The following is a 72,089-nucleotide window of genomic DNA, read 5'->3' on the forward strand; positions in this document are numbered from 1 at the left end:
GTATATAGTATATATTATGTATATAGTATATAGTATATATTATGTATATAATATATAATATATAATATATATAATGTATGTTATATATTATATATTATATATAATATATATTATATATTATATATTATATATATTATATAATATATAATATATAAATTAACATTATAACCAAAACCCTGCTATATATAATATATATTATATATAGCAGGGTTTTGGAAGAGATGCCGACTCATATATATATAAATATATATATTATATTTATATATATATTATATATAATATATAAATATATATATATATTTATATATATATTATATATAATATATAAATATATATATTATATTTATATATATATATTATATATAATATATAAATATATATATATAAATATAATATATATATTTATATATTATATATAATATATAAATATATATAAATATATATATATATTTATATATTATATATAATATATATATATTTATATATATATTATATATAATATATAAATATAATATATATATTTATATATATATTATATATAATATATAAATATATATATTATATTTATATATATTTATATATAATATATAATATATATATTATATTTATATATATTTATATATTATATATAAATATATATATTATATTTATATATATTTATATATAATATATAAATATATATATTATATTTATATATATTTATATATAATATATAAATATATATATTATATTTACATATATTTATATATAATATATAAATATATATATTATATTTATATATATTTATATATAATATATAAATATATATTTATATTTATATATAATATATATATAAATATAATATATAAATATATAATATATAATATATATTATATATAATATATAAATATATATAATATATAAATAATACAAATATATAATATATATAATATATATTATATATGTTATATATAATATATATTATAATTTATATATTAAAAAATATATATAAATTAATATATGTAATATATTTATATATAAATATTATATAAATATATATTTACATAATGTTTATATAAATTAATATATAAATATATTAAATATATTTATATATTTATATGTATATATAAATTTATATAATATATTTATATTTATATATATTTATAATATATTTATATTTTATGTAAATATAAATTTATATAATATATTTATATATTTATATATAAATATATATAAATTTATATTTACATATTTATCTATTAATATATAAACATTTATATAAATTAATAAATAATAAATAATAAATATTTATAAAATTAATAAATGAATAAATATTATATAAATGTTTATGTCCAAAACCCTGCTATATATAATATATATAATACATATAATATATAATATATAAATACGTATAATATATAATATATATAATACATATATAAAATACATATAACATATATTTTATATATATATATATATGGGTAGGCGTCTCTTCCAAAACCCTGCTACCTCTCTTTCTCTTTCCTATGGGTAAGAGGCTCTATTTCCCTTCATGAAGTTTTAAAGCTCCCTAACTGGGCCAGTCAAAATCCACAGACTTCGTCTTTTCTCTCTCCCTCACAATTTGAAATGGCTTTTATCTCTTCCCTTATAATGTTAAGAGTTTTGCTACAGGCTGCGGCAAACTTACTAAGTAAAATGAGCATTTGGCTCAGTAGACAAAGGTTCCTAGAGGTGTCATCTATGCCTTCACCTGGATGGCCACAGGCACACATGGCTCAGGGCACCTCTCCTTATCCTTTCGCCTCTCAGCATGCCCATGGCAGGCAAAGGTTGAGCCAAGAGGGGGCTAGGAGAGCAGCGCCATGGCCACCAACTCTGCCTCCACTGCCTGGGACAAGGAGGCGGGAGAAAACAGGCAGTAGCCAGGACCCCACAGGACACTTCTTGCCCACTGCACCAATGGAACCTTTCCTGCCCTGGCCAAGGAATTCAGCACAGTGGGAACCAGGGGAAAGATATAAGGATTAGAGGGACCCATTTGCACTGAGCAAAGGCTTCTTCCCCCATTATCTCCCCCTTTTGCCCCTTAAACTGTTTTTCTCTTGATTCCTTTTCTAAGTGAGAGGCTCACACTCTCAACTCTGTTTCTGATAAGGAAGCTAATGGAGGAACGACCTCTGCTGGCTGATAACTGCAAATTCGGCAGGGCTTACAAACAGCCTCTAAAATACCTTTTCAGTCCCAAACTCAATCACAAGCCTCAGGCTGAGGCCCTATAAAGAAAAACCAGGTCTGAGGGATCCAAAGCCGGGCAATAGGCACAATGTAAATGGGCAGGACCAATTTCCTGCAAGTAAGCCCCCCACCCCATGAAAGGAGGCCATGCTTCATGGCATAAACAGGCCACGGGACCTCCAAGTTTGCGGACAGCAGGAAAAAGGGAGGCATAGGTGAGAGCTGTTAATTCCTGTTCTCCAGATTTTCCCTGTTTCATTGGTACGCACTGCATCCGTAGCTATGGGTGGTGCCTGCCAAGGTTGCCAGGACTTGGGGTAAAAGAGGTGGAAGGGAAAGGGAGGACATTCACTTTCTCTCTCCACCATACACTGAGTATTCACTAAAGGAAGGAATGGAAAGAGGGATGCCTCTATCCCCTGTCTTTCAGAATGGGCAACCAGCTCTCTTCACCACCCCCAGCTTATACTTCTCGAGAGTGTATCCTGAACCACTGGGACTGCTTTGATCCTTAGAATCTGGAGGAAAAATGCCTCACAGCCCTCTACACAAAGGTTTGCCCAATTATCATTCATAGCAAGGACTGGCTTGGCCTCAGGAAGGAACCATTCATTTCAATACAATCCAGTAGTTGGGCCTTTTCTGTAGATGTGATGACAGACGGTCTGAAGCCCCATATGTGCAGGCTTTCTATACCTTGCAAGGCAACCCAAACCTTTGCCAACAATGTGGGATTGATCCAGCCCTCCTGTTTGCCATCTCAGGGAAGGCTGCAAGGGGCAAGCCCAGGAAATTAAAGATACGAATCCCGGAGGCACTCCCAGCAGAGGAGCCAGCTCCCTCAAGCCCTTCTCCCTCCTAGAAATCCTTGCCCTCAGCAAGCCTCAGTCTCACTCTTGCCCTTCCAACAGATGCCCAATGAATCTGGGCCCAGTAAGGTCTAGGGCCCCTTCTCTGTACAGTACTTAAGGCAAATCAAGGGGGATCTTGGCAAGTTTTCACATAACCCTGATAGATAGATAGAGGCTGTTCAGTATTTCACCCAAATATTTGAACTCTCCTGGAGAGATGTTATGTTACCTTTGAATCAGACCCTGACAGACACTGAGAAACAGGCAACTCTTCAAGCAGCAGGGAGATCTAGGGATGAGCTTTGCATCACATATGGTGTCAGGAAAAGGAGCAAATATTATTCAACTGGGGGAGAAGCAGTACCAGTGAAGGACTTAAATGGGATCCCAGTGACCAGATGGAAGACTGGAAGAGGAGACACTTTCAGGTGAGCATAACAGAGGACTTATGTAAGACTAAGACCAAGCCTCTCAATTATACTAAGTTGTCCTTGATCGACCAGGGATTTGATGAAAATCCCATTGCCTTCCTGGAAAGGCTGAGGGAGCCCTTGGTAAAGCACACCTTTGTATCTCCTGATTCAGCTGAGGAACAGCTAATCCTAAAGGATACATTTATTACTCAGGCAGCCCCTGATATCAGGAGGAACTTGCAGAAACAGGCCCACCAAGGCAAGAACCCTGGGATACAGAAAGCCTTCTGTCCTTGTGATAAGGCAGAGGGCCTAATAGAGCTTAGTAACACAAGCTAACTACAGATGGCTAAACTAAAAGAACACCCTGTAACACACACCCACTGGGCTTCAGGAGTTGTAAACACACCACCCTAGATGCTGTTGCCATGGGGTTGAAGCCCCACAACCTTCCGGTCTGCATGGTCCCCCTGGAGGTTTGAGCAGTGGGGCACTGAAGAGGCGAGCCACTCCCCCTGTCACATGCCCTGCAAGGGGGATAAAGGAACTTTTACTGTTTCCCTACCAAACACCGCATGTTCTCACTCATAGGTGGGAATTGAACAATGAGAACTCATGGACACAGGAAGGGGAACATCACACTCCAGGGACTGTTGTGGGGTTGGGGGAGGGGGGAGGGGCAGCATTAGGAGATATACCTAATGCTAATTGACGAGTTAATGGGTGCAGGAAATCAACATGGCACATGGATACATATGTAACAAACCTGCACATTGTGCACCTGTACCCTAAAACCTAAAGTATAATAATAAAAAAAAAAAGATCTGAATCTTTAGAGTAAGATCTTAAATTTTAATCATTCCTTGATTTGTGTAAATTAAACCTCTCTGATCACATAGAGACTTTTCAAAATTCTGTGTTTGGAAGTCTTGTTTTGTTTGGTTTTGTTTTGTTTTTGAGTTGCTCTGTCACTCAGGCTGGAGTGCAATGGAGCGACCATGGCTCACTGCAGCCTCTACCTCCCAGGATCAAGAGATTCTCCCACTTCAGCCTCCAGAGTCACTGGGACTAGGTGCTCACCACCATGTCTGGCTAATTTGAAAATATTTTTTGGGGAGACAAGATCTCACTATGTTACCAAAGCTCTTCTTGCTCAAGCAATTTTTCTTCCTTGACCTCCCAAAGTGCTAGGATTATAGGCATAAACCACTGTGTCCAGCCTAATATACTGTTTTTGACTGCGAGAAGAGGTTCATGCTCATGATGGTATTTTGGAGTGATGCTACCTTTAAAAGTTTATACCTGACCTGGTGATTATCGTAGATACCTCATAAGCATATGTAAATACCAATACAAAGATGATTTTATCAAATAACTAAACTAATGCATTAAAAATCCTTAAAACTACCATAAGAAAATGCGGAATGGAGGATTATATGCTAAACATGATAAAATGCCTTATGAAGACAACTAGCAACTTCAAGAAAGGTCACCCGAGTCTTGGGTTCTAGGGTGTTTGTTGCAAGGTCAGTCACATAGGCCTGCAGTAACTATGTGTTTTTGTTAGTATTGCTTTTGAATTAACAAATTTCTCTTACAAAAACAGCAGATTTTTATAGTGGATTTGGAATATTGTTAAAGTATCACACAAGTGTTTAAAATGTGAGTCAAATACAAGGAGGAATTACATTTGATTCATTTACCAAATACTTTTTCAAGACATACTAATAGTATTGTGCACTGTTCTAGGCTGGGATTGTTGTGAAAAACAAAACAGATGCCTGCCATTCTCTTGAAATATATATTATGTCTTTCTTTTTGGTGAATAAAGGATCAATGTTAATGTGAATTGAAATAACTTTATGATTTTACATATCACCATGTCAATTATCCTGTTTGAAAACAAGCAGATTGGAACTCTACAGCAATCTGAACAAATCAAACATACATTTACTGAGCAGCTAGATATATACAAAGTACTATCTCCAGGGCTGTGAATTTATGTGCAGTTTACAGCCGAGTTAAATAAGAAATGAATACATGACAAAATAAAATAAAATGTGACACACTGTTTCAGATATCATAAGAAAGGATATGACAATAAATACATTAATAATATTTATTTTTTATTCTGTGCATGGTACACAATGCATAACATTGTAGATATTTGAACAACCCTACATGTTAGTTTTGATGATACTTATTTTATATATACATATAGAAAGAAGGGAATGCAAGTATCACCCTGAGACATAAAGATAATACATATAGCTTGGAATTATTATTCTTTATTATTATTCCCTTTACCCCAGTGCTTTTTGAAATATTTGTGATGAAGAAATGCAGATCCATTTGTGGATCAATACTTTTGTAAAGTGTAATAAAAATATATAGTATAAATACAGTATATTTAATATAAAAATAAATATAGTATAAAGTATAATAAAATAAATTACTAGAAAAATTTCAAAAATTAAATTATGTAAAACTCATCAGCTCTAAAGAGATCCAAAATTTAAGAATACTTACTCTAAAGCTTGTTTATCTGAATATTTTTCCCCTTAGAATGCTTGTCCTTTATTGAGAGCCTTTAGTTAATATAACTGCCACAAACACTCTAAGGCTGTATTCCATTTAAACCGAGTGTGTGTGTGTGTGTGTGTGTGTGTGTGTGTGTATACATACATATATAATCATGAAACTATATATATATGTATATATATATAGTTTCTATACTTCAGTTGGCAAGAGCCAGCAAGAAGGAAACGTCTATTTAATTTCTTCCTCATCATACTTAACAGTGAATGACACTAAATGAAAATTGCTTATACAATGGTAAAAGTGTAAAAGGAATAGTTGTCTGAAACTCTTACATTTTCTAGTTATATTACACTACGTTTATCAATTCATCAAATAAGATCCTGTTTCCCTTCTGCTAACCATCGAATAAGGTTTACTGAAAACCACAAGAGTTTTATGCATTCATTTAGAACATACAGTCATGCCTTGCTTAATGACGTGGATACGTTCTCAGAAATGTGTTAGGATATTTCATCATTATGTGAACATCACAGAGTGTACTTTCACAAATCTAGAGGGTATCACCTTCTTTTCTTTTCTTTTTTTCTTTTTTTTTTTTGAGACAGAGTCTCACTCTGTTGCTCAGGTTGGAGTGCAGTGGCACGATCTCGGCTCACTGTGACTTCCACCTCCTGGGGTCAAGCAATTCTCCTGCCTCAGCCTCCTGAGTAGCTGGGATTACAGATGCCCACCACCACACCTGGCTAATTTTTGTATTTTTAGTAAAGAAGAGGTTTCACCATGTTGGCCAGGCTGATCTCAAACTCCTGACCTCAGGTGATCTGCCTGCCTTGGCCTCTCGAAATGCTGGGATTAAAGGCGTGAGCCACTGTGCCCGGCTGAGAGTATCACTTTCTATACACCTAGGCTATATGGTATAGCCTATTCCTCCTTGGCTAGAAAGCTGTAGAGCATGTTATTTTACTTAATACTGTAGGCAATTCTAGCACAACGGTAAGTATCTAAACATATGAAAACATGGAAAAGGGACAGTAAAAATATGGTATTGAAATCCTAGAGGATCAGTGTTGAATATGTAGTCCATTGCTGACTGAAATTTTGTTATGAGTCCCATGACTATTTATCCAGGGCCCTTCTAAGCGCCAGTTATAATCTAGTCAGAAAACAAGCAAAAAGCAATATTTGTATGGAGCTTACATTAATTATATTCAGATAAACTATGAATAGCAAGAATAAATATTTGATATAGGATATTAGCTGACAATTCCTTTGGGTAAAATTGGGGGAGGAACAGTGGATAAGGCTTGCCAGGGGAGGGGAACAGGAGAACAGCCACGGTTTCAAGGAGGACTGTCTGAGCCGAACTCACTGAGAGGGTGATGGAAAGGGGAACTGGCAGGTGTGAATGCTCTATGGTGAGGGCCAGCGTGGAAGAGAATTCAGCGTGCCTAGCAGAAGGGAGTGATGGGGAGGTAGCAGAAGATAAAGTCAGAAAGGAAAGGAGGGTGAAAAGAGTGGGAATCATTATAAGGACTTTCAGTTGGACTTCTAAGCGAAAAGGGGAGATCCTACATGAGTTTTCATTCCCAAAGGTACATCCTGTGGGTTAGAAGGGTAGAAGTATTAAGACCAATATGGAGGCTATTATGCTAACGAAAATGAGAGATGCTAATGACTCAGCTCGGGGACAGCAGAGAAGAGGGGTCAGATTTTGCATATACTTTGAAGGAGAAACCAACAGATTTCCTGAAATATTAAGTGTGGGATATGAGAGAAAGCAATCCATCAAATATGACTCCAGAATTTTCCCTTAGCATCTTGAAGGAGGAAGTTCTCATCAAACTGAGGTAGATAAATCCGGTTTCAGAGGAAAAGTGAGAAGTTGAGTTTCGGAGTTCAGCAGAACAGTCTTATATAGAAACCTTGGTTTGAATGTCAACAGCAGGTAGAAGAAACGTAAAGCCATGAGACTGAATGATCTCACAAATAGTGTAAGGGGGATTTTACAAATAGGGAGAAGGCTAAGTTCATATGCACATCAAATTATTTTTTGCTACCTAAGAATCATTAAAATGGCTCTCCCTTTGTGCTTTTTGATTCACTGCTACTTATTAATGAACTGTCTTATCTTTTTTCATTCTGAGAACTATGTTAACTAAAAAGTGGACATGTATTATATATAACACAAGCTTTTCATCTCATTTGCTTGCGTAAGCTTTCAGATAGCCATTGTCAAAAGACTGTACACTATAAAGCAAAACAATGTATTTTTAAATGTTTTAAGACAAAACTAATGTTTCTTTAAACATTAAAACTGTTTGACCCTATTTCATGTCTTATGAATGTAGTAGTGGTTTGATCTAAAAATAAAATGCTAATCTTTCAGGGTTTAATTTTCTTGAAGTGCTAAGATTTTAAAAATAAATAAGATTGTTATACTTTAGTCACACAGCTGTGATCCTGTATATCTTTCTCTAACACAGTTGTTACATTATTAAATCTTGATTCTAGGATTCAGATCTTCAAAATGATAGAAACATCCCAAAATATGGAGAATAGCCACTTGAATGCCAGAGTCATGAGAATAGAAAATTCTTTTCACCACATATGTGCCCCAGGCACACACAAGATTTCCTGGTACATATTAGCCATTCAATAAATACTATTAGAAAGAAAGAATGAATAATTAAGATTACCATCTATCTCAGCTGCATCTCAGTCTGTGCTAAAACTACAATCCAAAAATCCATCATTCCATTCACCTAAATGGGTATAGAAACCAACACTTTTAATTGGTGACCTATAGTACTCTTTAGCATTGGTAAGAAATCTTTTTTTTTTAAGATGGAGTCTTGCTCTGTTGCCCAGGCTGGAGTGCAGTGGCATGATCTTGGCTCACTCGGCTCACTGCAAGCTCCACCTCCTGGGTTTATGCCATTCTCCTGCCTCAGACCCCTGAGTAGCTGGGACTGCAGGCGCTCACCACCACATCCGGCTAATTTTTCTATTTTTAGTAGAGACGGGGTTTCACCATGTTAGCCAGGATGGTCTCGATCTCCTGACCTTGTGATCCACCCGCCTTGGCCTCCCAAAGTGCTGGGATTACAGGCGTGAGCCACCGCGCCCAGCCTAGCATTGGCAAGAAATCTTAGCCAATCCCTAGTCAAAAAATCCTATGCGTTAGTCACAATGGTCATAGTGATGAGATTGACAAAAAAAAGAAGTGAACAATCATATTTAAAGATGTATATTCTTTTAATGATAAGGAGAACACATACAAAAAACTTCAGAAGTCAAATCTGGAAGCTTTCAGATGCAAGTATAAGATTTCTGATTTCCGCAATCCAGCACCAACTTTCATAAATAGCTTCTCTAGATAAAACTAATGTAAAAGTCCTAATAGTACCTAAACCTCATTTATAATATACAAGAAAAATGACATATCAGTAAAGGAATATGGTGATTATGAAAACCTAATACAACATGCCTAAGTGAAGAAAATAATAGCAATATCCATAATTCATCATCAAATAAAGAGGCACTTGAAAACGTTGCTCAGTTTGATCTACTGGTACATTTAGTTTGGGGGTGAATATACATATTTATTTATGATAAGCAATTGAAATCATCAAACTAATTTCTTTGAGCTAAGTTGTCATTTTTAAAATTTTGCACTCACAAAGAAAATATCTATTACAATTTTTCTTCCTATGTGTTTTCCTACAATTAGTAAAGGAGCTTACAGTTATCAATTATATCCAAATCCACTTGACATTTACATTTATCCTTGGCAATTAATAAATTGTCATATTTTGTCTTTGAAGAATTTGGAGACTACTTTGTTTCCTAGAGGCCAAAAAGCACAGGTTGCTTTGAAAAGACTGAGTTTCTGGAGAAGTCACTCTACCATGGAAATTTACCAGGAAGTTGCCATGGATGGTCCATTTCCAGATACATTCCTCGCCCTATCTTAAAATCTGAATTCCATCTAAACTGTGGGGAAAATTATAGGCTGAAACTACTGAGCTCTAGATATGGGAAACTAAGTCTTCCTCATTATCTAATTATTCCCAACATTGAGTTATCCAGGCTCTAGTGATTTAAACTACCTCCATCTGAAAAACTCAAAAAAGAGCTCACAGTAGAATCACCTGTGATCTCAAGTGAGCTGGATGACTTTGGTAATAATGGATGGAGTAAAGGAAGATGCGACAACATGTGATAAATTATAAAGCATGTGTGTTTTGGGTATGAGGAAGAATTTAATTTTATTCAATTGCAATGGAGACTGAATAAAGATTTTATAACAGGAGTGGGGACAATATGATGAATATTTCAGTTGTCTCTTGCTATATAACCATCCACAGTTTAGTAGTATACACATGAATGACATTATTATTATCTCTTGACTCTGTGGATTGGTTTTGTCTAAGGTCACTCTTGTAGCTCCATTTTAGTTGGAATGTGGTGGTTTAAACAGTAAGATCCAAAATTACTAATATATTTGGCAGTTGTGCTGGCTGCAAGTTGGAGAATCTCAGTTCTTTTCTACTGGGCCACTCAGTTTCCTGCAGCCTAGACATAAATAGAAAACAAGTCTCAGGTTGCACAGGTGGAAGCAAAGGCCATTATTCCTCTTCAGGCCTATACTCTGAAGTCATGCTAATTTACTGTTGTCACCTTTGGTTGTTGAAAGCAAGTTAGAAAGTAATCTCAGATTCAAGAAGAAGGGAATTAGACTCTACCTCTTGATGGAAAAGGGTGCAAAGTTGCATTCTAAAGAGAGATAAGGGATCTGAGAGATTTTTGTGCAATCACTGCAAGTAATCTGCAAAACTTCGTTCTGTGGCTAAAAGATTTTACATCTATTTCATGCGCAAAATACATCCAAACACTCACAAAATTTCATCAAATTACAGCACAAAGTTCCGGTTCTAAGTCCAGAATCTTATTACCTAAATCCTATTCTAATGGTGATGTCTCCCAAGATGTTTTTCCTTAGGTGCATCTTCCTAGGTAGAGCTTTTTATAAGTTAGATACCTGTGAACTAAAAAGACAGTTTAAAAACCTTTAATCCACCCAGTAGACAATATTAAGACAGGAAGGGGATTATCACAGAGAAAATCACTCCCATTCATTAAGGAAATGAAGAGGAAAATGGAATTATCAGTCACAGGTGATGAAATAAATCAATAAAAGCATTCATAGCCATTAAACATTTATTAAAAGATTAAGTATTAAAAGTAAGTGAGGAAAGTGTGAAAACGAAAAGTATAAAAGAAACAATTATAGGGAGAAAACACAAAAGAATATTAAAACAAATAATAACAAAACTATAAAGTAAAAGATGATTCTTTGAAACAATTTGAGATAAGAATTATAGAAAATTGTGATTAAATATATAAGATGATACAAAGGAAATATATAAGGAACTATTAAGAAGACATATCTATAAAGTAAAAAATAATAAGATAATGTTATGGCCAACATTTCAAACTAAATCTGTAAATTTAATAACATGGAAAATACCTAGGGAATTGTATACACCCAAATCAATCACAGAATGTATGGAAAATCAGCAACAACTGAATAGTATATAAATACTTGTTTTTAAAAATTGAGGCTATAATTAGTCCTCTGCTCTTATCTACCTCAAGCCCCAAATGTTTTTTACATGTGATTTTTGCCAAACTTTTAAGAAATACATAATCCCTAACTTGTACAAAGTTCTAAAGAAAAAAAATTAAGGCATTTTACCAACTTGTCTTATAAGGTTAATACAAATTTAATATGCAAATAGGATGAGTACAACACAGAATTATAAGCCAATTTCAGATCCAAACAAATTGAGAGAAAAGTTAAAGTTATAGCAAATTCTTCCACTATCTGTAGTAATAATAGAGCATAACCGTGTAGAGTTTATCCAAGAATAACCTAGAATCAGAAGAAAACCTATCAATATAATTTACTAAATTAGCACATTAAGGGAAAAAATAATACGAACTACTCAACGGATGAAGATAATAAAATCGATGTCTACTTTTACTCATGAAAAAGACACTTGCAAAATGAAGAACAGATGGAAACTTCTGTAATCTGGTTTTAGGTTTCTACCAAAAACCTAAGTTAAGATACTAAAGATTTATATTTTAGAAAATAAATGCCACTGGCCATTGAAATAAGAATTAAGAAAAAGAATGCAAGTTACTGACGCTCTGATTTTACACAAGGGCAGAGCCTCTAGGCAGAGATAGTAGGTAATAAATAAAAATCAGAAATATGAAAATAGGAAAGTAGGCCAGGCACAGTGGCTTATGTTGGTAATCTCAGCACTTTGGGAGGCCAAGGCAGGCTGATCATGAGGTCAGGAGTTTGAGACTAGCCTGGCAAACCTGGTGAAACCCCATCTCTACTAAAAATACAAAAAAATTAGCCAGGCATGGTGGCAGGCACCTGTAACCCAAGCTACTCAGGAGGCTTAGGCAGGAGAATCATTTGAACCTGGTAGACAGAGGTTGCAGTGAGCTGAGATCATGCAGCTGCACTCCAACCTAGGTGACAGAGTGAGACCCTGTCTCAAAAAAAAAACATATATATGTATGTGAGGATTTCATTCATATATATATATGAATGAAATAAATGAAAACACAATAGACTCCATATTGGGGAAAATAAATAAATAAATAGGAAAGGTACAGAAAAAAAATTGACATTTCTTGCCTAAATTTAAAAATCCAAGAGTAGTTTTAGAAAACCATTAGACAAGTAAAAGAATACATTAGGGTTACTAGATTTAGTCAAAAACCAATAGAGTTTCTTTTTAAGCATTAATGATCAAATAAAAAATCCAAGGCAACTCAATGAAAATAGAAATAGACCTAGAAGTTACTTAATATAAGTAACATATCAACAATACTTTCTTTAGAAAATTAGATAACATTATTTGATGACATAAATCAAACTGGAATAAATAAAGAACCACATCACCTTCACGGATGGATAATCTCATTATTTTAAAGATGGCAATTAATTCCAAATTAATATATAAATGCAGTGGACCAAAACAAGCTAATATTAAAATTATTTTTAGTTATATAACTTAATAAATAGACAAGATTTTGAAAATAGAATGAGAGAAATTTATTTACCCATCTACCAGATATACTAGGAAGTTTCACAATATTTACTTCCAAAAATTTTAATTCCACTAAATATAGAACAAAGACAAGAGAGTTGACGATGTTAACTTGGATGATTAACCAACTATAGATTTAGACACGATTTGAGGGTGACGTAAAATAACACCTAATTAAATTTATCTCCATGGATTTATTAAGGCAAATGTTTCCTTTGGTTATCAAGGAAGGCTATGCCAATAAAAACAGCATCTTCAAGCACTGTGTTTATTACATGAGGAACTGTGCACACATAGATAAAGATGCAGAAGTAACCCCTCTGAATTTATCAGAGACTATATGTAGTAGTTCGAATGTATGTGTCCCTCCAAAATTCACATGTTGGAACTTAATATCCTATGTAATGGTATTAAGAGGTTGGGGCTTTGGAGAAGTGAGTAGGTTCTGAACATTCCGCCCTTATGAACAGGATTAGTGCTCTTATAGAAGAGGTTGATGGGAGTGCCTAGTCCCTTGTGCCCTTCTGTCTTCCCCTATGTGAGGCTGTAGCAACAAGATGCCATATTGGTAGCAGAGAGTAAATCTTCACCAGACACTACATCTGCTGGCACCTTGACCTTTTACTTTGCAGCCTCCAGAACTGTGAGAAATAAATTGCTGTTGTTCGTAAATTACCTAGTCCATGGTATTTTGTTATAGCAGCAGGAATGGATTAAGACACTAGCCAAACCTCTTCTTGGGATGTAATGTCTTTTCCTTATTGTTGTGTAAAAGACCGCTACACTGCCATGAACCAGCTCTTTGATTTAACAAGCAGGAAAAAAAAAAAAAAAAAAAAAAAAACATTAGGATATGGCTTTCGATCCTTTTACCTTAATGAGATCTTAGTCTCCTTACATTTATTTGTTTGTCACCTATACAACCTAAAATTGTCAGATACCTAAATATTTTTTAAAAAATTACCACAGGTTTACTGCACTTTACACTTTAGTGAATGCCCTTAAGCCCAGAACGACAAATATAATACTCTGTTTAATCCTTTGAGTACACATTGGCCATGTAAATAGTCCGTGTAATTTACGAAGAAGTGACCTCAATTAAATTGTGCCTGTAACTGAATAAGCTAATTCAACCATTCTTAATATTTAAAATTTAACTGTTATTATACAGCACAGATACATTATCATTCTTTGAATGCATTGCTTTTTATTTTGTTTGATGTTTGTTTAAAGTGTGATATTTTGAATATTAGACATCCATTTATGTTTTTAGCTGCTAGATCATTTTTAGTAGATATTTGTTGGTGGTAGCAATCAGAGCTTAGCAGAAATGATTTTTTACAACCATTATTTAAAATATAATAATTGCCATGACCCATTTTGTTTTTCTTGAAGTAATGGTGCTGGAAACTTATTCTTTGTTCCTTACTAAAACTTTTTTTTCCTTTTTATTTTCTACCTGTTGTTAAAGATTGAATTTTCAAACTTCCCTGTCACAGGTTCATTATCTGGTAATTAATGAAAACTGTACTTCTCACATATTGGTTTTCAAATCTCCTTGGAGGCTGGGTGCAGTGGCTCACACCTGTAATCCTAGCACTTTGAGAGGCCTTGACAGGCAGATCGCCTGAGGTCAGGAGTTTGAGACCAGCCTGGCCAACATGGTGAAACCCTATCTCTACTAAAAATACAAAAATTAGCCAGGCATGGTGGCAGGTGCCTGTAATCCCAGCTACACGGGAGGTGGAGGCAGGAGAATTCCTTGAACCCAGGAAGTGGAGGTTTCAGTGAGCTGAGATCACACCACAGCACACAGCACTCTAGCCTGGGCAACAGACGGAGACTCCATCTCAAATAAATAAATAAATAAATAAATAAATAAATAAATAAAATCTGCTTGGAGACCTATGTCAATACTAAATTAAGATTTTCTCAGACATGTGGCAATGCTTTTTTGAAAATGCTTTCTTTTTTATTGTAAGTCACAAAGACTGTATCTGATAGGTAGATGTGTTTGTGTCCTCTAATGTTCCTAGTAGAGATTGACACATATACCTATAGCCTAAATGGCTTCTAGTGTGGAAGCACCTCTTTCTTGTCATTAATTTTCTCCTCATCTATGAACAGTTGTTTCACAATTGTTGAGCACTTTGTGGTATAAGCCATTTCATTATTATTGCTTTACAGTAGGCCAGTTAATTCAAATGTTAAAAATATTTCCCCTGTCTTTCAAAATCTTTTAAATATCTATGTTCATTTGATTTTGTCTTAGTTGTTGGCTTTTACATTTATTCTTCTTTTCTATTGTATCTGACTACATTATAAATGTAGAGCTTATTCACAGGATCTAGAGAAAATATTTTAAAATCTACACTTTTGAACTTTCTTACTCCTGTTCAAGCGTATGTAACATATTAATCTTTGAGGAAAATAATGAAATATTTTACTCTTTTTCCATGTTAGTTGGCATCGGAGGTCAACTCACATCCTCTTTAGACGGTAGCAATTAATTCAGGAATTGGCGTTTTCTTTCCAATTATTAGCAAAGATTTGTTACCTCACTGTCACAGCCTTCCCATAAGTTTTAGGTTATAGAAATTGTGAAAACATTTTTCAGCCTATCTTAGGTCTGAACACACCCTTCCACGTAAGCATAGCCATTAATGACTATACTCAATCTGTGTATCCAAATTTCTATCAGAAGCCAAACTGAGCCCTGGTCCTCACCAACTGTGTTTCAAGTTGCTATTTAAAAGGATAAGAAAGAAAAACATGAAGGATGTCTTTTCTGCACACAACTTATAAGTAATTCTAAAACTTATTTGGTGGCTATTTTCTGTGTATGGAAGGTAGTTTATTTTATACATGTAATTTATTGATGTCAGGAGTGACAGGCTATAAGATATCTAATTTCTGTTCATTTTTAAACACTTTATATGTTATGGACATTTTACTTTTCAATTATTTTTATATTTATTACATAATAGGTTACTTTCAATAACAATGTATAGTTGGTTAGTAAGAATAATATATTTAAGAAATAAAAAAGTTTAAAGGCATTTACTTTAATTCAACAGCTATTTTTTAATTATAAAATTAAATAATAGTAGATTTGGGAATAGAAATGGAATCAAAACAAGACCTCTAGACCTCTAGAGTATTATTATTTTTATTTTATAAATAATGCTTTTAACATTTTATTTCACCTCAAGCCACATCCTTATGTCCCTGAATTATATATGTGTGTTTGTGTGTAAAATGTTCAAAAAAAATATAATTAAAAACAGAGAAGGTAAAAATAAGTATTCACATAAAATATTTTTCTTTCAGAGTCATTTTAGAAAATGTTTATTTAATAAACTTTGCTGCTTTTTGGGGGAGGTTTTTCTTTTGGTTTTACTCATCTAGTTCTTAGTAACAAAGATTTTAACTTTGGCTTGGCTCAAGCACATATTTTCTCTTAGTTTTTAAAAACTAAATTTAATGTTAATACAAATTTATATATAATATACATCTAGTATAAAGAATAAGAATACACAAATCAAATATATTTGCTCTTGTATTTCAGTGTAGTTTTAAAAGCTAGTAAAATTGAAATATGCATAACTTCTAAATCTAGGAGAGGGCATAAAAGTAGAGTAATAAAAAAAATCCCACAAAGAAATAGTTAATCAAGTCAGGGAAAGAAAAAAAAAAGAGAAAACTTAAAGAGGAGGACAAACAGCATAAAATAAGATGGTTAAAATCAGTCCAAATATGTACACGATAAAAAACAAACATTAAATGAAACCACTAGTTAAAAGATCTACTAATTTAATAAATCTTTACTGACCACTTACAGTGGATTAAATTTTCTGAGTGTTGCAGCATTGAACACAACAGAAAAAAAATCATTGTCCTAGAACTTATATTTCATTAGAGAGGCAGACACTAGACGAATAATTAAATGATAGTAGTAAGTGTGATGGAAAAAAGGGGGGAATGAGAGCTACCAGTCCTCGAGCCCATCCTACAAGCCCAGGATAGAACTTTCACAATGTGGAGTGGCAGGTGCAGTGGGAGCTTCCACTCTGGTGGCCTTCCCCGCCCAACCAGAGAGATGCCCCGTATGACAGAACTGGGGAGATGGGAGCAACCCTTACCTAAAATACCACATATTTCCATTGTTTTTATTTAGATTCAGCAAATTTTTTGAAGAAATATTTATCAATGCATTGTATGCCATTTTAGTCAAATTTCCTCAAAAAAATTGTTATTTTTAACAATTTTGTCCCATTTTATTGTCTTTTGAAGGAAGGATTTGCCAGACTCCTCACCCAGCCATTCAGAAGCCTCATTCCCTGATTTAACTAGAAACTCTTCTTCCCCCTAGACTACTTAAATTTTACTTACCAGTATAACCAGTTATTTTATATGACCTAGGCCTAAAAGGAAGTTAGTGTAAATACTGAATTGCTTGCTTTTAAAACTAGTATCTAGCTACTATAAAATGTCTCTCAATTGCTATCTAATTTTACCCTAGTGTTCCATAGGTGATTCTCTGTACTGTCAATTGCTACAATATTTCAGCCAAATAAGTAATATCTGTATGACTTCATAGTATTTATTCACATAGTTATTATGTACTGCACAACTGAGAAATGCTGAGGCACTAAATCTCTCATTATGACTGGAGAAGAGCTTGTGTAAAAGTATGTATAACACAGGCTGCTGTCTGAAATCTGCTTTAATTTCAAAACCCCCTTTCCCAAATCATGTGGATTACGTTATTGATAATCAAAAACATTTTTTAAATAACTTTTTATAAGTCCACATTCTATGAAATAAAACAAGCAGCAAAATACACTGAAATACAGGAGGAAATAAAAGGGCTAACATAAAATAACTTAAAAGTATCTCTAAAGCTTTAGCAACCTATGGGTGGCTCTTTGGAAAATATTGTACATCTCTCAAAAGTGTTACTGCCTCTTCCACATCCGGTTCTACTTTCATTTTGTATGTATGTTACAATGGTTAATTTTAACCTGGTCGTGAGGTGCCCAAATATTTGGTTAAACATTTTTGTCAGTGTTGCTATGTGTGTGTCTTTGGATGAAATTAACATTTAAAGCAGATTGCCCTCACTAATATATGTGGGCCTCTCCCAATCAGTTGAGGCCCTGAATACAACAAAAATGTTCTTCCCCCCTTGAGTAGGAGAGAATACTTTCTGCCTGACGTTGAAATGGGACATCAGCTTTTTCCCTACCTTTTGACTTGAACTGAGATATCAGCTCTTTCTGGGTCTTGATACTACTGGCTTTGGACTAGAACTATACCATTCACTCCCTTGGTTTTCCGGCTTTTGAACTTGAACTGGAACTATGCCCTCAGCTCTCCTAGGTCTCCAGCTTCTTAACTCACATGCAATCTTAAGACTTGCCAATATCCATAATCATGTGAGCTAATTCCTATAATAAATCTCTCTGTATTTAGTTCTGTTTCTCTGTATTTCTTCTTCATCAGGATAGAATTTTACTTTAATTTAAATGATTGTTCTTTTAATTATCAATTATCCAAATTATAAGAATTCTACAAACTTGAAAGAAATGTAATCATAAATCACAAAACCTGTCACAAAAATTAAAGATGTAATTTGTGCATTGTTATACCAGGAACAATAAAAAGCCACAAATACGGCACTCTGAGCGACAAAATGTATAAATGTTCAACACATATCATTTGTGGCTTTTCAAAATCTCTCTAACACAAAGGATGTCCAACTGTACTGAAAAGATATTAATATATTCTATCATAGTTTGAATAAATGCATTTCAAACCTATAGCAAGACAGAGTATGTCTGCACTGTTCTGTGTAATCACATTATTATTTTTTCTCAAATTATTAATTAAACATACAGTCAAAAATCTACAATTTTATCTAGGAAGAATACATTTATTTATGGAAAATATTTTTCACTATCCTGTGTCTAGATTACATAAAACAGCCAGTATAAACAGCAAATAAAATTGTAAAAATTGGAAAACATAAATTTGTTTTTTTCTATTGATTCTTACGGCATAGTACACAATTTCTAATATTTAAGAATATCAATTTAATATCAATTCTAGAAATATGACTGATGCCAATAGTGTGGTGCTCACTGTTTTAAGCTGTTCATTGTAGATCACAAGTATTAGAAAATTAATATTTTCCCAGATCTTAAATTATTAAATATTTCATTTATTGTATGCAAATTTTAAAAAAATCAGCATCAGTAGTTACTAATTGGTAGTTTTAAGAGAAAAAAAAAGTAATATGACTTTAAAGTAACTTCTAACATTATGTGACCTTGAAAGAGTTATTTTGCCTGTCTGGATCTCAATTTTATTATCTAAAAATGATGGTCATATGTAATTGTTCAGGTAATTTTTTTTCTTTTCCACTCTTCTCTAATAATTTATTATACATGTTCAAGGGTAAAAAATGAAAAGTATATTCTGCATGATAATTATGTATAAGCATCAATTTTAACTACATTCTAAGTTTATATTTAAAGGATTTAAATGATTTTTCTAGGACACAAATATTTCTCATGTTTATTCTCCTGACTAGCTGAGTTCATGTATATCAAGGTTCTGTCTTCTCCTAGTGTACAAGCTATGCTTAATGTACATGCTGGTCTCCTCTTCATCAAAGATGTCCTTCTTTTCTCTCCCTTACCTCAATTTTATAATCATTTCAATGAAAAATAGTTATCACTTTATTTCCAGGCTTTCTCAAAGACAGGGTTACATCAAAGTTTTCCCACTCATGTAACTTATTTTCTTTAAAATATAGATTCATCCTCAGAAGAAATGCTGCTATTAAAAATTAAATAACGCCCCCTTTATATTTTTACATATGAAGTTTCAGAAGCTTCAGATAGGAAATGATAATTTTTCCCTGTCCATAAATATATTCAGCATATACTGTTTTATACATGGAGGCAACACATAAGGAACATTTATTCTCCATGTTTCAGTGCACCAAAGTCTCTACATGATGGTACATCTAAAATAATCTAAGGAGAACCATTGTCCAATTACCGCAGAAGTCTTTACAAAACTTCATGCTTGACTGCCAAATATGTAATTCTTTGAGGATTTATTTGCATTTTACAGGTAATATATTCAATAAAATGTTCATATCCTTAGTCCTGTTGAATTTTATTATGACCTACAGCAACCTGGGCAGTCATTGAAAAGGCATAGCAGGTGAAAAATGGAATTGTTTATATATAATCAGTTCCCTTCAGCTATGATCCTTAGCAAACCCAATCTGGATCACCTGGATTCACTCTACCTCAGAGGCAGTGATTAAGAAGAAAAGGAACATAAGAAGGTTTAAGTTGGATTCAGGCAATATGAAATTAGAGCCTAGCTTAAAAATTAGGTGTACAAGCCATATCTTCTATCTTGATCTTAGTTCTATTATCTGAATAAAAAATGAGTTTGGTATTTCAAGAATTTCCAGCTATTTGCTTCATGGTTTTCTATGGCAATTTATTAATTACTAGTAATATGATTACTTTGCCTTAAGAAGGGAGTAAGATTTACAGCAACATATGATTACATTTGGAATTCACAAATTTTAGAAAGTCAATAAATTACAGTTTCCTATGGGGGATGCTTTTCTCAAATTTTTATTTTAGTGTTCTTGAACTTTGTTCTCTTAAGGATAATATATTGAACCATTAAGATGATTTTTACTTCTAACCATTTCAGCATAGGAAAATTCAACACAATAAGATATCTTCCATTCATGTATACCAGTTTTTGGAGCCACAAAACCCTTAGATATGTCTCCTCTTTTAATGAAAGTATGATGAATGGAAGATTATGATTATGCAAATGTAGCATATATTAGAGCTGTATTGCATAACCCTCAATTTTCCCTAGTTCAATGAAGTTAAACCTAGTTTTAGGGATCAATGGGAAGACAAACTGTGGTTTAAGGAAAGCCAACACATTCCATTGATACTAATGAGTCATTGGTCTGGGAAAAGGTCTTGCCCTCAGACTGAGGACTGGAAAACAGAGGAATGAACATACTATTTCTATTTTTATTTATCTTATCTCAAATAAGAGCTTGAATGATCATGTAGGGGTACTTTATCAAGGATGCCTCCCCAGGTTACTTAGACTTGAGACTAAGTTGGCTTTTTCTATTTCTGAAACGTTGGGCTTCCCAGTGAGCCATGTTCCAGGGTATAACTAAAAGCAGAGTGATTTTAAGAATCAGAACACAAAGCAAGTGATGACAGTGGAAAACTATGCTGCCTGGGATAGCAAAGTCAATAAAAAGCAGCACTTAAAGGGGAATATTATATTGGAAAGGCAGAGTCCAGAAAGTTGGTTCAGTGGTTGTAAGAATCACTTGGAGAGCATGTCACAATAGATGCTAATATCCATGATCTCAAACTCTGACATCATGAATCAGAATCTCCAGATGATCTTGTGAGTCTGGTATTTCAACAACTAAACCAAGTAAGTCTTATGTGCAGGTGTCTTGAAAATTAATGTTCTTTTTCTTTTGTACAGTTATTATGGCTATACATTGAAAACACTTAGTGATGAGCATTTAAAATGATCTATACACACTCACCTCCAGCCCAGTTGAATGAAAATCTCTAGTGTGTGCAGCCTGGGGATTACTGCCTATAAGAAATTCCCCAGGTGATTTTAATATGCAGTCATGTTTGGGAATCACTGGCAAAATTGTAGTTATACATCAGTGTTTCTCAAACTTTAAAATGCACACAAATCACCCGGATACCTTGTCAATTTGAAGATTCTGATTTAGCTATGGCGGGACCTGAGCTTCTGCATTTTTAACGAGTTTGTAAATGACGTAAATGCTGCTGGTTCAAAGGCCATTAAGTAGCAGTGGCCTAAATCATGTGATTATTATAGAATGGTACAGTGATCAGTTCTGTTACCTGACCATAATGGCTAAACAAAACAACCAAATTATAAATTAAAAGTGGGTTGAATATATAGAACACTCATTTTTCAGCTACAATACTATCTCTACCTGCTATCCCATGTGTTGTGTTCTTTTTAGACTAATTTTGAGCGGAACTACGTTTCTTAAACTGACAGACAAGTCATAAATCAAGTGATTGCTATAAATGCTTTTTATTTAGAGAGTGTCTCAGATTTCCACCTTTCTTTCATAAACTCCTTGTTATAACTTTCTAATTCACCAATAGATGGTTGGTGTCCACTTTTCTTGAGTCTAAGACACTTCTTAAAATTTGCTTGACTTGGTCTTTTACGAACTTTTTTCAGAGGCTTTCTTACTACATGTACTAATTCTTGCCTCCTTTGTTCTTTGTCTTTCATTGCAAAGCAGTAGTTCTTCCTGGTTTATAGCATCCATGGTTTAGGATGCTGAAATACTTCCAGTAAGGATGCCGTAAGTGAATATTCTATAATCAGCTAAGCACGGACCAGTTTTCTCTCTTTCCTCTTCCCTGTGATGATAATTTTTTGGCTATTGTTGAAATCGTCCCCTTGTTGAGCTCAGCAGAGAAGGGCTTCGTCCATTTTCACATCAGCAGAAAGAATGTTCCCATGAAATTTTTATTTATCTGCCATTGTTTATCAAAAAGTGGTTTCAACAGCAATACTAGAGTTATGATATACAGTATATACTGTGTAGTCAGTACAAATAAGAGCATTAAATTAATGTTTATATTACAAATGAAGTATAATCTACATTTAAGAATCTTTATTTTATAGAAATAATTGACGGCAAAATCTTTTAGGATGATTTTGTCATCATTAGCTTTGGGTGACTGAGCTAAGTGAAAAGAGGCTAAAAGCTCATGATAATTTTTAGTTTCAAGGATTAAATTGTGCAGCGTTTAAGGTGTTATATTGTTTTTTGAGAAAACACCTTCTAGTATGTTTTTCACTTACTATAATTATTAATTTAGTAAGACAACATAATTGATATATGTTCATTAAAGCTTATACAGGTTTCAACAAAAATGCAAAAAAAATCCCAGATGTGCAGTTTTAAAAAAAACTTAACCAAATTCAACAAAGTCAAAGTCTTAACACACTTAACACAGCCTCTCATGTACTAAATGAATTACAACTAAATAGATCTAAGTTCTAGAAAATAAATAATGGAAAATAATACTATAGTGACAGAGAGATGAACAAGAATGAAATGACCAACTCATTTTCTCATTTTTATGTCTCTAATTCCTTTGGCTGGGAACAGCTAGGTAGTTTATGTGAAAAGAGCATCTGTAAATTCAGTTGAGATAAAAACAAAAAAGAATATAAGAAAATCTTTTGTATTTAAGTATAACTTGTGTATTTTCATCTATATAAGTGTATTCTGTCATCAAGTACACAGTGTAAGTCTTTCATGAATATATTTTGGATTTCAGCGCAAATAGTTAAGGTCCGAATATTAAAGATAATTTAATGAACTTAAACTTTCACTCTTTCATCTTACAAATCAACCCCATATCTTAAAAGTTGTATTCAATAAATGTCTTATAATTTTCAGAGAGAGACAGCAGAGGAAAATTATTAATCACATATTCATTTAAATTATTTATATATTTTAGGTGCATAAATGTCTCTGCAGAAATATAATTTGATCTTGTCTGAGGGTTCATAAAGCACCTCCAGACCACATATTTCAATGTTACTACTAAAAACATCAATTTTTATTGTACTTCAAATACGTGGTAGTGCTCAGCGTTCTGGATAATAAAATAGTGGAGACACAAGCTTTTTATTATAATCTGGAGTGGAGAATGATCCCACCGAGCATCTTAAATCTCTGCAATTTCTGGGAGAAAGACACATTCATCTCTACTTCAATGTTATGTTAGAACAATCGTAAGAGAAGGTCATGGGTAAGGTAAAGCACACAGAATCAATACTCACAATTTTGTAGATTCATTAATTTTATGTATAGCTTGAACACTTTCAGAGGTGTCTGCCAAAGGGATTTTTATAACAAAATATCGCCTCTGGGGAATAAAAGTTTCATTTTCTAGAACTTCTCTTTGGCTTTATTTCAAAATAAGGTGAAATCACCCACACACATACACACCACCACCGCCGCCACCCCTGCTACCACAAGTACGGAAATGTTTAAGCCACTGATGTAAGAATATGAATTTTATTATCAGAAAATGATCAGCCACAATTTGTTTGTTTGTTTCAGGGTATACATGTGCAGGTTTGTGACCAGGGTATATTGCATGATGCTGAGATTTTGGCTTCTATTTACCCCGTGACCCAAACAGTGAACATAATACCCAACAGGTAGTTTTTCAGCTCTTAGCTCTGGAGCAGGTGCCCATCCTGAAGCAGCTTCGGTATCTGGGGTAAATACTCAGGGTTCATTGTCTGGCGCCCAGAGGATTAACGACACGGACTCACACACATGAGCGGGTTAAGGAGTAGAAACTTTAACAGACAAAAAAGGAGAGAAAGAGAGAGAGCGAGAGAGAGAGAGCTTTCTCATACAGAGAAAGTGGATTGCCCACAAGGGTTTCTGGGTTTGGGGCAGGATATGATTGATTTTGTAGACAGGCTTGAGGAGGAGGTGACTGATTTACATAAAGCCCAGGATATTGGTTTCACCAGGTGTGCCATTTACATAGACCATGAAGAAACTGGCCCTCACACCCGCATCTTTTATTATGCAAATATGGTTTCTACATGACTAGCATCATGAAACCTGAACACGTGGCTTTACCTGGCCTGTGCAGTGATCCACCGCGCTTGGCTGTCCAAAGTCTTGGGATCACAAGCATGAGCCACCACGCCAGGCCGATCTATTACTTTCTGATTAATAAAGTGGGCCGGGAGCAGTGGCTCATGCCTGCACACCCAGCACCCCAGAAGCCTAGGCGGGCAGATCACCGGAGGTCGGGAGCTCCAGGCCAGCTGGACCAACATGGAGAAACCCTGTCTCAACCCCAGCAAAAAAAAAAAAAAATTAGCCAGCCATTATGGCTCACACCTGCAATCCCAGCCACTCGGTAGGCTTAGGCAGGAAAAACAATCAAACTAGGGAGGCAGAGGTCACGGCGGGCCGAGACTTGCCCACTCCATTGCACCCTGAGCAACAAGATCAAAATTCGGTCCTAAAAAAAAAAAGAGAGAGAGAGAGACCAGTTTCACCACGTTGCCCAGGCCAGTCTGGAACTCCTAGGCTCAAGGGATCGCCCGCACTCGGCCGTCCAAGGTCCTGAGACTACAAGCGTGAGCCACCACAACAGGCCAATGTATTGCATTCTGATTACCAAATTGGGCTGGGTGCTGTGGCTCACGCCTGCAATCCCAGCACCCCGGGAGGCCTAGGCAGGCAGATCACCCAAGGTCGGGAGCTCAAGGTTAGCCAAACCAACATGGAGAAATCCCCTCTCTACACACACACACTCACACACACACACACACACACACAAATTAGCAGGGCATTACGGCTCACACCTGCAATCCCAGCCACTCGGGAGGCTGAGGAAGGAGAACCACCCAAACCCGGGAGGTGGAGGCCACGGCAGGCCGAGACCGCACCACTGCATTCCAGCCTGGGCAACAATAGTGAAATTATGCCCTAAGAAAAAAAAAAGAGATAGAGAGACCGCTTTCACCATGTTGCCCAGGCCAGTCTGGAACTCCTAGGCTCCAGTGATCCACCGCACTCAGCCGTCAAAGGTCCTGGGACTACAAGTGTGAGCCACCACGCCAGGCCAATTTATTCCTTTCTGATTAATCAATTGGGCCTGGCACGGTGGCTCATGCCTACAATCTTAGGGGTGAGGGAGGCCTGGTCGGGCGGATCACCCAAGGTCGGGAGTTCCAGGCCTGCCGGACCAACATGGAGAAACCCCGTCTCTACACACACACACACACACACACACAAAAATTAGCCGGGCATTATGGCTCACGTCTGCAATCCCAGGCACTCGGGAGGCTGAGGCAGGAGAACCACCCAAACACGGGAGGCAAAGGCTACGGCGGGCCAAGACCGAGCCACTGCATTCCAGCCTGGGCAACAACAGTGAAATTCCACCCTAGGAAAAATAAAAGAGAGAGAGAGAGAGAGAGAGACACTGGTTTCACCATGTTGCCCAGGCCAGTCTGGAACTCCCAGGTTCCAGTGATACACCACGCTCGGCTGTCCAAAGTCTTGGGATCACAAGCGTGAGCCACCACACCAGGCCGATCTATTACTTTCTGATTAATAAAGTGGATCGGGTGCAGTGGCTCATGCCTGCAAACCCAGCACCCGGAGGCCTGGGCAGGCAGATCACCAGAGGTCAGGAGTTCCAGGCCAACCAGACCAACATTGAGAAACCCCGTCTCTACTCAAAAAAAAAAAAAAAATTAGCTGGGCATTATGGCTCACAACTGCAATCCCAGCCACTCGGGAGGCTGAGGCAGGAAAACCACCCAAACTAGGGAGGCAGAGGCCATGGCCAAGACTGGGCCACGGCATTCTAGCCTGGGCAACAATAGAGAAATTCTGCCTTAAAAAAAACAAAAGAGAGAGAGAGAGAGAGACCGGTTTCACCATGTTGCCCAGGCCAGTCTGGAACTCCTAGGCTCAAGGGATCCCCTGTGCTCGGCGTCCAAGGTCCTGAGACTACAAGCCTGAGCCACCACGCCGGGCCAATCTATTGCGTTCTGATTAATAAATTGGGCTGGGGCCGGGCGCAGTGGCTCACGCTTGTAATCCCAGCACTTTGGGAGGCCGAGGCGGGCAGATCACGAGGTCAAGAGATCGAGGCCACGGTGAAACCCCATCGCTACTAAAAATACCAAAAAAAATTAGCCAGGCGTGGTGGCGGGCGCCTGTTGTCCCAGCTACTCCGAGAGGCTGAGGCAGGAGAATGGCGTGAACCCGGGAGGCGGAGCTTGCAGTGAGCCGAGATTGCGCCACTGCACACCTGCCTGGGAGACAGAGCGAGACTCTGTTTCAAAAAAAAATAAAAATAAATAAATAAATAAATTGGGCCGGGCGCAGTGGGTCACACCTGCAATCCCAGCACCCCGGGAGGCCCTGGCGGGCGGATCACCAGATGTCGAGAGCTCCAGGCCAGCCGGACCAAAACAGAGAAACCCCGTCTCTACCCAAAAAAAAAAAAAAAAAAAAAAATTAGCCAGGCATTACAGCTCACACCTGCAATCCCAGCTACTGGGGAGGCTTAGGGAAGAGAACCATCCAAACTAGGGAGGCAGAGGCCATGGCGGGCCGAGACTGGGCTACTGCATTCCAGCCAGGGCAACAAGAGTGAAACTCCGTCATAAAATAAAAAACAGAGAGAGAGAGAGAGAGACCGGTTTCACCATGTTGCCCAGGCCAGTCTGGAACTCCTAGGCTCCAGTGATCCACCGCGCTCGGCCGTCAAAGATCCTGGGACTACAAGCATGAGCCACCGTGTCAGGCCGATCTATTCCTTTCTGATTAATCAATTGGGCCTGGCACAGTGGCTTACGCCTGCAATCCTAGGGGCCCGGGAGTCCTGGTCGGGCGGATCACCAGAGGTCAGGAGTTCCAGGCCATCTGGACCAACATGGAGAAACCCCGTCTCTACACACACGCACACACACACACACACACACACACACAAATTAGCGGGGCATTATGGCTCACGTCTGCAATCACAGGCACTTCAGAGGCTGAGGCAGGAGAACCACGCAAACCTGGGAGGCGGAGGCCACGGTGGGCCGAGACCCAGCCACTGCATTCTAGCCTTGGCAACAAGAGTGAAATTCCGCCCTAAGAAATAAAAAGAGAGAGAGAGAGAGACTGGTTTCACCATGTTGCCCAGGCCAGTCTGGAACTCCTAGGCTCAAGGGATCGCCCACACTCGGCCGTCCAAGGTCCTGAGACTACAAGCATGAGCCACCACGCCAGGCCAATGCATTCCATTCTGATTACCAAATTGGGCCGGGTGCTGTGGCTGATGCCTGCAATCCCAGCACCCTGGAAGGCCTAGGCAGGCAGATCACCCAAGGTCGGGAGCCCAAGGCTAGCCAAACTAACATGGAGAAATCCCCTCTCTACACACACACACACACACACACACACACACACACACACACACACAAATTAGCAGGGCATTACGGCTCACACCTGCAATCCCAGCCACTCGGGAGGCTGAGGAAGGAGAACCACCCAAACCCGGGAGGTGGAGGCCACGGCAGGCCGAGACCACACCACTGCATTCCAGCCTGGGCAACAATAGTGAAATTCCGCCCTAAGAAAAAAAAAAGAGAAAGAGAGACCTCTTTCACCATGTTGCCCAGGCCAGTCTGGAACTCCTAGGCTCCAGTGATCCACCGCACTCGGCCGTCAAAGGTCCTGGGACTACAAGTGTGAGCCACCATGCCAGGCCGATTTATTCCTTTCTGATTAATCAATTGGGCCTGGCACGGCAGCTCATGCCTGCAATCTTAGGGGTGAGGGAGGCCTGGTCGGGCGGATCACCCAAGGTCGGGAGTTCCAGGCCTGCCGGACCAACATGGAGAAACTCCGTCTCTACACACACACACACACACACACAAAAATTAGCCATGCATTATCGCTCACGTCTGCAATCCCAGGCACTCGGTAGGCTGAGGCAGGAGAATCGCTTGAACCCAGGAGGCGGAGGCTGCAGTGAGCTGAGATCGCGCCACTGTACTCCAGCCTGGTCAACAGAGCCAGACTCTGTCTCAAACCAAAAAAAAAAAGAAATTCTTCTAGTCCTTCCCGCACTTTCCATTAAACACATTTCAACTGTGTTATAGAAATACAAAGAGGAATCTAAGAGGTATTTCATAAAACATTCTAGGATATTTATGCTAGTTAACAATATGAAAGCTGGAGTTTTGAAGACTGCCTCAGTGAGCTCTTTTTTTGACTGCCTCATTGAGTTGGAGAAGCTCTGCCATCAAAACTGCTCGCAGCCTAACACTATAAGACGAGTTAATATGAGCACAACAGAAAGGTTCGAAATTCTCATAAGCTGGAACACTTACGCAAAATTTATAATGGATAAAGTTCATGTTTTAGGTTTTATTTTAAAAATGAAATACAAAAATACAGCAAAAGAGCTGATGTTATTATTATTACTACTATTATTTTAAGAGACACTGTCTCTCACTGTTGCCCAGGCTACAGTGCCTGGTGTGAGCAACAGCTCACTGTAGCCTCAACCTCTCAGGCTCAAGGGATCCTCCCACATCAGCTTAACAAATAGCTGTGACTACAGACATATACCACCATGCCTAGCTAATGTTTTTTAAATTGTAGATAGAGACAAGGTCTCACTAAGTACCAAGCCTGGTCTGGATGGAACACCTGGTCTCAAGTGATCCTCTTATCTCAGGCTCCCAAAGCACTGGCATTGCAGTTGTGGGCCACCATGATCGGCCTGATATTATTTTGAAAGCAGCCTATTTTTAAATCTTACAAGCAAATTGACCAGCTTATGGGATTATAATTGCCACATGGCTAAATAAGCTAACATATTGCTAGATTTACTTGTTAGAATAATCATAGGTCACATGAAATATAATCTTCCCATGATACTCTTTGCTAACAGACCACGTCTGCTGCAGTGTGCTCAAATTTGGAATAATATTTCAAAAATGACACTAATCAATAAATGGCACTGGCAGACAAATGAAGAGTGGAAGAAAGAAGTGGCATGGAGAAAACTTGGGGTGGATAAGAAGACAGGAGTATGACCATGAAATTGGTCAGGTGTGGATGTAGTTCCCTGACCTTGCTACCTTGTTCATCTTCACATTTCTTCTATAAAACAGGAATACTATAGATAATAACCTAACTCTCTGTAATGCTTTAGAGAGATTACAGGTAGCATTCCTACTAAAAGTCCTGGTAGAGTAGATGTTCAACTTATGAATATTTTATCTGTTTCAGGAAGCAGATTTTGGGCAAACCAGTTTTAAAACTTGTACCTCACTGGTGTGGCTTACACATGAAACAATTTTTGTGGTTAACGGACAAAGCGCTTCAAACTTACTACTGTATTACATTTTTAAAATCTCAAAAATACTCACCTCCACCAAAATCTTTTGAATAAGATGTGGCACAAGATTCAGTTATTCCATTCTCCAGGTGACCAGCTTCATAAGCACTACAAATAAGTGAAAACAACACCATTTACAGAGGAATGAAAAAAATAAACCTTTTACCTTATATGCCAAAGTCTGAATTGTCAGCTGCCATGGATATACACTTTTGACTTGTTTCAGCAATTAAAAAAATCAACATGACCACAGTAAAAGGTTGAACAGAAACTTCAGGGGGAAAAGGAATCAGATTTTAAAATGCTCCAACAGACCGGGCACAGTGGCTCACATCTGTAATCCTAGCACTTTGGGAGGCTGAGGCGGGTGGATCACCTGAGGTTGGGAGTTCAAGACCAGCCACACCAACATGGAGAAACCCCGTCACTACTAAAAATACAAAATTAACCAGGCATGGTGGCACATGCCTGTAATCCCAGCTACTCAGGAGACTGAGGCAGGAGAATTGCTTGAACCCAGGAGGAGAAGGTTGCAGTGAGCCAAGATCACACAATTGCACTCCAGCCTGGGCAACGAGAGAGACTCCATCTCAAAAAAACAAAAACAAAAACAAAACAACAACAACAACAACAACAAAAAAAACTCCAACAGACCTGTGAACACCACAATAAAGACTGGCCAGAGATTTCCAACACATAGACTATACAGACTAGATACACAATGCTTTCTGTGAATACACGATGCTTTCTGTGACTGAAGTGAAGAAAGAAAAGGGGTATGTACCCAGAGACCCACAGGCTCAATGTTATTGCACTCCACCCTGTACTTAAAATCCATCTTCCCGGCCAGGTGCAGTGGCTCATGCTTGTCATCTCAGCACTTGGGAGGCCAAGGGGGCCAGATCATCTGAGGTCAGGAGTTTGAATCCAGCTTGGCCAACCATGGCCAACATGGTGAAACCCCGTTTCTACTAAAAATACAAAAATTAGCTAGGTGCGGTGGTGCACGCCTGTAATCCCAGCTACTCAGGAGGCTTAGGCAGAATTGTCTGAACCTGGGAGGCAGAGGTTGCGCTGAGCCAAGATTGCACCACTGTGCTCCAGCCTGGGAGACAGAGCAAGTCTCAAAAAAAAAAAAAAAAAAAAAAAAAAAGAAACAGCATTCATCTTCCTACAATTGTATTCACAGCTATTAGATTTGACACAGACCTATTTACTTGGTGAACTGTACATCAAACAGTTCTGAAATACTGAATGGCATTCCAACTTAAAATGACTTCAGATTAATCCAAATTAAAGCAACATTAAAACTCAAAACAAATACTCAACATCAGGAGTCTAATCAAAGGCCAAACATTTTATTCACCCACTACTAATACTTGTACTTGTATGAATTAGTTCCATCCCAAGCAAATGTCTTTTCCTACAAGAATGATAATATTCTTCATCATAACTGTAAAACAACATTTAGTGGTCACAAAAAGTCAATACAATAAAGGCCATTCTGTCCAGGCATGGTGGCTCACGACTGTAATCCCAGCATTTTGGGAGGGCGAGGCGGGTGGATCACCTGAGGTCAGGAGTTCGAGACCAGCCTGACTACCATGGAGAAACTCCATCTCTACTAAAAATACAAAAAATTAGCCGGGCATGGTGGCACATCCCTGTAATCCCAGCTACTCAGGAGGCTGGGGTAGGAGAATCGCTTGAACCTGGGAGGTGGACACTGTGGTGAGCCAAGATGGTGCCATTGCACTCCAGCCTGGGCAACAAGAGCAAAACTCCGTTTCAAATAAATCAATAAATAAAAAATAAAGGCCATTCTTGCTGTAGAGTTCCTAATGTTTGGGACTAAAACAAGATAAAATACAGCTGTGAATTTCTGAATGCTCATTTTATCATATTAATAAATCATAAGACTACAATTCTGCTCATGTTCATTATATATCAGAAGTCTAACCACATGAAGTAAAATGAATGGGCAAATGTTAGGTATCCAATTCAACAAAACGAGACTCCTAGACAAATCCACAAAATACATTTCCATAATTTTTTTTTAATATCAATCATTTTATTTAGATAACAAATTAGTGGCCAGGCGCGGTGGCTCACGCCTGTAATCCCAGCACTTTGGGAGGCCGAGGCGGGCGGATCACGAGGTCAGGAGACCGAGACCATCCTGACTAACACAGTGAAACCCCGTCTCTACTAAAAAAATACAAAAAATTAGCCGGGCGTGGTGGCGGGCGCCTGTAGACCCAGCTACTCGGGAGGCTGAGGCAGGAAAATGGCGTGAACCTGGGAGGCGGAGCTTGCAGTGAGCCAAGATAGCGCCACTGCACTCCAGCCTGGGCAAAAGAGCGAGATTCTGTCTCAAAAAAAAAAAAAAAATTAGTTCATTGCTCAACCGTTACCCAAAAGCTGTGGAACAAAATAATTACAATGCTCCCCAAACTACAGTCAGAGAATAATGCAGGAAATATTCTCATTTCTGTTCTGATCAATTTTATAAATTAAAATAAAAATTAACAGCACAGACACACACCCACGCACACACACAAGAATCATACCATATGAACAAAAATCAAACTGTTTAGAATGAAAAAGACCAAAGAACTTCTTAGAGGATGTGACTAAGATGCCAGTAATTTACTGTGTATATATAGTCTAGTGTGGATATACATTCAGCTGGAGTACCCTTAAACCACTACCAGAACAGATCATCTCTCATTCTGTTACTGATTAATCCACCTGCAGACAGGGTGGTGGTGTGCCTGGTAAACTAAAATGGAACTGAATCATGGCTTTAGCCTTATGACAAAATATACCTCAGAGTAACCAGGACTTCAACAATGAAGTAGGCCAGGTCAGATGGCAGGACAGACTCCCAAACAGACAAGAGGGCACTTTTCTCCAGAGTTTGGTGCTAGCCATAACCAATAATTCTGATTTTCTCTTGCTCTGATCCCAAATTTAATGGCAATCCCCTCTCCCCAAAAGTAAAAATTCAACAGTGACAAAGAGTTACTAAGTATAATTAATACTTAAAAGAGATTAGGAATCTGAGAGACAGTGAGGATAAACATCAGAGAATTTTTTTTTTTTTTTGAGAGAGAGAGTCTCGCTCTGTCACCTAGGCTGGAGTGCGGTGGCATGACCTCAGCTCACTACAACCTCTGCCTCCCAGGTTCCAGCAATTCTCCTGTCTCAGCCTCCCAAGTAGCTGGGATTACAGGCAGGCACCACAGCGCCCAGCTATTTTTTTTTTTGTATTATTAGTAGAGATGGAGTTTCACCATGTTGGCCAGGCTGGTCTCCAACTCCTGACCTCAAGTGATCTGCCCGCCTCGGCCTCCCAAACTGCTGGGATTGCAGGTGTGAGCCACCGCGCCCAGCCAATATCAAGGATTTTTTGGTAAATGGTAAAAACAACTGGACATCAATATGGGGAAGAACAAAACTCCGTCTCAAAAATTCAAGATGGAACAAAGATCTACATGTGAAACCAGAACCAAAAAGCTCCTAAAAGAAAACAACAGGAAGAACATCTTTGTGTCCATGGGGTACACAAAGATTTCACTGATTGATTGATTGATTGAGACAGGGTCTTGCTCTGTCACCCAGGGTGGAGTGCAATAGCGCAATCATAGCTCACTGCAGCCTTGACCTCCAGGGCTCAAGACATCCTACCACTTCAGCCTTCTGAGTAGCTGGGACCAGACACGCCACACCACAGCCGTTTTCTGGAGCTTTTTGGCATTGTTTTTCGTTTTGTAGAGACAAGGTCTCCTTTACTGCCCAGGCTGGTCTCAAACTCCTGAGCTTAAGCAATCCTACTGCCTCAGGTTCCCTAAGTCCTAGGATTACAGGCTTGAGCCATCACACTAGATTTCTTGAATAAAACACAACAAGTATTAATCACATAAAAAAACTGATACCCCGTCTCTACCAAAAAAATACAAAAAATTATCTGGGGAGCCTGAGAGGCAGAGATTACAGTGAGCCAAAATTATGCCACTGCACTCCAGCCTGGGTGACAGAATCAGACCCTGTCTCAAAAAAACAAAACAAAAGGGCTACGATGACACGGCAATAGGATAGAGTAGACTAGTGATGTTTGAGATAGTTGTTTAGTAGAAAACAGGTAAGAGGATTTGAACCCAGAAAAGAAATTATAAGAAACACAAACTTAATCTTCAAAGCATTTAAACATTTTTTTCACTTGGAAAGGAAACCTGAAACCAGTTTATACACATACATGGTCACACAACTGCAAAACAGCCTTTCATGTAGGAAATCTCAGATCATGTAGGCCTGCTGACACACACACTAATTTTTATATGTATGTACATCAATGTTATAACTACTATTCAAAATGTCGTTTTTTAAATTCCTCATTTCCTGAGTTTCTTTTAGAACTTACAAAAATAACATACCTTTTTAGAAAGGCCAAGGTCCCCCTTCTTGGGCATAATAAATCCAGGGTCTACATCATTGGATTCAAGAAGTTTCTTAGTTGGTTTTCTTTGATGTTTACTTTCATAAACTCCTGAAATGCATGTATCTTTACATTAAATGATTTAGAAACTGGGCACAAATTAATTTTTAAAAAATCTGTATACCACACAAAATGAATCTCAATGTTTTTGATGTTTTCTCCATCATCTCATGGCAAGAGGCAGGATGGTAATTTGATTATAAAATATTAGTAAACAAAACAAGTAAATAGTTCTCAATGCAAGCACAAACTAATGTGAGGGATGTGTGCGTGTTGACTTTAAATCACAAAAAAACTGAGGGAGAAATCAAAAGGACAGAACTATCTTTATGACAACTGATTGTTGGTGAGGACAAAATAAGGAGAAGAGGAGTGAAATAGAGATTGGATAATGGTCATAAATGGACCAAAATTACACTTTCTGCTCTGCCCCTAAGTAAATAAAATTCAATAGATAAAAGATAATTCATAGGATCACTCAAGAATTATATAAAAGAGATGACTTAATAAATTGAGTTTGGCACATAATAGGTACTGAAATAGTAACTATCTTTAACTATTCTTTCAAAAATCTTTTTTATTATACCCAACTAGCTTAAGCACAATTGGAATCATTTCTTTAAGGAATAACATCAAAAGCTTCTGTTGATAATGTAAAAAAGTTACATTCAAAATTTAAAGGGGTACAGAAAAGAGGATTCTTCCCATTCTTTGACTGACTACAATACTCAATAGTTACAAGGTGAATTAGAGACAACATGTTTAGATCCAACTCTCCCCAGGTGATACATAAAGAATGATCAAGTGAGAAGTAACTGGTAATTAACTTCTAATGAACTGGTAATTACTATGTTGTCAGGTATATAACATTATACATTAATACATTATGATCTCCATTTTATAGATGAGGAAACAAGTTCAGAGATTAAACAACTTCCCAAGTAACACAGGACTGGTGGAGCCAGCACTTGAAGCACAGTGCTTATTCCACTAATGTGCAGTGCCTCTCTTGAAGCCCTGTTATCCTGGTTGTTAACTTACACAGTGGCTGATCAACAATCATGAAGAGCAACACTGGAGCAAGGAGCATAGTTATCAAAAATACATCTTCTTGATAGTGTGCCACAGTTCGTAGTTAGTAACCATAATTAGCCATCATGGTAAGTATTTCCCAGGACAAAGGGGGTAGTTTATTGTATACAGATACAATGTTGGCTTTACATCAAAACATACTAAAATCTCCTGCTTCCTCTAATCATATCTGCTCAAATACTGAGACCCCAACCCCACCTTACCTGTCATTTTAACTAGCAATTCCTCAGACTCAAGGGCAGGCTGTGGAGAGACTTCCAGAGCCACAGGTACAGACAAGGTCAGCTGCAGCAACTCAGCATGTCCACCTCCAAGTTCTGACTGAGCCATGGAACCTCCTTTCTTTTTTTTTTTTTTGAGACAGAGTCTCGCTCTGTCGCCCAGGCTGGAGTGCAGTCCCAGGATCTCGGCTCATTGCAAGCTCTGTCTCCCGGGTTCACGTCATTCTCCTGCCTCAGCCTCCCTAGTAGCTGGGACTACAGGCACCCGCCACCACACCCGGCTAATTTTTTATATTTTTAGTAGAGATGGGGTTTCACCGTGTTAGCCAGGATGGTCGCAATCTCCTGACCTCACGATCCGCCCGCCTTGGCCTCCCAAAGTGCTGGGATTACAGGCGTGAGCCACCGCGCCTGGTCTATGGAGCCTCCCTTTCAAGAACTGGAGGCTCTTCCTTGGTTGAAATCAAAGAATTCTCGTCCACCTGCTTGTTCTGAGCACTAGATCTACCTCAGGCTAGAAGGCTTTCCTCTTCACAGCAGGAATGTACCTAAGAACAAAAAATAAAAATAGAGTCCACAGGCCAAAACTGTTGTAATTTAAGTATGAGAAAGAATAATTCACCTTAAAAGGAATGAAATTCTGACAAAGGCTACAAAAAGTGAATGAACCTTGAAGACATTATGTATGCTAAGGAAAACTACTTAGACACAAAGAACAAATATCATATGATTTCAAGTATATGAGGTATCTAGAATAAGAAAATTCTTCAGACAGAAAATAGAAGGCAATTGCCAGGGGCTGAGCAGAAAAGGGAGTTATTGGTTAATGGGTATTGACTTTTAGTTCGGAAAAATGAAAAAAATTATTGAGATGGATGGTGGAGATGGCTGCAAAACAATGTAACTGTGCTTCATGCCACTGAAATGTACACTTAAAAATGGATAAAATAGGCCTGGCGCTGTGGCTCACGCCTATAATCCGAGCACTTTGGGAGGCCAAGGCGGGTGGATCACGAGGTCAGGAGATCGAGACCATCCTGGCTAACACGGTGAAACCCCATCTCTACTAAAAATGCAAAAGATTAGCCAGGCATGCTGGCTGGCACCTGTAGTCCCAACTACTCGGGAGGCTGACACAGAAGGATGGTGTGAACCCGGAAGACGGAGCTTGCAGTGAGCCGAGATCATGCCACTGCACTCCAGCCTGGGTGACAGAGCAAGACTCTCACTCCAAAAAAAAAAAAAAAAGATAAAATAATAAAATGTTTTATATATATATATAAAACCAACATTAAATAAAGAAAAAAATGAAGTTGACTGAGATACACTGAAGCTATAATATTGATAAGTCCACAACAATAATTCAAAGGCAGGGGAGAAAGACTGCTCTAACGTCTCCAATTAAAACAACTACTAATGAACTCCTTAATGTTACAGTTGGTAATTAATGGGAAAGAAAGAAACACTTATTCTGCCTTTCAAGTATTTCAGGACAATAAGAGTCCAGTTAATGAAAGAGACTATCAGTTAATAAAAATAGAGAAAATAATAAAATCTGAAAGTCTTCATTTTGTAACCTCTAATAAAACTATTCATATAGGTAAAGATCTTCAACTGGGGTTTTCAAAAAACCATCAGGGAAGCTGGGTGTGGTGGCTCACACCTGTAATCCCAACACTCTGGGAGGCTGAGGCAGAAAGATCACTGGAGCCCAGGAATTCGAGACCAGCCAGGGCAGCATAGTGGGACATAGCCTCTACAAAAAACTTGTTGTTAAAAGTTAGCCAGGTGTGGTAGTGTGCACCTGTGGTCCCAACTACTCAGGAGGCTGAGACAGAAGGATTGCTTAAACCCAGGAGGTCAAGGCCGCAGTGAACTGTGTTCATGCATCTCTGCACTCCAGCTTGGGCAAGACCCTGTCTCAATTTTAAAAAAGAAAAAAACAAACCGTCAGGGAATGGCTGATGGGAATAAAATATTCCTTTTTTTAACTCTCAATATGTAATATATTACACATTATCATCTCTGATATAGTCTAGCTAAAAACGTTCAACTTCAATCTATCAAACTGATAGGTTCTATCTTCCACTTCACAGAGAACAGGAGATAGAGAAAACAATCTAAGTGACACCTATGAGGAAGCAATTATACAAATATAGAGAAGTAGATAACTTTACATGTCACTCTCTTATAGACATGATCCTGATCCTGAAAAAAGGGATTGTTCTGAATGCAAAGTGATTTGAGAACCATAACAACCAGTTACAATGAGGAGTCCTAGATTGAGTCCTGGTATGAATAATCCAAGGGTAAAGGTTAGGGGACAACTGGTGAAATTTGAAAGACAGTTGATGTCAGATAAACAGGTCTTATATAAGATGTAAATCTGTTAAATTGATTATAAAGGAAACTTCCATTCTTTAACTACATATTAACCTATGCAGGGGTAGAATGTCAAAATGTCTCTACTTTAAAATACTTCATTTTAAAAAAACTAAATTAAAAAATAAGACAAATAAGATGTATTTATTTTTGAAATTAGGATCAGACTATACATATTTCACTTTATATCCTATATTTTTACTTAAGATTAAATCATAACAATATTCCTAAGTCATTAAATACTCTTTGAAGGCAAAGAGGGAAAAATATATACATAAAGAAATATAATATGTAGACTCATTTATATATTTCCTGAATAACCACTAAATCCTAAGTACTGTACTACAAGCTGAGAATAAAAAACAAGATCCCAGTTAAGGAAATTATTGTTTCATGAAGCTAAAGTATGACACTGAAGATAAAATTGCAGTTTCCTAAGGACCAGTGAAAGTTTGCCGAAATTTTGCAACACACCTTTGTGCACCTGCTCCTGTACCTTCTCTTGTTTTTTCTTAGGAGTAAATATCTGATCATATTCTTCTGTATATTCCAAAAGCCACTTGCTTGGCTTCCTAAGGCATTTCTTCTCTGACCGCACAGCTAAAAGATGATAAACAAGTTCAATATTAATCAAAAAGTTTCAAGAAAACCCACTGTTTTTATGAGACCATCTGGTACTCCCAAAAGTAACCAGATGGGAAACCACATAGTAAAATAGACTATGGCTTAAGATGCAAGAGGCACAAAATGGCTTGTGTTTTCTCATATGCAAAAGGAACTGGGGGAGACAAAAGGACTTGTGTTACCTTATATACACATACAACAGAATATATGTGGCCCATCCAATCTTAAGGAAAAGGTTAAATTTAAAACCAGGTCTTATAGTCACTGACACCTGTACATATAAAGCTAATATATACCTAAAAAAAATATAGCATCTAGATTAGGTAAACGGGTAAAATACATCTTGAGTTACAGGTTAAGTATGCCTTATCTGAAATGCTTGGGATCAGAAGTGATTCAGAATTTTTCATATTTTGGAATATTTGCATATACATAATAAGTTATCTTGGGGATGGGACCCAAGTTGAAAACACCAAACTCATTTATGTATTATATACACCTTTTATACACATAGCCTGAAGGTAATTTTACAAAATATTTATTTTCTACGTTACACAAAGTTTGTGTACAGTGAACCCTAAGAAAGCAAAAGTGTCATTATCTCAGCCACCCATTTGGAGTATCTGTGGTTGTTTGGCATTACCATCATTCCTGCCTCTGAATTTATATGCTACTGATAGGCAAACATTTTCTTACACTTATTCACACATAAGTACTTAACAGTAAAAATATGACATACCATTAATACAGTGAGAAAGTAATGTGTTCAGGGTAGCTAAGCAGCACAGTAGCATCACTAGAATACTTGTATCAGCTGACAAAAAAAACAGGAATAACAACGTCAGGCTTTGTGTCTCCATCTATGATGCTGTGTTTTGATTAAAAGGTTACTGTACACTGTTTTATTTTATAAGGTAAGAAGAGGCCGGGGGCGGTGGCTCACACCTGTAATCCCAGCACTTTGGGAGGCCAAGGCGGGCAGATCACGAGGTCAGGAGATCAAGACCATCCTGGCTAACACGGTGAAACCCCGTCTCTACTAAAAACACAAAAAATTAGCCAGGCATGGTGGTGGGCACCTGTAGTCCCAGCTACTTGGGAGGCTAAGGCAGGAGAATGGTGTCAACCCAGGAGGCAGAGCTTGCAGTGAGCCAACATGGTGCCACTGCACTCCAGCCTGGGCGACACAGCAAGACTGCGTCTCAAAAAAAAAAAAAAAAAAGACTTTCTAATCACATTGGAAATGTGTAACAAGGGCCAAGTACTGTGTATTAAACTTAATAAATCAAAACAACAGGACCTCTAAGGCCAACATGGTGAAACCCCATCTCTACTAAAAATACAAAAATTAGTCGGACAGGCATGGTGGCACACACTTGTAATCCCAGCTACTCAGAAGGCTGAGGTGGAGAGAATCACTTGAATTCCGGAGGCGGAAGTCGCAGTGAGCCAAGATTGTGCCACTGCACGCCAGCTTGGGCGACAGCAAGACTGCGTCTCAAAAAACAAAAAAAAGACTTTCTAATCATATTGGAAATGTGTAACAAGGGCCAAGTACTGTGTATTAAACTTAATAAATCAAAACAACAGGCCCTCTAAGACATAAATGGTGCTTCACTGTATGTTTATCTGCCTAACCCATCATAGGAACTCAATTCAGCATTAAACTGGTTTTAGATCAAGATACTAGAATTCATGTTTAGCAGTTATTAAATTAAAATTATTAAGAAAAAAACTTCATTAGGTAACGTCCTATACTCCAAAAAGTTTCTCAAAATACATAAACACTAATATAAAAACAATTATTAAAACAACTTTGCCTGAATCTCAGGATTTCAGAAATATGAAAGTACTCATCTCTCACCTCTCCCATCCACTTAAAATGACAAAAACAGCCCATTATAGCTAAATCAAAGGAAATGTTTAAAGAGAAACAAACCCAAAGAGTAACTACACCAATTCTTGACCCAATTCTCTATGCTCTGTCTTACGTAACATTACACTATGAATAACAATCCCATCATCCACAACAGCTTTTTTTTTTTTTTTTTTTTAAACAGTTTTGCAATCATTGCCCAGGCTGGAGTGCAATGGCGTGATCTTGACCCACTGCAACCTCCGCCTCCCGGGTTCAAGCAATTCTCCTGCCTCAGCCTCCCGAGTAGCTGGGATTACAGGCATACACCACCATGCCTGGCTAATTTGGTATTTTTAGTAGAGACGGGGTTTCAACATGTTGGTCAGGCTGGTCTCCAACTCCTGACCTCAGGGGATACACCCGCCTCGGCCTCCCAAACTGCCGGGATTACAGGCGTGAGCCACTGCGCCTGGCCACACAACACAGTTCTAAACACTGGACTCTCATATCTACCAACACTCAATACCTGTTTAAAAAGAAAAAGAAAAATTAGGAAGGGGCAATAACACTTCGGTGTAAGTATCTATGATCAACTACTGCTTAACAGCCTACAAGACTTTTGATGAACAGTCAAGGCAGATTACTTAATACTTAAAATGGTTAGCCTTAGGGAGTAGGAAAATACACAGACACACACAAAATATTTCAAACACTTCTTTTTGCTGCTGATAAGGAGTTCCAAAAGTAGTTTTCCCAAGCCATTTCCAAATAAAAGTAGACTGGGTGTAAAGAATTGTCTATCGAAACATTACTGTTATTATTTATTTAATAATGTCCTGACAAGCTTGCAATTACCTCATTAAATCAAAAAATTAGGATCTAAGGCCAACATTGTTTCCTCATATTCTTGATGTGAAAATCTGAGCACTCCTCTTAATAAGGAGTTACAAATACAAACCAAACAGCTCAACTGAACTAACTCTTGTCTCTCCAGAAACACAAACACAAGACCTCATACAATGAGTGACTTTCTAGCGGCCATAATTACTGCAACTTCTCCAATTTTCCCCTCCACAGTTAACTAAACAGCTCAAAAACTATCAGTAACAAACAACAGTCACCATGATATGGTTAGGAGTGTGGCAGATTTCTTAACCAGTAGTAATAGGAAAAAAATTTTGCCTATTAATAGATCTCAAGTTTCGTGCACTTGCAAGAAACTAATTAAAAGGCAGCCGTGCATGATCTACAAAAACAGCCATAAAAACTGTTACATTTTAAGTTACAGGAAATAAACCTGCTCCTCTAATTCAGCAAGATACAATTGACTTCCCCTTACATACCCTAAAAAAAGCCTTACACGAGAAATTTAAACATGGAAGCAGAAACACACCAAGAAAAAGACATGCCAAACCCCACCTGTGTATCTGTTTTCAACCATTTGGAGTCAAGCCGAGCCTGGGCAACCAAACAGAAAGATTCAGAGGGCATCTTTTCTCCAGCTTCCTCCCAGGTCTCAGGCCTGCAAGTAAACATACATGTTGAAGACCTAACGCTTTTTAATAGTTTACAAAGACACTCCCGAAAGGTTTAATGCAGAAAAGGAAAAAGAGAGAGAGAGAACAGAAAGGGGGGACAGAAGAGCTGGGGGAGGGGAGTGAAGGAGAGAGAAGGAAAGAGGGAAGAGATGGAGGGAGAGGGAGGTGGGGAAGGGAAAGCCTCCTTCCACGGCAGGCAGGGTGTGCCGAGTTTCTGCACCACGCTGAGGAGACCTTGAGAATGGACGGTCACAGGAAGCCAAGTCACAATGTCATCCCCCTGCCCTCAAATCCAAAAGGTACACACACACGACAGAGAGTCCATCGTTTTAACAACAAATGACAGCAGCAGCATGAATCTGCCGCTTTACCCCACAGCAGGGCGCGTCCGTGAAACAAATTACTCAAAAGGATCGCCTGCAGAAAAACCCACAGCCACCACCACTTAAGAGATGGAGAGAAGCCCGAGGCTGCGCCGCGGGCGGTCCGCGCAGGCCCCAGTGCGGCCGCCGCGCCCACGCCCGCCTCCCAGGCTCGGCCGCCCGTCAGCCCCGCGCCCACACCGCCCCCGCCACCGGCCGCCCCGGTGCCCTAGGCCAGGACCTGACGCGCAGGGCCCGACCGCCTCACCCCGCCGGTGTGCGAACGCAGCCTCCCAGGAGCTGCTGGCACAGCCTGCGCCCGCCATCCCGGCGCCTCTGGCGGCCCGAGGAGCGGGCCGACCCGGGACTGCCCCCCCCACCCCGCGTACGGCCAGTCGCAACGAGGCTGCTCCGTGGGCGCAGCCAACGGGGAAGAGGAGGCCTTCGCCACTCCTCCCGACTCTTCCGCTTCCAGCAATCCCGCTTTATCTTCCTACTTGGAGCGCCCCGGCTGCGGCCAAGGCCAACAGCGGGCGCCGGAAGGCGGGATTTCCGCCGCACTCACACACGCCCGCACTCCCACGGGGGACTTCTTGGCCCGGAGCGCTCTTAATCACGCGGCGGCGGGTGGTCGCGCTCACACTAACTGGAGCTATCCCCTGGGTATGAGAACGGATCTTTGTGCGGTCGGCTCGCTCGGCCTGAAGAGCTTCCTCCTGTGTGTTCAGCTGAATGCAGCAAAAATCTTGGGCAGATTACATGGAGCAGCTGTGGAAGCACTGTGCAGGGAATCAAAGAAGGAAACAGACCTCCAGCGACCACAAAACAAAATTGAAGAAATATAAAACAATATAGGCCGGGCATGGTGGCTCACACCTGTAATCCCAGCACTTTGGGAGGCCTGGGCAGGTGGATCATTTGAGGTCAGGAGTTCAAAACCAGCCTGGCCAACATGGTGAGACTCCTTCTCTACTAAAAATACAAAGATTAGCCGGGTGTGGTGGTGCGCACCTGTAATCCCAGCTACTCGGGAGGCTGAGGCAGGAGAATTGCTTGAACCCGGGAGGCGGAAGTTGCAGTGAGCCAAGACTGCACCACTGCACTCCAGCCTGGGGGACAGAGGCTGCACCACTGCAGCCCTGACTTACCGGGTTCAGGTGGTTCTCCACCTCAGCCTTGCCAGTAGCTGGGACTGCAGGCACATGCAACCACGCCTGGCTAATTTTTGTATTTTTGTAGACTGGGTTTTGCCATGTTGCCCAGGCTGGTCTTGAACTCCTGGGCTCAAGTGATCCACCCGCCCCAGTCTCCCAAAATGCTGGGATTACAGGTGTGAGTCACTGCACTCGGCTAATAGTAATGAACTTTGAACAGAAGGAAAGATGTTATTATTTTCTTGGTTATGTTTTATCTATATTTTCTAATTTTTCTAAACATGTAAAGATAAAATTCTAAAAACTCAATAAGACCTCAGAACAAAAAAATTAGAGTATTTGTTTTAGTTAACTTATACAAATTTGGTTTCTGGAAAAAGAATGGAATAGATTTTGTGAGAAAAAAAATCCACCACTTTGGCCGGGCACGGTGGCTTACGCCTGTAATCCCAGCACTTTGGGAGGCCGAGGCAGTGGATCACCTGAGGTCAGGAGTTCAAGACCAGCCTGACCAACATGAAGAAACCCCTGTCTCTACTAAAATACAAAAATTAGCCAGGACTGGTGGCACGCACCTGTAATCCCAGCTACTCAGGAGGCTGAGGCTGAAGAATCGCTTGAACCCAGGAGGCAGAGGTTGCAGTGAGCTGAGATCGCACCATAGCACTCCAGCCTGGGTGACAAAAGCACAACTCTGTCTCAAAAAAAAAAAAAAAAAGAAAGAAAGAAAATCAGACTGGCTGAAAGGATTAAAAAACAAAAGATGATCCACCAATGTGCTATCTACAAGATAAACATTTTAAATACAGAAACAGATTGAAAGCAAAAGGATACAAAGATACAATTAAAATAGTAACCAAAAAAGAGCTGAAGGGGCTGTACTAATATCAAATGTAATACACTTTAAATTAAAGCAGGGCTGGGCATGGTAGCTCACGCCTGTAATCCGAGCACTTTGGGAGGTGGAGGCAGAGAGATACTTGAGCCCAGAAGTTCGAGATCAGCCTGAGAAACATGGCATAATCTCACTCTACAAAAAATACAAAAATTAGGCAGGCATGGGGGTACCCAGCTGTGGTCCCAGCTATTTGGGAGGCTGAGGTGGGAGGGTCATGTGAGCCAGAGAAGTTGAGGCTGCAGTGAGCTAAGATCGGGCCCCTGCACTCCACCCTCGGCAACAGAGCGAGACCCTGTCTGAAAATAAAAAAAATAAAAAACGGGGTTAAGAGACAAAAAAGGACATCCGTTTTGTTTTGTTGTTGTTTGTTTTGTTTTGAGATGGAGTTTCGCTCTTGTTACCCAGGCTGGAGTGCAATCATGTGATCTTTGCTCGCTGCAACCTCAGCCTCCCGGGTTCAAGTGATTCTTGTGCCTCAGGCTCCCAAGTAGCTGGCATTACATGTGCCTGCCATCACGCCCAGCTAATTTTTGTATTTTGGTACAGATGGGGTTTCACCATGTTGGCCAGGCTGGTCTCGAACTCTTGACCTCAGGTGATCCACCTGCCTTGGCCTCCCAAAGTGCTGGGATTACAGACGTGAGCCACCACGCCAGCCGAAACCTTCATTTTAAAAAAGGCTGGGTCAGGCATCATGGCTCATGCCTGTAATCCCAGCACTTTGGGAGGCCAACGCAGGCGGATCACCTGACGTCAGGAGTTGGAGACCAGACTGACCAACAAGGTGAAACCCCGTCTCTACCAAAAATACAAAAATTAGCCAAGTGTGGTGGCACGCACCTGTAATCCCAGCTACTCAGGAGGCTGAGGCAGGAGAATTGCTTGAATCCGGGAGGCGGAGGTTGCAGCGAGCCGAGATTGTGCTACCACACTGCAGCCAGGGTGACAGAGTGAGACTCCATCTCAAAAAATAAATAAAGGCTGGGTGCCAGATGTGGTGCATAGGCCTAGTTTGTTGACTCCTGTACTTAAGATATAAAACTCTAAAGAACAGTGGAGGGAGCTTCCCTCTAGAGTCACAGGAGCGGGCAAGGTGGTCCCTGAGCAGTGACTTTATAATAACTTGTTACACTGTGTTTTTTGTTTTTGTTTTGTTTTTTGTTTGTTTGAGATGGAGTTTCGCTCTTGTTGCCCAGGCTGGAGTACAATGGCGTGATCTCAGCTCACAACAACCTCCACCTCCCAGATTCAAGTGATTCTCCTGCCTCAGCCTCCCAAGTAGCTGGGATTTCAGTCATGCAACTCCATGCCCAGCTAATTTTGTAGTTTTAGTAGGGACGGGGTTTCTCCATGTTGGTCAGGCTGGTCTCGAACTCCTGACCTCAGGTGATCTGCCCGCCTTGGCCCTCCCAAAGTGCAAGGATTACAGGCGTGAGCCACCACATCCGGCCTATTTTTTTTTTTTTTTTTTTTTTTTAGACAGAGTCTGACTCCATTGCCCAGGCTGGAGTGCAATAGTGCGATCTTGGTTCACTGTAACCTCTGCCTCCCAGGTTCAAGCAATTCTCCTGCCTCGGCCTCCCAAGTAGCTGGGATTATAGGCATGCACCACCATATCTGACTAATTTTTGTATTTTTTTTTTTTTTGGAGACGGAGTCTCGCTCTGTCGCCCAGGCTGGAGTGCAGTGGTGCAATCTCGGCTCACTGCAAGCTCCGCCTCCTGGGTTCACGCCATTCTCCTGCCTCAGCCTCTCCGAGTAGCTGGGACTACAGGCGCCCGCCACCACGCCCAGCTAATTTTTTGTATTTTTAGTAGAGACAGGGTTTCACCGTGGTCTCGATCTCCTGACCTCGTGATCCGCCTGCCTCGGCCTCCCAAAGTGCTGGGATTACAAGCATGAGCCACCGCGCCCGGCCTAATTTTTGTATTTTTAGTAGAGATGGGGTTTCACCATGTTGGCCAGGCTGGTCTCAAACTCCTGACCTCAAGTAATCCGCCCGCTTCGGCCTCCCAAAGTGCTGGGATTATAGGCCTGACCCACCAGGCCTGGCCCTGTGTGTTATTTTATGTATGTTTCTATATGTGTTATATTTCACAATAAACTAAATATTAAAACAAAGAATAACTGATAGCTATGCACAAAGGCATTTAAATTTCACCCTCACAAATAATTTTTTTTTTTTTAAAGAGGGTCTCACTCTGTTCCCCAGGCTGGAGTGCAGTGGCACCACCTTGGTTCACTGCAGCCTTGACCTCCCAGGCCCAAGCAATCCTTCTACCTCAGCCTCCTGAGTAGCTGGGACTACAGGTGCACTCCATCACACCTGCCTAATTTTTGTATTTTTGGTAAAGATGGGGTTTCACTGTGGTGGCCAGGCTGGTCTCGAACTTCTGGGATCAAGGAATCCACCAACCTTGGCTTTCCAAAGTGCTGGTATTACAGGCATGAGCCACTGTACCCGGCCAAGAATTGTTTCTTCTCCTTACCTAGGTAGAGACCTCTGCAGAAATGGTGGGAGATGTTCAGAGAGGGGAGATTTTTCAAATAAAAAATTTAATACTTGGCCGGGTGCAGTGGCTCACCCCTGTAATCCCAGCACTTTGGGAGGCCAAGGTGGACAGATCATGAATTCAGGAGATTGAGACCACAGTGAAACCCTGTCTCTACTAAAAAAAAAAAAAATACAAAAAAAAAAGACTTTATATATATGCAATTGCTTTATGGATCAAAAGAAAAGAAAAAAATTGAAAGATTAAAAATGGAATTTTGGGTACGTCCTTTAAAAAAATCTTGTTACAGGTCGGGCGCAGTGGCTCATGCCTGAAATCCCAGCACTTTGGGAGGCCGAGGTGGGCAGATCACCTGAGGCCAGGAGTTCAAGACCAGCCTGGCCAATATGGAAAAACCCCATCTCTACTAAAAATACAAAAATTGTGTAGTGGCGCATGCCTGTAGGCCCAGCTACTCAGGAGGGCGAGGCAGGAGAATTGCTTGAACCCCTCGAGATCACACCACTGAACTTTAGCCTCCGTCTCAAAAAACAGTAATAAAATCTTGTCATGTTTTATGATCAAAATATCAAAGTATACATTTTTCTTCAAAGTAATGATGAAAACAGCTAGGCAAAGTGGCTCACGCCTGTAATCCAAGTACTTTCGGAGGCACAGGCAGGAGGATTACTTCACAAGCCTGGGGAACATGGCGAGACCCCGTCCCTACAAAAAGTTAAAAAATTAGCCAGGTGTGGTGGCATGCGCCTGTAGTCCCAGCTATTTGGGAGGCTGAGGCGGGAGGATCACTTGAGCCCAGGAGTTCGAGGCCGCAATGAGCTAGGATTGTGCCACTGCACTCCAGCCTGGACAACAGAACAAAACCCTGTCTCAAGGTGGAGGCAGGGTGGTGACTTACACAAACCCATCAAATTAGTTAAGTTTTTTTGTTTGTTTTGTTTTGAGACGGAGTCTCGCTCTGTCGCTCAGGCTGGAGTGCAGTGGCGTGATCTCGGCTCACTGCAAGCTCCACCTCCAGGGTTCATGCCATTCTCCTGCCTCAGCCTCCCGAATAGCTGGGACTACAGGTGCCTGCCACTTCGCCTGGCTAATTTTTTTGTATTTTTAGTAGAGACGAGGTTTCACCGTGTTAGCCAGGATGGTCTCGATCTCCTGATCTCGTGATCTGCCCGTCTCGGCCTCCCAAAGTGCTGGGATTACAGGCGTGAGCCACCACGCCCGGAAAATGAGTTAATTATTGAGGGGGCAAGGTCATAATTCCATCCCAACGTCTGTCAAAACTCCCCATGAACACTTTTTGTTAAAACGGGTCCCTGTGCTATCACATCATGCCCCTTATCCCCCTCCATCACTACCCTCCTCATACAAATTGGATCTCAATCCTAGATAGTCTCCTTCCTTTGTCTTCTTCTTGGCAGGTTCCACAGGCTATGTCTTGTTGTGTTTCCTCTTTTTGTTTTCTTTTTTGAGATGGAGTCTCCCTCTGTCACCCAGGCTGAAGTGCAATGGCGTGATCTTGGCTCACTGCAACATCCACTTCCTGGGTTCAAGTGATTCTTGTGCCTCAGTCTCCCGAGTAGTTGGGACTATAGGCACATGCCACCATGCCTGGCTAATTTTTTCTATTTTTAGCAGAGATGGGGTTTCACCATGTTGGTCCAGCTGGTCTCGAACCCCTGACCTCAGGTGATCTGCTCGCCTCAGCCTCCAAAATTGCTGGGATTATAGGCTTGAGCCACCACGCCTGGCTGCGTTTCCTCTTATAATTGCTGTTTCCACTCTACCTTTGGGGTTTGCTTTTCTCATAGAGTAACTTCTCAGACTAGGCTTCAGTCCTCCAGCTCTCTATTTCCTTGCAGCTCACAAGGAAACCACTGGATACATCTACTAGGTGACAGAGACCTTATGGCTCATAAAACCTAAAATATTTACTATCTGGCACTTTAAGAAAAGTTTACCAACTCTTTCCCTAAATAAAAAATAGAGTAACATACTGAGGCTGAGGCACGAGAATCGCTTGAACCCAGGAGGTGGAGGTTGTAGTGAGCCAAGACAGCTCCACTGCACTCCAGCCTGGGCAACAGAGTGAGACTTCGTCTAAAAAAAAAAAAATAGAGTAACATATTGTAAGTGAAATAGTCTGGTGACAACTGAATAAATTTTAAAAAGATGCTTCCTGGGTGGGATGCAGTGGCTCATGCCTGTAATCTCAGCACTTTTGGGAGGCTGAAGCAGGCAGATCACCTGAAGTCAGGAGTTTGAGACCAGCCTGGCCAATATGGTGAAGCCCTGTCTCTACTAAAAATACAAAAATTAGCCAGGTGTGGTGGTGCATACCTGTAGTCACAGCTACTCAGGAGGCTGAGGCAGGAGAATTGCTTGAACCTGGGAGGCAGAGGTTGCAGTGAGCCTAGATTGTGCCACTGCACTCCAGCCTGGGTGACGGAGCAAGATTCCATCTCAAAAAAAAAAAAAAGATGCTTCCTGGCTGTAGCTAGGCTTCCCCTCCTTGCCTCAACCACCCCGCCAACTCCCTACCTATGTTCTTTCCCAGTTACAGCACTTCTCAGTTAGAAAGCATGGGGAATTCACCCACTCTTACTACAAAGGAGCAAAGTGAGGCAAAAAAGTAAGTGATTTGCCAAGCTAAGACAAAGAATATACCAGGAACAAAGGAGGAATATGACCTTTTAGATACTGGAAGAAAATACCAAAATCCATAAAACTGCACAAGTCGATGGAGAGAGGAGCAGTTATGCAAACCTTAATACAGGATATGTAGCAAATATCAAACAAAGCAAGAGCCAAATCACACTACCCCTAAGGTTCTCAGCAAATACGCCCTAATTCCTACCACACAACCGGTACATCATGCCTACTATACAACTACAAAGTGTCATTGTATTGTGAAGAAAGAGATAATACTGGATGAGTATAGCAATAGCCTTAGAGCTCAGAGTGTACACTATCAACTAAAATGATAAAACAGCCAAAAAGTTTAAATAGCCCAAATGTTAATCAACGAATGAATGAATAAATAAAATTCGGCATATACCTACAGTGGAATACTATTTAGCAAAAAAGGGGACAAATTACAGATGGTAAGATTTTTTTAATCACAAAAATATACGAAATGAGAAGAACAAGACACAAAAGATCACATATTGCATGATTCCATTAATATTAAATGTCCAGGGAAAAGGCAAATCTATAGAGACAGTCAAGTAATGGTTCTCTAGGGCTGGTGCTAGGAATAGGGATTAACTATATACAGATTAGAAGGATATCTACTAGGATGGTAGAAATGCTCCAAAACGGATTTACAGAGATGGTTGCATAACACATTAAATATGCAAAATATTCTTCGATTGTAAACATAAAATGTATGAATTTTATGGTATGTAAATTATACCTTGGATAAAGTTAATTTTAAAAAGTAAAATCGCTTTCATCAAGACAGAACTACATACAGTTTTCTCCTTTTCATTAAAATGGTGAATTTTTCTAAAGGACTAGACTACTAATAGCAACATCACTCCTCCAATACAGATTATTAGACCCTCTTTATACGTTGACTTTCCTAGTTCTGGAACCTGAAAGAAAAAAGTTTAAAGAAACAACAAAGAGAGGCAAAAACCCCCAAACCATTCCTAATAGTGGCAATCTAGATCATTCAGCCTACACCAGGGCTGGCGGCTCGCACCTGTAATCCCAGCACTTTGGGAGGTCGAGGCAGGTGGATCACTTGAGGTCAGGAGTTTGAGACCAGCCTAGCCAACATGGCAAAATCCCATCTCTACTAAAAATACAAAAATTCTCTGGGTGTGGTGGCGCATGCCTGTAGTTGCAGCTACTATCTCATAAGTCAAGATCATGTCACTGCACTCCATTCTGGGTGACAGAGTAAGACTCTAACTCAAAAAAAACAAACAAACAAACAAACAAAAAGACCAATGTTATCAATACACTATAATAAAAGTTATGTGAATGTGCTCTCTCTCCCTTTCTCCCCCAAAATAACTGTATTGTACTGTACTCACCTATTTTTGAACCTTGGTTGAATACAGGTAATTGACACTGTGAAAAATGAGTTTCTGGATAAAGGGAGACCACTGTACAGAGGTAAGAGAAATATTTAAAACCATATAACAGGGCTGCATACAGCACAATGCAGACTGAGAAAATCTACAGGATGAATCTTCCAAAAAAATAAATTACAAGGGAACTTTCTACTTTTTTTTTTTTTTTGAGACAGAGTTTCTCTCTTGTGGCCCAGGGTGGAGTGCAATGGCATGATCTTGGCTCAATGCAACCTCCGCCTCCTGGGTTCAAGCGATTCTCCTGCCTAATCCTCCGAAGTAGCTGGAATTACAGGTGCGAGCCACTGTGCCGGGCCAAACTTTCTGCTTTCTCTTCCATATTTTCGGTTATTTTAAAAATTTAAATATGAATATTTAGAGCTGGGTGTATGGCTCATAACTGTAATGCCAGCACTTTGGGAGGCCAAGGCGGGTGGATCACCAGAGGTCAGGAGTTTGAGACCAGCCTGGCCAACATGGTAAAACCCTGTCTCTACTAAAAATACAAAAATTAGCCAGATGTGTTGGCACACACCTATAGCTACTCCAGAGGCTGAGGCAGGAGAATTGCTTGAACCCGGGAGGTGGAGGTTGTAGTGAGCCGAGATCACATCACTGCACTCCAGCCTGGGTGACAGAGCTAGGCTCTGTCTACAAATAATAATAATAATATTTAACTCATAAAAATCCAAAGTTAATCAATTTTGTTATCATCCTGCCAGAGAGTAAAGGAAACTAACTTCCATCTGCCTCCATACCAACTTATATTTTATCATTGTGGTATATTTTAGTTCCATATATATTTAAGACCATAAGGCATTATTTTCATAGTCAGCTGTTACTTAGATTTATTCAAATATTTACCACTTTCTTTATTCTGAATTCCTACTGAAAAAGGATGTATCATAGAAAATTACAAACATCTACAAAACCAATATAATAAACACTTAGACTCACTGATTACAAATTCATGGCCAATCTATTTTTATCTATATCCTTGTCTTTCCAAGTTATTTTGCAACATCTCATACTCCATAATATTTCATCCATATGTCTTTCATCATGTATCTCTAATAGGATATTTTAACATAACAGAATACCTCTAGTACATGTAATAGTACTTAGTAAAAATATCCCTATCCATACCCTGGCCTACAGTCGTTATAAATTTGGCAAGACTCTGTAAAATAAAAAAAAAAAATTGGAAATTCCAAACAACCAAAGTAAATTAACCATCTGAAACATAGCTTCATTCATATCAAAACTATACATGTAGCTCCTTAATAAAATTTCATACTTTACTCAAAATTTTTTTTTTTTTTTTTTTTTTTTTTTTTTTTTTGAGACGGAGTCTCGCTCTGTCACCCAGGTTGGAGTGCAGTGGCACGATCTCAGCTCACTGCAAGCTCCGCCTCCCGGGTTCACGCCATTCTCCTGCCTCAGCCTCTCCGAGTAGCTGGGACTACAGGCGCCCGCCACCACGCCTGGCTAATTTTTTTGTATTTTTAGTAGAGACGGAGTTCACGGAGTATTTTTAGTAGAGACGGTCTCGATCTCCTTACCTCGTGATCCGCCCGCCTCGGCCTCCCAAAGTGCTGGGATTACAAGCGTGAGCCACCGCGCCCGGCCTCAAAATTTTTTTAATAACGAGATTGTGAGTGGGAATACAGACTTGAAAAAGGGGGTGGTGAGACTGGATGTTAAATAAAAACAGAATGCCAACCTGTACTTTTCTGTACTGTTAGTAGGAACATATCAGTATCACAACTATGAAGTGAAATTTCAAATTGGAATACTATGAGATATTACCAAATACAAACCAGATGACCTAATCTGGGCATGGTAGTACACGGCTGTGGTCCCAGCTATTTGGCTGAGGCAGGAGGGTCTCTCAAGTGAACGAAAGAGTTTGAGACCAGGCTTGGGCAAAATAGCAAGAACCCCATTTCAAAAATAAATAAATAAATAAACCTCGATAGCAATTTATCTCTCAGGTTCTTTCACACGTACCAAATAACTTAACGTTTTTAATTATGCTAAATTTTAAATTACTTAAAACTGGAAAACAAGCTAAATGGCCATTAATTGAGAACAGTTTAACAAATTATGGCGCACTATTGGCCAGACGCGGTGGCTCACGCCTGTAATCCCAGCACTTTGGGAGGCTGAAGCAGGTGGAACACTTGAGCTCAGGAGTTCAAGACCAACCTGAAACCTCACCTCTACCAAAAATACAAAAATTAACCGGGTGTGGTGGCACGTGCCTGTAGTCCAAGCTACCTGGGAGGCTGATGTGGGAAGATCGCTTGGGCCTGGGGGGCAAAGGTTGCCGTGAGCTGAGATTGTGCCACTACACTCCATCCTGAGCAACAGAGTGAGACCCTGTCTCAGAAAGAAAAACAAAAACTATGGCGCACAATAAGAGAAACAACTCTGCTGCTTAAAAAATGAGAAACTCATTATGTATGGATATGAGAGTGAAAAAAACAAATCAAGGTACAATGTATATATACTGTTGAATTTGTGTGACAAATATACATCTATCTTTTTCTTGGTAATTCATACTCTGAGTATCTCTAGAGAGCAGATCTGAGCCACCAAGGGATAGGGTTGGGAGGAAAATTTTTACTGAATAGCTTCTTGCATCTTTTCAATACATACTCAGAACCAAACAAATTCCAAAACTGAAGTAAAAATAAAATTATATGAAAATATTTGAAATATAATGAATGAAAATTGTGAACTATTCTTAAGGAAAAGATAGTATCACTGCTTTAACAGTAATATTCACATGTACCTTAATAATAAACAATTCACAGGAAAGGATTATTTCCAGCACCCATATGACCCTATTTACTAGCAAAGGTAGACCTATATAAAGGTGGTGAAAGTAAAGGATGTCAGGAAAAAGGGGAGAAAATAAATAAGAAAGGCTGCAATTGGGTTATAACAAAGCACTACTTAAGAATCTACCTGTCGCAGTCATTCTATGAGGCCAGTATTACTCTGAAAGCAGAACTAGACAAAGATGGCTGGGCATGGCGGCTCACACTTGTAATCCTAGCACTTTGGGAGGCTGAGGCATGCAGATCACTTGAGGTCAGGAGTTTGAGACCAGCCTGGCCAACGTGGTGAAACCGTCTCTACTAAAAATACAAAAAGTAGCTGGATGTGGGCTGGGTGCAGTGGCTCATGCCTGTAATGCCAGCACTTTGGGAGGCCGAGGTGGGTGGATCACGAGGTCAGGAGATCGAGACCATCCTGGCTAACACAGTGAAACCCTGTCTCTACTAAAAATACAAAAAATTAGCCAGGCGTGGTGGTGGGCACCCATTAGTCCCAGCTACTCAGGAGGCTGAGGCAGGAGAATGGCGTGAACCCAGGAGGTGGAGCTTGCAGTGAGCTGAGATTGTGCCACTGCACTCCAGCCTGGGTGACACAGTGAGACTCCATCTCAAAAGAAAAAAAAATTAGCTGGGTGTGGTGGCGTGTGCCTGTAATCCCAGCTACTTGGGAGCCTGAGGCAGGAGAATCACTTGAACCCGGGAGGTAGAGGTTGCAGTGAGCCGAGATCACAGCACTGCATTCCAGCCTGGGTGACAAGAGCAAAACTCCATCTCAAAAAAATAAAAAATAAACAACAACAACAAAAAGAACTAGACAAAGGTATCACACAACTGGGAAAACTGTAGACCAATATCCCTTATGAGTATAGATTTTTCAATCTTCAGCAAAAATACAAGCAAAACACATCCAACAACATATAAAAATGTATTATACAACATGACCAAGTAGGATTTACTCCAGGACTTCAAAGTCTGTTCAGATTACAAAAATCAATCAATATAATACATCATATGGATAGAATAAAGGGGGAAAAGCAAAATTGTCTTCTCAATAGACACAAAAAAGATCTACAAATGTGACAAAATATGTATAAAAGACACCATTCTAAATATGAAAGGTACCATAACAAAACCACAGCTGACATCATAGGTAATGAAAAAGACTCAATTATTTCCTCCTAACATCAAAAACGAGACAAGGATGTCTGCTTTCTCCACTAATGTTCCACATCACGCTGGAGGCTGTAGCCATGGTAAGTAAGCAAAAGGGAAAATGGCAACTAGGTTAGAAAACATGCAGATTACATGGTCATGTACACAGAAAATTCAAAGTAATTCATAAAAAAATACTATTACTAACAAACAGTAATCAATAATTCTATTAACAGATGAGTTCAGCAAAGTTGCACGATAAAAGAATAATATACAAAATGTTTGTATTTTCATAAACATGTGATAAACAATTTGAGAATGAAATCAGAAAAACAAATTCATTTATAAAAGGACAAAGAAAGACTACAATACTTAGGAATAAGTTTTTTTAAGTGCAGCATTTATACACTGAAAATTACAAAGTATCATGGAAAGAAGTGAAAGACAAATCTAATCAGATGAAAAGTCATCTATTATTCATGGATTGGAAGACTTAATATTGCTGAGATGGCAACACTATGCAAACTACCCTACAGATTCAGCACAATCCCTATCAAAATCACAACTGGCTTTTTTGCAGAAACTTAAAACCTTGTTCTAACATTAATATGAAACACCAAAGATGCAAAAAGAGCCAAAATGATCTTGAAAAAGGATAGAGTCAGAAAACTTTTACTTTCCAATTTCAGAAACACAGTAAAATTAATTACTATAAAAATACTGTAATTAATCACTACAAAAATACTGTTTAACACTTGTGATTTTTATTATTTTGTTGTTGTTGTTGAGACAAGAGTCTCGCTCTGCTGCCCAGGCAGTCTGGAGTGCAGCGGCACGATCTCAGCTCACTGTAACCTCCATCTCCCAGGTTCAGGAGATTCTCCTGCCTCAGCCTCCTGAGTAGCTGGGATTACAGGCATGTGTCACCACACCCGGCTACTTTTTGTATTTTTAGTAGAGACGAGGTTTCACCATGTTGGACACGATGGTCTCAAACTCCTGATCTCAGGTGATCCACCTGCCTTGGCCTCCCAAAATTCTGGAATTACAGGTGTGAGCCACCACCTCATTGAGAGAACAGAACCAACCTCTTACGTAGTTATGGCCAACTGACTACCAATAAGGATGCAAAGACCATTAAATAGGTAAAGAATATTCTTTTCAGGCTGGGCGTTGTGGCTCTTTTGTTTTTTGGAGACAGACTCTTGCTCTGTCACCCAGGCTGGAAAGCAGTAGAACAGTATCAGCTCACTGCAACTTCCACTTCCTGGGTTCAAGCGATTCTCCTGTCTCAGCCTCCCGTGTAGCTGGGACTACAGGTGCCTGTCCCCACGACCAGCTAATTTTTTTGTATTTTTAGTAGAGATGGGGTTTCCCTGTGTTACCCAGGATGGTCTGAATCTCCTGACCTCGTGATCTGCCCGCCTCAGCCTCCCAAAGCGTCATCCCAGGATTACAGGCGCGAGCCACTGTGCCCAGCCCAAAATGGTGATTTTTATAATTGAATCATTCTACGTTTACTAATGGAATCTTTTTTTTTTTTTTTTTTGAGACAGAGGCTCACTCTGTCACCCAGGCTGGAGTGCAGAGACCTGATCTTGGCTCACTGTTACCCCAGCCTCCTGGGTTCAAGCGATTCCTCTGCCTCAGCCTTCTGAGTAGCTGGGATTACAGGAGCACACCACCATGCCTGGCTCATTTTTGGATTTTTAGTAGAGAGGTCGTTCATCATATTGGCCAGGCTGGTCTTGAACTCCTGACCTCGTGATCCACCTGCCTCAGCCTCTCAAAGAGTTTGGATTAGAGGCGTGAGCCACAGCGCCCAGCAGGAATCTTTGTTAATGTGCATCTTGGCATATACACTGAGACACACACAGACATATTCCAATATATATCAATGTATGTGATAGCCTCACCTAGGTGAAGATACAGTAGATTTCTTTTCTTTTTTTTTCTTTTTGAGACAGACACTTGCTCTGTCACCCAGGCTGGAGTGCAGTGACGTGATCTTGGCTCACTGCAACCTCTGCCTGGGGCTCCATGTCTCATGAGTCAGGGCCAGGCTCCCTAGAGAAACCCTTCTTGGCTAGGGCTGGGGAGCCCACCAGAGTGACCCAATCAGTTCTCTGTGCCTGTGATGGTGCCAATTGGTTTTGAGAAGCTGGTGTTCAGCTCCATCCTAAAGAGCACTCATGCAAGTTGGGGAGGAGGGCTGCGGTGCACAGCTCTGAGCTGAGTCAGACCCACCTCAGGACTGAGCCCAGCAGAAGGAGGCCCAGAGTCATCGACCATAAAATGAGCAGATGCCTCCCCTGTGCTGGTGGAGATGAGCCTTGGGCATCAACTCTAATAATATCTAACTGCACCCAGAAATACTGATTCACACAGCAACTAGTGAATAATAGCCTTTTAGAGCTAAAAAAGCCCTGTATGATTTATTATAAATTAATATACGCATTTTACACAAACTAGAGGCACCGCCGTGGGCCAGCAGCAGCCTGTTCAGGGGCCACAGCAAGGAGATTGGATTTCCTTAAGTGCAATGGGAGTTACTGGCTAGGATTTAAGGTTTTAGCCACAGGAAAGATGAATGTATTTCAGAGTAATATGGGTGGATTCAAAATGAGGTTTAGAACTAGATCGATTAAATTTTTTTTTAGACAAAGTCTGACTCTTATTGCCCAGGCTGGAGTGCAGTGGTGCTATCTCGGCTCACTGCAACCTCTGCCACCCGGGTTCAAGCGATTCTCCTGCCTCAGCCTCCTGAGTAGCTGGGATTATGGGTGTGCACCACCATGCCAGTCTAATTTTTGTATTTTTAGTAGAGTCGGGGTTTCATCATGTTGGCCAGGCTGGTCTTGAACTCCTGACCTCAGGTGATACACCCACCTCAGCCTCCCAAAGTGCTGGGATTACAGGCGCAAGCCACCATGCCCTGCCTTTTTCTTTTTTATGTTGTTCCTGTTTTAGAAAAATAACTTTGTGGCTGGGCACAATGGCTCATGCCTGTAATCCCAGCACTTTGGGAGGCTGAGGTGGGTGGATCACTTGAAGCCAGGAGTTCGAGACTAGTCTTTCCAACATGGTGAAACCCTGTCTCTATTAAAAATACAAACAAAATTAGCCAAGTATGGTGAAGTAGATCTATAATCCCAACACTCTGGGAGGCGGAGGCGGGCTGATCTCTCAAGCCCAGGAATTAAAGACCAGCCTGGGCAACATGATGAAACCCCATATCTACTAAAAATACAAAAATTAGCCAGGCATGGTGGTGTGTGCTATAATCCCAGATATCTATGTGGCTGAAGTGGGAGAACTGCTTGAGCCCAGGAGTTTGAGGCTGCAGTGAGCTATGATTGCACCACTGCACTCCAGCCTGGGTGACAGCGAGAGCCTGTCTCAAACAAACAAACAAACAAACAAATAAAAGAAGAAAGTAACTTTGCATGCCTTTCAAAACCACATGTGATACTTGGGGAAGTGTTCAAAAATTAACTTAAAGTGAACTGTCTTCTAGATACCGGAGACTTAAATTGTACGAAGAAATAATGACATCAAAGATGCCCGATCAAAATAAATCATGGAATTCCAAAAGGTGCTGTGTCATTGTGAAACCATTCCTATAGCTAAGAAAACAAGGAAGGGAGGGAGGGAGGAAATTCATTTCTAATGAATGAATGTCCTTTCCAGAAAAGGAGGGCTCTCCCATACATTGATTCTCCTTTTTGAGCTCCATCAGACTCAAGCCTTAGGCCCCCAGGGCCAGGGAGAAAGACTTCTTTCTAAAACCCAATCACCCAAAGGTGAAAGAAGCTAGAAAAATATCCTACCCCTGAAAAAATAAACAAAGTGTCAATGTATGAAAGTTTCAGTACAGAATCTTTTTGTGATTGCCAGTAACACAGGTGATTCTGCATACAAACGAAATAGTAAAACTGGCTTCAGACCTTTTGGTTAGAGGTTCAAACACCCCACTGTCGCTGGCTAGTGAATAATCCGACAGGCATGCAGAGATGCGGTGTGCCCTGCTCTCCAACTTCTTGGCACTGTCTTCTCGAAGAGTCACTGCTGCAAGTAAGGGACACACACAGGGTCAGGAAATAACAGCACCAGGGACCGGGATCCTTGACGCTGGAGCACACACTTCGTCACTGAGTGTTCCGGAGACTCGCTGGGACACACACACATGGAAACATGCTGTGCTCTAGTTGTTTTTCACATTGGAAAATTGAAGAAATGAACTTCTGGCTACCTCTTGGATTCATAAATCTATTTCCACCCCCTTAATGAACACACAGAACATAAGATGATGATGAGAAGCCCCTCAAATGGCACTTTCTGTAAGCCGCGCACACCCACAAGACAGGAAAGCAGCATTAGCCCGATGGGAACAGCAGCAGCGCTCGCCAAGAGGTCATGGTTTTCACTGCCTTCTTTATGCTGTCGGGCATTTCCCATGTTTTATACAACAAATACTGCTTTTATACTCAGGAAAAAAACATTTAAATTATCCAAATAAACCCTAGAAAAATTAGCAACCTTCAAAGCAGAGGACACAGTTGAACCCACACTCATCCTCTGAAAACACCACCAGGGAGGCCTGTGGCCCCAGGGGAGAAAGCTGGAGCTCAAGCCTGGCTGTCTCAGTGACCGCAGGCAGGAGCCTTCCCAGCCGCCCTTCTGGGTTAGCACGCTGCTATTCCTGGTACTCTTATTTTTATCTTTCACATCTATTTTATTCAAGAGCCAAAAATAGCCATTGAAATGTTTCCTTTTAACATTTCATCAGCCATTTCTACCGATTTCTTCATAGCAATAAGTTCCTTTTAACAAAACCAATACAAATGTGTCTATAATCTTCCCATGCTAAATGCAACTGTGAGCCCAGGAGTCTGTTTTCTGGAAGGGCGCACTCGGCTGGAACACAGAATCAAATTGGAAGCCCCAGCTGGGCACTCCACCGTCACTCAAAGCCAGCTCCCGCTTTCGTCTCCACACTTTTCTTTGGCTAAGTTCTAGAAATGGAAAGGGTTGACCTTTGTGCCTTCCTAAACTGACTCCACTGGTGACCATCTCTCCTTTCAACCAAATTATCATCCACGCCAATGAAATACAAACATGCTCAACAGCACACGGAACACATGGGGCTGTGGCCTTTGGCCTCACGAGGTCAAGTGGAGGCCGAGTGAATCTTCCAAAGGTCTGCCATACCACATCTGGGGAATTCCCTGCTTCTGCCCCATCAGCCAGGGCTGGAAGCCGGCCTCCATCCTGGGGTGGCCGGAGGCACTGCCTCTCAGACAGATCAGGACTCCAGATGCCAGCTCTCCTCTTTATCCCTGCCACATGGAAGGACCCCAACACCTGGCCCTCAACTGCAAATGGAAGCCCCCCATCCACTGCATCAACCCCCAGCAAAGGAAACCACCACTACCATTTGCATTCCCAGCCCTGACAAACGTGGTCCCCAGACTCAGCTGTAGGTGCCTGCAAGGAGACAGCACCAGGTAATGAGCCTAAGCACCTGCAACCACCCCAGCCCAAGGCGCAAGTCTGGCCATGTTTCTCTCTCATCACTGCCACAGAAGTCAATGCAGAGAGGAAAGAAATGAAGGAGCTAGTCCTCGAAGCCCAGGCTGAGTCACTGGACCCACAGGGTGGGTGGAAGTAGGAATTGCCAGGAGGAAGTCCCATTGGCAACTGCCCCAGCTGAGAAAAAGCACAGACTCCGTGCTTCCCACCCTGGACGCCTGCCCTGGAGCTTCAGGGCACAGAGGTGGACCCTCAGGAGCAGTGCCAGGGAGACAAGGGTCAAATCTTCCCCATGTTCATGTGAAAATCTCTTTACTCCCTTTTCATCATTCAAGCCAGACAGACACTAAGAGCCAAGGACGTGAACACTGCTTGGTAAAAATGAAGAAAATATAGTGAAAACCACAGCATAGCAAAGCTGCCAGGTGGCATATGACAGCAATGAATGCCATTACATTCCAGAAACAAACACATACAGGGAACAAACAGTGAAAGCTTCTAGGAAAGTTCTTAAATGCTTTTGAGCCGCCATGAATATTAACAATGAGATAACAATAAGGCCAATTGCTAAGTCGTGTTGAAGCGCAGCGATAAGATAACTCTCGTTGGCCACACCTCAGCCATCCTCAACACATCCATCCACAGCACAAAGGTATGCCTGGGGCCTGAGCAACAACACTGAGCAAGGGGACCCCCAAGGCCACTTGCAGTGAGCACTTTTGTCGAGCCGCATGAGAAGAGATAAAAAAAAAAGCACAAAGTGAAAACATTGCAGAATTTAAGCCAACAACATTAAATGGAGTATCAATATCATAAAAACATCAGTATGAGCAAAGTCAAGATTTTTACGGGTTTTGATTAGCAAATACTAATGGGTAGATGAAAATAGCTAAGTATTTCATAATCATAACACATTTGACTTTTAAAATCCAGGGAAGACAAAACTGTAACAAAAACAAAAATAGTATGAAAGATCACAGTGTATTGCCCCACTCCTCTGACCTGCCTTCTGTTTCCTCCAATTGATTGAAAGCACAAGGAAAAAATCATTCAGAGGCTGGTTTGCACGTTTGGACAACTTTGATTTTTATCTTACAAAAATTTTGTCTTACTAAGACTTGCTAGGGGCCAAACTTAGATCGCAATGTTCCCAGCACAGCTGATACATGATGGGGGAGGGGAGGGGAGGAGCCCCCAAGTGTCCATGCCTGAAGCTGGCTACCCAACCCGGCCCTCTGGGGACACCCAGCAGGGTCAACTATTTCAAGTTTCTAAGGACACAAATAAATGTGTCCTTGGAACAACATAATATATATGTCCTTGAAACAATGTAATATATGTAACATATAAAACCACCACCAGATGGCAGTATCATAAAAAGCTACCGCTAGGCGGCAGTCTCACCCAAGAAACCACCACCGATGTCATCTAAGAATCTACCACCAGATGGCAGTGTCACTCAGGAATTTATCGGCGGTGTCATATAAGAATCCGCCACCAGATGGCAGTGCCATACAAGAATTCATCACCAATGTCATATACGAATTCGCCAGAAGATGGCAGTGTAATACAAGAAATAATCACGAATGACATCTGACTCCACCACGAGATGGCAGTGTCTACACACGTAAGCAAATACTTCCCAGTCTAAGAAGTTTCAACCATTATAGCATCTGCCACGGAAAACAAAGGAAAAAATACAGAAATCAGGATGTGAAATTAAGTCAGCACTTCTCCCTCCCACTCTGTCTCTCCTCTGGCCCAAAGTGGCCCTCGGGCCTTGTGCAGGTTTTATGCCTAACTAGACTGACATTCTGGAATCTCAATCCCTTAAGGAGAAGGTGGTGGGAGAGAGGAGGGAGACTAAGAAAAAAGTCAAAATTGGATATTTCTTTTTTGACTGAACGGAATAAACATGGAGCAATCAACGTGTGGTTATAAAGAGGAACAAAGCTAATGAAGGATACGTGCATATATGGACTTCAGAAAAAATGTATCTGGGGATACCAAAGTGTGTTTGCAAACACAGGGGCAGACACCAAAATAGAGATGCCAAAAAGCCATGGGGCAGGCCGGGCGCAGTGGCTCACGCTTGTAATCCCAGCACTTTGGGAGGCCGAGGCGGGTGGATCACGAGGTCAGGAGATCAAGACCATGGTGAAACCCTGTCTCTACTAAAAATACAAAAAAAAATTAGCCGGGCGTGGTGGCGGGCGCCTGTAGTCCCAGCTACTCGGAGAGGCTGAGGCAGGAGAATGGCATGAACCCGGGAGGCGGAGGTTGCAGTGAGCCAAGATCGTGCCACTGCACTCCAGCCTAGGGGACAGTGTGAGACTCTGTCTCAAAAAAAAAAAAAAAAAAAAAAAGCCATGGGGCAGTCTCAGAACATGATGGCCTCTGGTTACACACGTAAGTGCCAACAGACTACTATTTTATAGAGTGATGAACCTATCTATTGATCTACCAATCCATCTATCTCTTGGGTAACAAAATGGTGGTGAATGGAAAGGGTCACAAAGATCACTGCATTCAAGGGTGGAAAAGGTGAGACTCAGTCCAGGTATGTGTTCAAGGTCACACAGCTACAAGTAGACAGGGCAGGGAACAAAAGCTTGGTCTCCCAGGTCCTAATTTGAAGCTGTTTCCACTGCACCACACTGGTTCTGCTTTCTAGTTTTATTTCTACCCTTTGCCACATAAATACTCCATAGTACGTGACTAGGGTTTCTCAGCCTCAGCCCTCTTGACATTTGGGGCTGGACTATTCTCGAGGGGGAGGGGGTGCTGCCCTGTGCATGGTAGGGTGCTTAGCAGCATCCCTGGCCTACACTCGCCAGATGCCAGGAGCATCTCCCATCCCCTAGTTGGGACAACCAAAAATGTTTCCAGACATTGCCAAGTGTTCCCCAGGGGCAGGAGGCAAAAACACCCCTGGCTGAGATCCACTATGCTGCACAAATTATCTAGTGTTTGCCTAAATGGAACATTTAAAACATTTTTGCTGTGCAAATAAAAGTCAATTAAAAGGGCTGAACTTCAGGAATGGGAGACCTTGTTCTTGATCTTCTTTAAAACCAAAGGAAGATAAAGTTGCCATGGGTGGCTCAGGAAAGCACATGGGGTCAATATTCTCTTCAATAGCAGTTTCATCTTCCAAGCAGGCTACAAGCTGAAAGACCTCAGCTCCAAAGAGGAGCTGAACCAGCACCAACTGAATGGATGAGGCTCCACGGAGCTCCGTGTTTTTCCATTTGAAGAACCACCAGAGAAACCAATTCAGTAGAGATGACTGATACTTACAGGCATGTCTTTTGAAATTACACAATTATTTTCACTTCCACATTTGATAGAATTATGTTCTTGAAAACTATGAAAACTATAAAAGATAAAGAGATGTCAAAGCAACAAAAGAAGTTGAGATTTCCACCAGCTACAACCAGACACCTGTTGGCATAATGGTCTCAGGCGGGCACACACTGACGGTTCCATCTCGGCACGCACGCTGCAAAGGTCATGAAGGCCCTAATCCATCTCTAGCAGCCTCTGAATGTGGAAGACTGTGTGGTTCTTACCCTAGTTTTCAACAATTAAGTATTTTTTGAAAACAAGCCAAATACCTAGGAAAGACAACTTTGTCAATTTCAATGATCTTTCCCCAACACAGATCAGAAAGAGCAGGTGTGTGCTCTTCCCGATCACATCAATATTCCTAAACGTAAAGCCCACCATGGACCTGGAAAGCCAGCCATCCTCACTCTGGACCCCACAGTTTCCTCCCTGCAGGTAACCCTCGCCCCGCAGGAGGCCGCATCCGCACTTACTTCCACCTGCGGGAGCGCTGGCTGGTGGGGGTCCTCGCTCGTGCGGCCCTTCCCCGTCCCCGGGGACCCCATGTGGCTGAAGGGCCGCCATGCCCTGGTAAGTCTTCGTCCGCCAAAGCTGAGGCGTGTGCCCGCAGTCTGTCCAGGGTGCCCAGGACTGGCCCCTCACAGCTGTCCACCGGCTGCCCCAGTGGTGAGTCCCGTGAGGCAGAGAGGAAGGGAGTGTCCAGGGGCGAGCTTGGGGGCGACAGTGAGGACAGGGAGGAGCGGGAGGACGGCGACGCCAGGGACAGGGACCATTCTGGATCAGGTTTTTTTTGTTTTGTTTTTCCCCCCCACAGAACTTTGGAGATGCTCAGAGCATTTAAAATTGAACTTCACTTGGTGATCTAGGCCTCCAGTCTGCCGTTTGCCCTGCCCTCTTCCAGTCTGTGGAAGTGGTGGGAGAGAGAAGCATGCCAGCAGGCAGGGGGCCGGGGGGGGGGGGCGGGGGGGGCGCTGCATGGTTTGCTCAGCTGTGTTTCATCAGTGCTGGCTACAGTTCCGACCCTGGGAGTGAGGCAGGATAGGTAGTCAAGGAAGCGACCATGTTCTTGTGAGGCAGCAACTGCAATGGCCGCACAGTCAACACAATAAGCCTCAGCATTCGCATTACAACTGAGCTCAGCCAAGCAAAGCTATCTTCAGTAGGGACTTTCCCCTCTAGAGAGCATGTACATTTTCAGTTTACCTGTCCTCAGACTGACCCTTTTCTCCTTATAATAGTACAAGACACACCCCTTGGAGATTTTAGATGCTCATGAGACATGTGACATATGAACAAACATGTGTGGCTACTGCACATGTGCACCCAGAGGACCCCCTAGAACACGCTTACTAGCAACACCTCTTCCCACCTTCTTACGAATAATCGTGTAAGACTTCCAGAAAGGGAATCCCCTAGTGCCAGGTTTTGCTGTCTTATCCTTACACACAGCCTGCTCCGAACTCTCTCAGGGTATATGGTTGTATTAGTCCATTCTAACACTGCTATGAAGAAATACCCGAGGCTGGGTAATTTATAAAGAAAAGAGATTTAATTGACTCACAGTTCCACATGGCTGGGGAGCCCTCAGAAAACTTACAATCATGGCAGAAGGCACCTCTTCACAGGGTGGCAGGAGACACAGTGAGACAGCAGAGGAAATGCCAGACACTTACAAAACCATCAGATCTCGTGAGAACTCACTCACTATCATGAGAACAGCATGGAGGAAACCACCCCCAGGATTCAATTGCCTCCACCTGGTCCTGCCCTTGACACGTGGGGATTATAGGGATTACAATTCAAGGTGAGATTTGGATGGAGACAGAGAGCCAAACCATATCAACTGTCTATTCTGCGCCTGACTTTCAAAATAGTATTTTTCTTTTACAATAAATTACTCTATGCTACCCCTCCTTTGCTGTGTGTTTCCTTTTTAAATTATTTTAAGCCGAGAAGACAAGAACCGAGGCATCACATCAGCTGTCAACAGGAGCTGCTGATCTCTAGGCTTGCTCAGAGTCATGAAGTTCTTGGTTGATCTTATCAGTGGTCATTTAGCTTTTGTGTACAGGACAAGTAGGAGAAGATTATTAATCTGGTAAATTAAATAACACTCTCGGCTGGATGCGGTGACTCATGCCTTAATCCCAGCATTTTCGGAGGCCAAGGTGGGAGGATCACCTGAGGTCAGGAGTTCAAGACCAGCCTGGTCAACATGGCGAAACCCTGTCTCTACTAAAAATACAAAAATTAGCCAGGTGTGGTGGCACACACCTGTAATCCTAGCTACTTGGGAGCCTGAGGTGGGAGAATTGCTTGAACCTGGTAGGCAGAGGTTACAGTGAGCCGAGATCATGTGGGCAACAGAGGCAACAGAGGGAGACTCCATCTCTAAATCAATTAATTAATTAACACTCTGAGCTGAACCACTCTGGTATTTTTTTGTTTTTTATAGGAGTGGGAAGGGTGGGGTGAGTGGAGCTTGACAACCATTCCCTGAGCCTCTCATAATGTGCCCAATTACCATGCACAACCTCTCCCAAAAGAAATGTGCCAGGCCTAGCCAGTTTCTCAAGTAAATCCCTTTGAACTCCCCCAAACGCTGGTTAAACCTAATTTTTCACCTGCTCCTTGTCTATATAAATGCAGGAGAAAAACACACAAAATGATGTACGAACAGAATGCATGAAGTTGCATGCAAATAAATTATTCAGCTTCCCCTAGATGTTTTGGAAGACTTCAAGAAATTGGAGCTCATGATTTGCAAGGGAGGGGAAACATAAAAAGTTAAGAAACCAGGCAAGGCATAGTGGCTCATACCTGTAATTCCAACACTTTGGGGAGCCGAGGTTAGCAAATCCCTTGAGCTCAGGAGTTCAAGGCCAGCCTGCGCAACATAGTGAAACCACGTCTCTACAAAGAAAAAAAAAGCCGAGTGTGGCAGAGTGAAACGCTGTCAAACAGAAAAAAAAAGAAAGAAACCAAAATACGCCTATCAGAAGCTACCTTCAGCATTCAGGAGAGCTGAGGTCATACTGCAAGGGGAAATTTCAATTTGGGCTCAATCACCTTCTTCTGTAGTCTCTCACCCGATGCTTCCCCGACTGTGTTCCCTGAGAATTCTGATCCCTCACGTTAAAAGAAAAATTCCAGCCAAATTAAATTTAAAGGAGTTTAATTGAGCAATGCATGATTCGCGAATCGGGCAGCCCTCAGAATCACAGCAGATTCAGAGAGGCTCTAGGGATGCCTTGTGGTCAGAACAAATTTACAGGCAAAAAAAGGAAGGTGACGTACAGAAATCAGAGGTGGGGTACAGAAACAAGTGGATTAGTTACAGGTTGGCATCTGCCTTATTTGAACAAGGTTTGAACACTCAGCAGTCTATGAGTGGTTGAAGTGTGGCTGCTGAGTTTGGCCAAGACTCAGCTATTGTTGCACGCACATACTCCTAAATTAGGTTTTCAATCTCGTCTACCAGTTAAATTAGGTTATGGTTTGTCCACAAGGACTCAAATATAGAAGTAGGGGTCCTTCTCAGGCGATGTTTAGTTTGCTTTAACACTCACTAAATTCTTTGTGGGGCGAGGGTTCTATGGTCAGATCAATTTAGTAAAAGCTGAAAACTCTGTCCCTTTCTTGGAGATTCACAACACACTTCACTTACGTAATCATGTAATAAGCCCTTTCTATGTGCCAGGCTTTATTCTGGGCTCTGGGAGAATGGTAATAAAGGACAGCAAACCCAACTGCTGCTTTCACGGATCTTTTACCCTAATGGGGAGATGGACATTAGTCAAATAGCCAAACAAATACTGTATAATTACAAACCAAGGTAAGTACTACAAAAGAAAGGAACATGCTTATAGGAAACCTAGGCAAGGGGTCAGGGAAAGTGGCTTTGAGGAAAGGATACAAACAGATATCTGAAGCTTGCAGAGTTAGCATTAACTGGGCCAACGGCCACATCTTGAGGCTTTAGGACGTCCAATAAAAATACACTGTGATCCACATCATGTAATTACAATTTCTCTAGCAACCACATTATAAAAAGTAAAAAGAAGCCGGTGAAAATAATTTTAATAATTTATTTTACCTAACTCAGTCTGTCAAACATATTGTCATTTCAATATGCATTCAACATAAAAATTATTAATGTGAGAATTTACATTCTTTTTTTAGTCTTAAGTCTTCAAAATCTGGTAGGTATTTTCTGCGTCCAGCACATCTCAGTGTAGACTAGCCATGTCTCAAGTGCTCAGTAGCCACAAGTGGCCTGTGGATGCTGCCCTCAATGACACAGATCTAGAGGAAGGGACAGCAGGGACAGTGTGTCAGGAAGGCAGAGGGACAAGGGTGTGAGGTAAGGTGCTGCCATTCACCTGGGCCAGTCCATGGAAGGCGGTGTAGGAACGTTAAGGATCTTGATCTTGAAGCTAAGTCACTGATGGCATATTAAAAGTGCTGAGAAGCTCTGCAGTGAAAAAGCCTGTTCTTGCTTGTTTAACTCAGTGTTCCCATTTTTATTCCATGTAACACCTAACAATGTCCTAGGGACACACATTAGGAAATGCTGCTCTATTGACTATACTTAGAGGAAGTCTTGCTGCTAATATAAACTGAAGCAAGAGTTGGGAACTGTGGCTCACACTTGTAGTCTCAGTTACCGGGGAGGCTGAGGCAAGAGGATGGCTTGAGGCCAGGAGTTCCAGACCATCCTGGACAACATAGTGAGACTCTGTCTCTATAAAAAACAAAACAAAACAAAAAATTAGCTGGGCATGACAGCATGCACCTATGTTTCCAGCTACTTGGGAAGCTGAGGCGGAGGACTGCTTGAGCTCAGAAGTTCAAGGCTGCAGTGAATTATGATCAAGCCACTGCACTCCAGCTTGGCTAACAGAATGAGATGCTTCTCAAAAAAAAAAAAAAAAAAAAAAAAAAAAAAAAAAAAACAGAAAAAACCCCAAAAAAACTTTAAGCAGTTGGAGGTTACAGGCCTCTTAACTTATTGAGGTGATAGCCAGGCTACAAGTTATCCAGAACTAAGACCAGGTAAGCATAGAGATGCTGCTCCCTTGGTGGAAGCCTGGCACTCCCTTTCTAAACTGTGTAGGTGGCAAATAACTCGGGAGGATCCAAGAGCTAGCCAAGAGCCAAAATTAAAGGCTTTTCATCCTTTACGGTCTTCCCAAGTCTTACCTTCAGCCAATGGTCTGTCCTATCACTTTGCTTCACTTGTACTTTTTCTCTTCTCTGCACTTGGAATTCAGAGTGTGAGTAAGCTGTGCATTCATTTATATTTGTCATTTCTTTTTCAGTTTCCTACAGCACCAAGTACAATACCAGGAATGTGGTAGGTGTTTAGTAAGTATATGAAGGGGTCATGTTTTTATTCTTTTTTTGAGGCAGTGGTATGTCTTTATTTCAGGTCTTCCACGAGTCTGGTCCTCTCAGTCCTTCATCATCTCTTCTTTTCTTTTTTTTTTTTTTTTTTTTTTTGTGAGACGGAGTCTTGCTCTGTCACCCAGGCTGGAGTGCAGTGGCGCAATCTCCGCTCACTGCAAGCTCCGTCTCCCGGGTTATGCCATTCTCCTGCCTCAGCATTCTGAGTAGCTGGGACTACAGGCGCCCGCCACCACGCCCGGCTAATTTTTTTGTATGTGTGTATGTGTGTGTTTTTAGTAGAGACGGGGTTTCACCGTGTCAGCCAGGATGGTCTCGATCTCCTGACCTCATGATCCGCCCGCCTCGGCCTCCGCCCGGACGCTAGGGAGGAAGGGGCGAGAGGCTGCTGCGGGGGAGTTGCTTTCCCAGGCAGGGACAGGACCTGTTCAGGGCGACTGCAGGGTTACTCATGGTCAAGGGTGTCGCCTTGAAGAGCCGGCTTCTCCGGGCTGGAGCCAGACTAGATGGCGGGGCGCAGCCTCTCAGCCTCTCCCACCCGCTCTCCGCCGCAGTGGCTGTTGGCGCAGCCGCCCCGCCAGTGTACGGGGCTCAGTCCCCGCTCCCCAGAGCCAGACGCAGACTCTGCGAGTCTCTCTCTTTCTGCCCCAGGACCCCGATCAAAAAAGGGAAGGAGAGCCGGGGGAAAATGATGGAGAAAAGAGAGAAAGCAGGTGCTTGATTTCACTCACCGAGGAGTTACTGCGCATGCGCCGAGACCGGCCGCTGGCCTCGGGCCTTAGACCCCAAATCTTGACTCCCTCATCCCTTTGAGGAGGTCGCCTAGTGTTCCTCTTAGCCCTCCACCCCACCAGAGGGGAGCGCCTGCCAGGAATCCCACCCCGCGCTAGGTGCTCTGTTACGTGAACTCTTAGTTTTCCCAACTTCCGTATGTTGGCGGATACGTTAACCGCCATACCTTATCCGCCAATACGTTATCACCTTATTGTGGAGTAGAGAGCCGCCTCGGAGAAGCTGGCTGACTCGCCTGGAGTTTTGCAGCTAGTGGCGGAGCAAGGACCCCCAGCAGGGACTGTGCGATCCTCCAGCGCCGGCCACAGCCCACAGCCTCTCAGCTTCGCCGGGTTATAGTGCGGCCTCACCAGTGCACCTGTTGCAGCCCTCCCCTGCAGAAGAGAAGGACCAAGGGATTGCGGGTGGCTCTCCCCGAACAGGCTCCCGGCCCGCGGCGTGGATAGACCACTTCCAGAGAGATTGTGGCTTTGCACCTTGGAGAGGGTGACCTCCTTCTCCAGGGATCGCGTCCCCAGCGGGTGCAGGATTTTGGGGAAATGTCTGCCCCTGCCACTTGGGGTGACAGGGGCGAGAGGATGATCTGGGGGCCCGAGGAAGGGCAGTGGGAGAAAGATGGTGTTGCTGGAGTGGCAGCTGCCTGCGGAGCGGCCCGGGAAGAAGCGAGGCCGAGCGTGCAGCGTCCACGCAGTGAGTGTGCAGCGCTTTCATTCAAACTTTCTCCAGTCTGGGTGTCAGCGAAGGTGTGACCAATGAGATATCAGAGATGGGAATAAATTATGCAAATCACCATCTGACAGTGGATCAGATGACTCCCATATTTTTAAAAACGACCTCTATAGGAGTGTGACAGCAGCAAGCCCTTGCCTCTCAGAGGCTCAGGACAAAGCCTGGTTCTGGCGGAAGCCGTTCACACTCGCTCCCTGTCACCGCCCGCGGCTCCGTGGCCAAGTTTTCATTTTCCACCTTCTCTGCGTCTAGCCCCGCCAGCCCCTGGCGGAGAGAAGGCTGCCCACTTCTGGTCTTAGGGCCCAGACTGCTGGAAACATGGAGAGGTGTTTTTTGTCTTTTAAAACTCCTGTTTCAGGGGAGGGGGTGTGGCGGTGCAGGAGGAGAAACTCCGTTCCTCTGCTCTGTTGCTGGAGCCTCTACTGTTGCTTTGCTGCGGGGAGCCCCGCACCTTTTGATCCAGAGGGACGGCTGGAAGGTAACATGCACTTATTTTTATTCCCCCCAGCCACTTCTTGTCCGTGCTGGGTCCCCTGTGTCTCCCTGATTCTTCAGTCCCTCCTTGTTCCTCTGAAATTCTTCCTTTCCCACTGCACTGCCCATTTTCTTCTCCAATCCACCTTGGAGTCTACTTGTCTCTCTGAGCTTCTGATGGGGGCATCCCCGCAAGACATGCAAGAGGCAAAGACATGCAAGAGGCTCTTGCCAGCCCTCTCCTTCCCTCAGCCCGTGCTGGTGCTGTCCAGCCAGCCGAGTGGCCTGCCAGCAGCTCTGAAACCTTGTCCTCATGCCTGAACCTGGAGGTTTGAGAGTCAAAGAAGGTTGTTAGAAAGAACTCTGTCTCCTGGAGCTGCCTTTTAAT

General features: G+C 41.2%; 1 protein-coding gene, 2 long non-coding RNA genes and 1 pseudogene across 6 annotated transcripts; 1 reads left to right on the forward strand and 3 right to left on the reverse strand.

Moving 5' to 3' along the window:
• Positions 1-23,717: 23,717 nt before the first annotated feature.
• LOC115833655 lies at positions 23,718-28,327 on the reverse strand. Of its 2 annotated transcripts, none has more exons than XR_004029027.1 (3): positions 28,301-28,327; positions 26,109-26,234; positions 23,718-24,621 (listed from the first exon to the last, which is right to left on the reverse strand). It is a non-coding gene; the product is annotated as an uncharacterized LOC115833655 (long non-coding RNA). The 2 variants fall into 2 exon arrangements; XR_004029026.1 differs by lacking the exon at positions 23,718-24,621 and adding an exon at positions 25,736-25,774.
• A 1,611-nt stretch (positions 28,328-29,938) lies between these two features.
• LOC115833654 (histone-lysine N-methyltransferase, H3 lysine-36 and H4 lysine-20 specific-like) lies at positions 29,939-36,541 on the reverse strand. Of its 2 annotated transcripts, none has more exons than XR_004029023.1 (3): positions 36,497-36,541; positions 34,640-34,752; positions 29,939-30,311 (listed from the first exon to the last, which is right to left on the reverse strand). XR_004029023.1 is itself a non-coding variant. In XM_030808374.1 (3 exons), exons 1-3 carry the CDS (start codon positions 36,121-36,123, stop codon positions 30,303-30,305), a joined length of 249 nt encoding a protein of 82 aa, XP_030664234.1. In that variant the 5' UTR covers positions 36,124-36,157; the 3' UTR covers positions 29,939-30,302. The 2 variants fall into 2 exon arrangements, 1 of the variants encoding a protein (XP_030664234.1); XM_030808374.1 differs by lacking the exon at positions 36,497-36,541 and adding an exon at positions 35,997-36,157.
• A 2,337-nt stretch (positions 36,542-38,878) lies between these two features.
• On the reverse strand, positions 38,879-43,134 carry LOC105739149. 2 transcript variants are annotated; one of them, XR_004029024.1, is made up of 3 exons: positions 43,047-43,134; positions 42,298-42,400; positions 38,879-38,996 (listed from the first exon to the last, which is right to left on the reverse strand). It is a non-coding gene; the product is annotated as an uncharacterized LOC105739149 (long non-coding RNA). The 2 variants fall into 2 exon arrangements; XR_004029025.1 differs by lacking the exon at positions 38,879-38,996 and adding an exon at positions 41,319-41,404.
• Positions 43,135-71,076: 27,942 nt separating this feature from the next.
• Positions 71,077-72,089, forward strand: part of LOC100583712 — a 20,944-nt pseudogene continuing 19,931 nt past the window's right edge.

This window comes from Nomascus leucogenys, unplaced genomic scaffold (genome assembly GCF_006542625.1).
Source record: "Nomascus leucogenys isolate Asia unplaced genomic scaffold, Asia_NLE_v1 Super-Scaffold_485, whole genome shotgun sequence".
Lineage (NCBI taxonomy): Eukaryota > Metazoa > Chordata > Mammalia > Primates > Hylobatidae > Nomascus > Nomascus leucogenys.

What these genes read in the sequence shown, in the direction of transcription:
- LOC115833654 (XM_030808374.1), bottom strand. Translation starts at nt 36,123, where the DNA reads ATGGCTCAGTCAGAACTTGGAGGTGGACATGCTGAGTTGCTGCAGCTG. An exon ending in ATTGCTAGTTAAAATGACAG is followed by an intron (nt 34,753 to 35,996) that starts GTAAGGTGGGGT and finishes CATGCATTTCAG; the next exon opens with GAGTTTATGAAAGTAAACAT.